The following is a 72,089-nucleotide window of genomic DNA, read 5'->3' as shown; positions in this document are numbered from 1 at the left end:
CTATATTAAAGATGTTGAACACCACGCTGCATTTTGGTCCTCCTCTCCTTCAGCGGAAGAAAACCGTTACAGAATCACCCACCAAAACAGGACCAAGCAGCGTGGTGACAGGCAGCGGCAGGAGGAGCAGCGCAATCAGGACTATTGGACTTGGGAGGAGATACTAGATGGAGATGGACCCTGGACGCAGCTGGGGAAATATCGCCGCCCCAAGGCAGAGCTGGAGGCAGCCAAAGCGGAGAGGCAGCGGTTTGAAGAGGCAGCACGGAAGCAGGGTTGGAAGCCTGAAAGTCGGCCCCAAAAATGTCTTGGGGGGATGCACAGCCGCCAGTCTGCAAGGAGCCGCCAAAGCCGGCAGTCTGCAAGGAGCCGCCAGTCAGCCAGGATCTGCCAGAGCCGCCAGTCAGCCAGGGTCAGCCAGGATCCGCCAGAGCCGCCAGTCAGCCAGGATCCGCCAGAGCCGCCAGTCAGCCAGGATCCGCCAGAGCCGCCAGTCAGCCAGGAGCCGCCAGTCAGCCAGGAGCCGCCAGTCAGCCAGGATCCGCCAGAGCCGTCAGTCAGCCATGAGCTGCCAGAGCCGTCAACCAGAAGCTGCCAGAGCCGTCAACCAGCATGAGCTATCTCTCAGTCCTGAGCTACCTCTCAGTCCTGAGCTACCTCTCAGTCCTGAGCTACCCCTCAGTCCTGAGCTACCCCTCAGTCCTGAGCTACCCCTCAGTCCTGAGCTACCCCTCAGTCCTTGGCTACCCCTCAGTCCTTGGCTACCCCTCAGTCCTGGGCTACCCCTCAGTCCTGGGCTACCCCTCAGTCCTGAGCTGCCCTTCAGTCCTGAGCTGCCCTTCAGTCCTGAGCTACCCCTCAGTCCGGAGCTGCCCCTCAGTCCAGAGGAGTTTGTTTAGTGGAGTGGGGCCCTTTAGTAGGGTTGCCAATCCTAGGTCGGCGGCGAGGGTCGCCGTTCCTAGGAAGAGACTAAAGCGGACAAAGACTATGGTGGAGTGGGGTCCACGTCCCGCGCCAGAGCCGCCACCGTGGACAGACGCCCACCCAGACCCTCCCCGATGGATTTAGGTGTGCTCAGTTTTCACATTTGTTGTTTTGTATTTTGTAGTGTTCTCGTTTCTCGTCTATATTAAAGATGTTGAACACCAACCACGCTGCATTTTGGTCCTCCTCTCCTTCAGCGGAAGAAGGTGAGTCAAAGGTGAACAAGGTGATTAGGTCACTAAAGAATTCTAAAGCCAAAGATGTGTTTGGGCTGGACTCTACCTTTCTTAAAAACTACAAAGAGTCACTCATTGGCCCCATTACTAAGGTCACCAACACATCTATTGGTCTCGGGGTGTTTCCAAGGGTATGGAAGTCGGCCGTAATAACGGCCATCTTTAAATCAGGCGACTCTGCTGACGTAACTACAGGCCCATTAGTATACTACCTGTGGTGTCAAAGGTTGTTGAAAGTGTGTAGCAGAACAACTGATTGCCCACCTCAACAACAGCCCCTTCACATTACACTCCATGCAGTTTGGCTTCAGAGCGAAACACTCCACAGAAATGGCCAACTGCTTTCTTCTGGAAAATGTGAAGTCCAAGATAGACAAAGGGGGCGTTGTTGGGGCTGTGTTTCTGGACCTAATGAAGGCTTTTGACAAGGCAGGGTACATTTAACACTATAGACAGTAGACTGTAACAAGGCAGGGTTACATTTAACACTATAGACAGTAGACTGTAACAAGGCAGGGTACATTTAACACTATAGACAGTAGACTGTAACAAGGCAGGGTACATTTAACACTATAGACAGTAGACTGTAACAAGGCAGGGTACATTTAACACTATAGACAGTAGACTGTAACAAGGCAGGGTACATTTAACACTATAGACAGTAGACTGTAACAAGGCAGGGTACATTTAACACTATAGACAGTAGACTGTAACAAGGCAGGGTACATTTAACACTATAGACAGTAGACTGTAACAAGGCAGGGTTACATTAAACACTATAGACAGTAGACTGTAACAAGGCAGGGTTACATTTAACAATATAGACAGTAGACTGTAACAAGGCAGGGTACATTTAACACTATAGACAGTAGACTGTAACAAGGCAGGGTTACATTTAACACTATAGACAGTAGACTGTAACAAAGCAGGGTTACATTTAACACTATGCACAGTAGACTGTAACAAAGCAGGGTTACATTTAACACTATAGACAGTAGACTGTAACAAGGCAGGGTTACATTTAACACTATAGATAGTAGACTGTAACAAGGCAGGGTACATTTAACACTATAGACAGTAGACTGTAACAAGGCAGGGTTACATTTAACACTATAGACAGTAGACTGTAACAAGGCAGGGTTACATTTAACACTATAGACAGTAGACTGTAACAAGGCAGGGTACATTTAACACTATAGACAGTAGACTGTAACAAGGCAGGGTACATTTAACACTATAGACAGTAGACTGTAACAAGGCAGGGTACATTTAACACTATAGACAGTAGACTGTAACAAGGCAGGGTTACATTTAACACTATAGACAGCAGACTGTAACAAGGCAGGGTTACATTTAACACTATAGACAGTAGACTGTAACAAGGCAGGGTTACATTTAACACTATAGACAGTAGACTGTAACAAGGCAGGGTTACATTTAACACTATAGACAGTAGACTGTAACAAGGCAGGGTTACATTTAACACTATAGACAGTAGACTGTAACAAGGCAGGGTTACATTTAACACTATAGATAGTAGACTGTAACAAGGCAGGGTACATTTAACACTATAGACAGTAGACTGTAACAAGGCAGGGTTACATTTAACACTATAGACAGTAGACTGTAACAAGGCAGGGTGACATTTAACACTATAGACAGTAGACTGTAACAAGGCAGGGTTACATTTAACACTATAGATAGTAGACTGTAACAAGGCAGGGTACATTTAACACTATAGACAGTAGACTGTAACAAGGCAGGGTTACATTTAACACTATAGACAGTAGACTGTAACAAGGCAGGGTTACATTAAACACTATAGACAGTAGACTGTAACAAGGCAGGGTACATTTAACACTATAGACAGTAGACTGTAACAAGGCAGGGTTACATTTAACACTATGCACAGTAGACTGTAACAAGGCAGGGTTACATTTAACACTATAGACAGTAGACTGTAACAAGGCAGGGTTACATTCAACACTATAGACAGTAGACTGTAACAAGGCAGGGTTACATTAAACACTATAGACAGTAGACTGTAACAAGGCAGGGTTACATTTAACACTATAGACAGTAGACTGTAACAAGGCAGGGTTACATTTAACACTATGCACAGTAGACTGTAACAAAGCAGGGTTACATTTAACACTATAGACAGTAGACTGTAACAAGGCAGGGTTACATTTAACACTATAGACAGTAGACTGTAACAAGGCAGGGTACATTTAACACTATAGACAGTAGACTGTAACAAGGCAGGGTTACATTTAACACTATGCACAGTAGACTGTAACAAAGCAGGGTTACATTTAACACTATAGACAGTAGACTGTAACAAGGCAGGGTTACATTTAACAATATAGATAGTAGACTGTAACAAGGCAGGGTACATTTAACACTATAGACAGTAGACTGTAACAAGGCAGGGTTACATTTAACACTATAGATAGTAGACTGTAACAAGGCAGGGTACATTTAACACTATAGACAGTAGACTGTAACAAGGCAGGGTTACATTTAACACTATAGATAGTAGACTGTAACAAGGCAGGGTTACATTTAACACTATAGACAGTAGACTGTAACAAGGCAGGGTACATTTAACACTATAGACAGTAGACTGTAACAAGGCAGGGTTACATTTAACACTATAGACAGTAGACTGTAACAAGGCAGGGTTACATTTAACACTATAGACAGTAGACTGTAACAAGGCAGGGTTACATTTAACACTATAGACAGTAGACTGTAACAAGGCAGGGTTACATTTAACACTATAGACAGTAGACTGTAACAAGGCAGGGTTACATTTAACACTATAGACAGTAGACTGTAACAAGACAGGGTTACATTTAACACTATAGATAGTAGACTGTAACAAGGCAGGGTACATTTAACACTATAGACAGTAGACTGTAACAAGGCAGGGTTACATTTAACACTATAGATAGTAGACTGTAACAAGGCAGGGTTACATTTAACACTATAGATAGTAGACTGTAACAAGGCAGGGTACATTTAACACTGTAGACAGTAGACTGTAACAAGGCAGGGTTACATTTAACACTATAGACAGTAGACTGTAACAAGGCAGGGTACATTTAACACTATAGACAGTAGACTGTAACAAGGCAGGGTTACATTTAACACTATAGACAGTAGACTGTAACAAGGCAGGGTTACATTTAACACTATAGATAGTAGACTGTAACAAGGCAGGGTACTTTTAACACTATAGACAGTAGACTGTAACAAGGCAGGGTTACATTTAACACTATAGATAGTAGACTGTAACAAGGCAGGGTTACATTTAACACTATAGATAGTAGACTGTAACAAGGCAGGGTACATTTAACACTATAGACAGTAGACTGTAACAAGGCAGGGTACATTTAACACTATAGACAGTAGACTGTAACAAGGCAGGGTTACGTTTAACACTATATATACCACATAATACCAGTAGCCTTGTGTTGTTTTCCTAGTCTCCACCTGGCCCCCCATGGGTTGGTTCCCTGGCACTCATTGCAGGAACTGATTGGCTGTATAATCCATATTCAATCATTAAATCATCTACGTTTTTTATTAAGTAGATTTTATTGAATGTTACTTGTTCTACTGCACTCTATTCTAACCAAACCTGCATTACCAGTTCATATCAGTAGGTGTCACTATGTACTAGCTAGCCGAAAAGGACTTGACGTCATGATGGATGCCTGTCTCTGTATGTGTGAAAATGATGGTGGTGCTAGAAACCATAAATTCTCTCTTTCTGCATTAACCATCCATCTGTTAGGGTTGGACAAATGTGTTAAAATTGTCTGTGTCAACTGCACCATGGTGGAATTTAACATTTCTTTACTTTTAAGACAGTGAAATTTGTGCCAAAAACATTTCTTTATAACCACCATCAGTGGAAATAAAATAAATGTCCAACATTACTTGACTAACAAACTGTCTGAATAACCTTTTCAGGAACTGCAGTATCCCTTGGCCTTGGGTGGCAGCAGCAGATTGTTTCATCTTCTTTATCCTGTGCCAAACCCATTTATTCAGTGAGTCTACTCAAAATGATTAACGTTAGCTGCAGGCTGCATGATTGCATCAACCTAAAATGTTAGTTAGCCTGGCTACTAAAGCTAACATTAGTAGTTTTGTTAGATAGTTATAGATGGGATCATTCTAGCTGACTCAACTTATTATATTAACTGCTTTTATCAATACATACCTTGTTCTCCATGAAAATCTGTGTTTTCTCTCTGATGAGGCAGTCAACCAGGCAGGTGCAGAGTGCGGAGTCAAACAACGAGACTTGAAGTTTGCCCCTGAACATGGCAGTTAACCCAATGTTCCTAGGCTGTCATTGTAAATGAGAATTTGTTCTTAACTGACTTGCCTAGTTAAATAAAGGTTAAAAAATATATAATAATAATAATAATAGTTTTTGAGGAAATAGCAAGCATTAGCTTGAGATACTTGTTTGAGGTAGGGTTTTTGGTGTGTTTTTTCTCCAATTTATGCTTTGGCCACAAATACAATTATAGGATGAGTCAACACATTTTTGGGGGTATGTGTCACGCCCTGACCTGAGAGAGCCTTTTTATGTCTCTATTTTGGTTTGGTCAGGGTGTGATTTGGGTGGGCATTCTATGTTTTGTTTTCTATGTTTCTTTAGTTCTATGTTTTGGCCGGGTATGGTTCTCAATCAGGGACAGCTGTCTATCGTTGTCTCTGATTGGGAATCATACTTAGGTAGCCCTTTTCCCCTCCTTCAGTGTGGGTAATTGACTTTGTTAGAGGCATTATAGCTTATGTTAAGCTTCACGGTCGTGGCTTTGTTTTGTTGGTGACATTTACCTAAATAAACAGAAATGTACGCTCACCACGCCGCACTTTGGTCTACTTCTTACGATGCCCGTGACAGTATGAGTTAACAGAATATGAACTTTTAAAAGTTAGATTTTCACTGGATAGTTAATGTGGCATGAGAGAGCAGACCTTGGTTCAAATACTATTTCAAATACTTGAAATTATTTACAGTGCCTTGCGAAAGTATTCGGCCCCCTTGAACTTTGCGACCTTTTGCCACATTTCAGGCTTCAAACATAAAGATATAAAACTGTATTTTTTTGTGAAGAATCAACAAGTGGGACACAATCATGAAGTGGAACGACATGTATTGGATATTTCAAACTTTTTTAACAAATCAAAAACTGAAAAATTGGGCGTGCAAAATTATTCAGCCCCTTTACTTTCAGTGCAGCAAACTCTCTCCAGAAGTTCAGTGAGGATCTCTGAATGATCCAATGTTGACCTAAATGACTAACGATGATAAATACAATCCATCTGTGTGTAATCAAGTCTCCGTATAAATGCACCTGCACTGTGATAGTCTCAGAGGTCCGTTAAAAGCGCAGAGAGCATCATGAAGAACAAGGAACACACCAGGCAGGTCCGAGATACTGTTGTGAAGAAGTTTAAAGCCGGATTTGGATACAAAAAGATTTCCCAAGCTTTAAACATCCCAAGGAGCACTGTGCAAGCGATAATATTGAAATGGAAGGAGTATCAGGCCACTGCAAATCTACCAAGACCTGGCCGTCCCTCTAAACTTTCAGCTCATACAAGAAGAAGACTGATCAGAGATGCAGCCAAGAGGCCCATGATCACTCTGGATGAACTGCAGAGATCTACAGCTGAGGTGGGAGACTCTGTCCATAGGACAACAATCAGTCGTATATTGCACAAATCTGGCCTTTATGGAAGAGTGGCAAGAAGAAAGCCATTTCTTAAAGATATCCAAAAAAAGTGTTGTTTAAAGTTTGCCACAAGCCACCTGGGAGACACACCAAACATGTGGAAGAAGGTGCTCTGGTCAGATGAAACCAAAATTGAACTTTTTGGCAACAATGCAAAACGCTATGTTTGGCGTAAAAGCAACACAGCTGAACACACCATCCCCACTGTCAAACATGGTGGTGGCAGCATCATGGTTTGGGCCTGCTTTTCTTCAGCAGGGACAGGGAAGATGGTTAAAATTGATGGGAAGATGGATGGAGCCAAATACAGGACCATTCTGGAAGAAAACCTGATGGAGTCTGCAAAAGACCTGAGACTGGGACGGAGATTTGTCTTCCAACAAGACAATGATCCAAAACATAAAGCAAAATCTACAATGGAATGGTTCAAAAATAAACATATCCAGGTGTTAGAATGGCCAAGTCAAAGTCCAGAGCTGAATCCAATCAAGAATCTGTGGAAAGAACTGAAAACTGCTGTTCACAAATGCTCTCCATCCATCCTCACTGAGCTCGAGCTGTTTTGCAAGGAGGAATGGGAAAAAGTGTCAGTCTCTCGATGTGCAAAACTGATAGAGACATACCCCAAGCAACTTACAGCTGTAATCGCAGCAAAAGGTGGCGCTACAAAGTATTAACTTAAGGGGGCTGAATAATTTTGCACGCCCAATTTTTCAGTTTTTGATTTGTTAAAAAAGTTTGAAATATCCAATAAATGTCGTTCCACTTCATGATTGTGTCCCACTTGTTGTTGATTCTTCACAAAAAAATACAGTTTTATATCTTTATGTTTGAAGCCTGAAATGTGGCAAAAGGTCGCAAAGTTCAAGGGGGCCGAATACTTTCGCAAGGCACTGTAAAATGTATCTGTTCTTGATTGAGCTTGTCTATTGCAATAGAACCCAAAGACAGTGCTGACCTGCCACTCCATGCAGGCTAATATTTTGTGTACAGATGCACTTAACATGAATTATATCGTATTGCTTTCAATAGACTGTGTGATGTGACAACTAATGACAAACTTTGTTCTGCTGGGAAGATTTTTCCGTAACTGATCATTTGGACATCATTATTTCACTGGTGTTTGCATCTTTCACATTTCGGAAGGAGAGGGGACATTTGGGGACAACTTGCAGAAAAAGGGGGGTGGAGCTACCGACGGGAGGAACATCTCTCTTCTGGGTTTACGAGGTGACATGCAGGATAAAGCTAGACGCTCAATGTATTTGAAAGACTTCAAATAGTATTTGAACCCAGGTTTGCATGGGAGAGAGCCGCAGTCAGTCCAAGAGACCCAGCCTGTGAAGTATTATGAAGAGGGCTGCTAACCATCAGGGTCTGCCTGGGGCTGTCATGACGTCTAAGGCAGTGCAACAACAGCTAGACACAAAAGCACTGAATCACAATCTCACAGCGAATGACACTAACAAGAGCGAGAGAGCAGCTGGATAAGTGCAGAGGATGGAAGACATGCACAATAAACAATCTACAGCAACTGGAGGGCTCCTCCTAAAGTGGTTTCTCTCTTACTCTCTTTGAACTTGACCTCAGAGATTAAATAGTACTGACGTTGAGTGAAGACTCTTGTTTTGAAACTAGGCCACCATGTGGTACCGTACAGTGGCAGTCGATGCCGTTTAAGATGAGGGAGGCCAATATTATTTTTTTAGGAGCATGACCTTATTTATAGTACAGCATATTGGATGACTGTCATTCAAAATTGCTTATTGAAACTATCGATTATCATAGACAATGTCTCTTACCCTCAGTGCAGTGGGCAGCAGGGAGGAGGTGCTCTTATTCTCCATGGACGTTACAGTGTCCCAAAACATTCTGGAATTAGTGCTACAAGAAGCACATTTATGTTTGAAAAAGTTAGCCTTAGCTTTCCTAACTGACTGAGTATATTGGTTCCTGACTTCCCTGAAAAGTTGTGTATCGCAGGGGCTATTCGATGCAAATGCAGAAAGCCACGTGATGTTTTTGTGCTGGTCAAGGGCAGTCAAGTCTGGGGTGAACCAATGGCTATATCTGTTCTTAGTTCTACATTTTTTGAATGGGGCATGCTTATTTAAGATGGTGAGGAAGGCACTTTTGAAGAGCAACCAGGCATCCTCTATTGAAGGGATGAGGTCAATATCCTTCCAGGACACCCGGGCCAGGTCGATTAGAAAGGCCTGCTCACTGAAGTGTTTTAGGGAGCGTTAGACAGTGATGAGGGGTGGTCGTTTAACCGCGGATCCATTACGCACGCAGGCAATGAGACAGTGATCGCTAAGATCCTGGTTGAAGACAGCAGAGGTGTATTTAGAGGGCAAGTTAGTCAGGATGATATCTAAGAGGGTGCCCATGGTTACGGATTTAGGATTGCACCTGGTAGGTTCCTTGATAATTTGAGTGAGATTGAGGGCATTTAGCTTAGATTGTAGGACGGCTGGGGTGTTAAGCATGTCCCAGTTTAAGTCACCTAACAGTACGATCTCTGAAGATAGATGGGGGACAATAAATTCACATATTGTGTCCAGGGCACAGCTGGGGACTGAAGGGGGTCTATAAACAATCGGCAAAGGTGAGAGACTTGATTTTTAAAAGTAGAAGCTCGAATTGTTTGGGCACAGACCTGGATAGTATGACAGAACTCTGCAGGCTAACTCCGCCCCCTTTGGCAGTTCTATATTTCTATGCCAGAGCAGAATTCTACTGTCTGAAAGGGTATAGACAGACGCTTGTGATGCAGCACTTTATAGTTAGGGATAGAAATTTCAGGATTTTTGGTGGCCTTCCTAAGCCAGGATTCAGACACGCCTAGGACATCTGGGTTGGTGGAGCTTGCTAAAGCAGTGAATTAAATACACTTAGGGAGGAGGCTTCTAATGTTAACGCATAAAACCAAGGCTTTTACGGTTACAGAAGTCAACAAATGAGAGGGATATGGGAGTGATGGGAAATTGGAGTTTTCCTGGGGGCTGCAGGGCCTGGGTTAACCTCTACATCACCAGAGGAACAGAAGAGGAGTAGGATAAGGGTACGGCTAAAGGCTAACTAAAACAGCAATAGACAAGGCATATTGGCATTAGGGAGAGGCATGTGTAGCCGAGTGATCATAGGGATCATAGGGTCCAGTGAGTAGCTAGGCAAGCTGGAGACACGGCGATTCAGACAGCTAGCTGGCTGGGGCAAGCAGGCTAGCAGACGGGCCTCAGGGGGAATTCGCAACGGAAAAGCCTATTGAAACCCCCTCGAACGGTTACGTCTGCAGACCAGTCGTGATGGATCGGCGGTGCTCCGTGTCGGCAGCAAAGGGTCCAGGCCAATTGGCAAAAGAGGTATTGAAGCCCAGGAATTGTCTGATGGATCTCTTTGTCTAGCCGGGAGATGGGATTAGCTCGAGGATAGCTCCAAGCTAACTGGTGCTTGCATTGGGACAGTGACGTTAGCCAGGAGTAGCCACTCGGATAGCAGCTAGCTAGCGGCGATGATCCATTGTAAAGGTTCAGAGCTTGCGGTGGGAATCGGGAGATGTGGTAGAGAAAAAGCAGTTCGATATGCTCTGGGTTGATATCGCACTGTGCAGACCGGCAGGAAAAAGGCTACCTAAGTATGATTCTCAATCAGAGACAACCAACGACACCTGCCTCTGATTGAGAACCATACCAGGCCAAACTCAAAAAACAACATAGAAAAACGAACATAGACAACCCACCCAACTCACGCCCTGACCATACTAAAACAAAGACCTAAATAAAAGAACTAAGGTCAGAACGTGACAATGACACTTTTATATTTACATACCCTACATTACTCATCTCATATGTATATACTGTACTCGATACCATCTACTGCATCTTGCCTATGCCGTTCTGTACCATCACTCATTCATATATCTTTATGTACATATTCTTTATCCCTTTACACTTGTGTGTATAATGTAGCAGTTGTGGAATTGTTAGGTTAGATTACTCGTTGGTTATTACTGCATTGTCGGAACTAGAAGCACAAGCATTTCGCTACACTCGCGTTAACATCTTCTAACCATGTGTATGTGACAAATACATTTGATTTGATTTGAAATCTAATGTGTGAAAGGGTATAGACAGATGCTTGAGATGCAGCACTTGTTTAATTGTCTGAAAGGATATCAATTGTTGCTATCAACCCGTTACTGTAGTGGCGTCCTATGTACGAAAACTGGTCGGTTCAGGTCTGTAGGTGTAGCCTTCATGCGACAGGACTTTTTTTACCCACACAGAGAGGATACATTTGGGTTCCATTGTTCTGCTCCTCTGAGAATAATAAATACTGGGGGAGGGTACTGTAGCAGATCTTTTTAAGCAGAATATTTGGATTATTAGCATATGAAAGTCTTGCAATTCGATTGCTGAACTATCGAAGCCATCCATCCAGTATTTTGTAATTGAAATGTTGACGTATTACCAGAAACATTATTTTCACATTAAATGTTTTATTTTCACAACTGATAAAAATTGGGTATGCTATAACCTATAGATAATATTCTGCCCATATGAACACATTTATTTTAGGCCATAAAAAGAACCTCTGCATGACGTAATGAAAAGGATCAAAAAGAAACAACATTGTTTCACATGCTTTAATTAAAGACTCCTAAACAGAATCAGGTTGTATATACAGCTGGCTTCACAGTTTCCCTGACAAATAGGCCTGCAAGGAAACTCAACATATCTCCACAAAGTTGAGTGCAGGAGGGGTCTGTGCTCGGTGTAGTACCTTCCACAAAAATGTTGATTTACAAAAAATAATGTAAGCCACGCACACACACACACACACACACACACACACCGTCCCTCCCTCCCTCCCTCCCTCCCTCCCTCCCTCCCTCCCTCCCTCCCTCCCTGTCTCTCTCTCTGTCTCTCTCTCTCTTCCTCTTTCAGCCTTTCTTTAGCACCCACTTTCTCTCTTGCCCTCTCACTCTCCTTCCTCTCTCTACATACTGACAGGCTCTTAGCATGACCGATGCCTTCTGACCGGGACTTCCGGCTTTCTCCTCCCTTACCTCTCTCCTCCCTTCCACCCCCCCCCCCTACTATCCTCTCTTCCACTTCTCATCCCTTCCATCTATCCTCTATTTCCACCCTTCCATCTCTCATATTCCCTTCTACTTCTCCTCCCTTCTACCTCTCCTCCCTTCCACCTCTCCTCCCTCCCGGCCCTAAGCCGTGGTACATTTGCCATATATCACAAACCCACAAGGTGCCTTATTGCTATTGTAAACTGTTTACCGACAGAATTAGAGCAGTAGAAATAAGTGTTTTGTCATACCCATGGTATACAGTCTGATATACCATGGCTGTCTGCCAATCAGCATTCAGGGCTCAAACCACCCAGTTTATACATTTAAGCAATAAGGCGCAAGAGGGTGTGGTATATGGCCTAAGAACAGCTAAGGGCTGTTCTTAGGCACGAGGCATCGCAGAGTCAGCCAATCAGCATTCTGTAACGAATCTCCTCCTCGTCTGATGAGGAGTAGGAAAGATCGGACCAATGCGCAGCGTGACAAGTGTCCATGTTTTAATTAAATCACCGAACACTGAATACAAAAGAACAAGAGAAATAAATGAAAACCGAAACAGTTCTGTTTGTCCTTAAGCTTGTCTTTACCTGTGGACGTTTGCCTCCTTAAATTTGAGCAAATTTCATTAAACTGTGTCTTTTGTTATTTATCTTTGGCCATGTACATCTGTTCCAAACCGTTAAACTGCGGTATTGCTAAATAAAACTCCTCTCTTAATCCTTAAGAGTCTAAGCCGGATGGAATTTTTTTAAGACGGTTGTACCAGGGATCATTTAGCTTTTTGATTTAAAATTTTAGGACCCCTTTAGGTATCCCCAAAAAATATACAAAAAAAAAATGTTGATTAAACATTGAATTTGGCCTTACTGCTATTAGCAAATAGAAACATACTGAATTCATACATGGAAAAAAAACATCTAAAGGATGTTTGATTTAAAATGTCATATATCTGAGAGATACAAGAAAGATAAGGAAATACACTACTTGACCAAATGCATGTGGACACCTGCTCATTAAACATCTCATTCCAAAACCATGGGCATTAATATGGAGTTGGTCCCCCCTTTGGTCTCCCCTTTGATGCTACGACAGCCTCCACTCTTCTGGGAAGGATTTCCACTTGATGGAACATTGCGGCGGGGACTTGCTTCCATTACACCACACCGCTCTCGACAAACCATTTCTGTATGCACCTTGCTTTGTGCACGGGGGCATTGTCATGCTGAAACAGGAAAGGACCTTCCCCAAACTGGTGCCACAAAGTTAGAATCACAGAATCATCTAGAATGTCATTGTATGCTGTAGCATTAAGATGTATCTTCACTGGAACTAAGGGACCTGAACCATGAAAAACAGCCCCTTACCATTATTTCAGCTTCACCAAACTTTACAGTTGGCACTTTTCATTGGGGCAGGTAGCGTTCTCCTGGCATCCACCAAACCCAGATTCGTCCTTCAGACTGCCAGATGGTGAAGCGTGATTCATCACTCCAGAGAACGTGTTTCCACTACTCCTGAGTCCAATGGCAGTGAGCTTTACACCTCTCCAGCCGACTCTTGGCATTGCGCATGGTGATCTTAGGCTTGTGTGTGACTGCTTGGCCATGGAAACCCATTTCATGAAGCTGACTTGTTGGAAAGGTGGCATCATATGACGATGCCATGTTGAAAGTCAGTGCGATCTTCAGTAAGGTCATTCCACTGCCAATGCTTGTCTATGAAGATTGCATGGTTGTGTGCTAAATTTGAATCACCTGTCAGCAACGGGTATGGCTGAAATAGCCGAATACACTAATTTAACTTTTGTACTTTTGTAAATTTAACTACTTTTACCCACATTTAACTAAACATATTGACACTAAACTACTTCCATATACACTGATTGTACAACACATTAGGAACACCTTCCTACTATTGACTTGCTCACCCTTTTGCCCTCTGAACAGCTTCAATTTGCCGGGGCATGGACTACAAGGTGTCAAAAGCTGGCCCATGTTGACTCCAATGCTCTCCCCTGTTGTTTCAAGTTGGCTGGATGTCCTTTGGGTGGTGGACCATTCTTGATACATACGGGAAACTGTTGCTCATGAAATACCCAGCAGCGTTGTAGTTCTTGACACACTCAAACCGGTGCGTCTAATTCGTTTTCTGAGGGGAGCGGACATCGACTCTAGGGGGTTTTAACAGTGGAAATTGGAATTCATTCATTTTTTTTACCATGTGTATGATCGCCTGTGTCCCTCCACTCCATCTCAAGTCAAGTTTATTTGTCATATGCACAGGATACACATGGGTATACACAGTACAATTATGTTTTTAAAACATGCTAGGTCTGAATGGTCCAATGAGGAGATGAGCAGTTAATCTCTAGGACTATATATTATAAATATTTCACTTTTTGAAGTTTTTTTAAGTGTCTGTCCTATATCTAGGAGATTTAAAAGAGCTCAGGAAATATATATATATTTTTAGACATATTTAACCTCTTTTTTTGGGGTAGACACAAAACTACCTCCATACTTCCATTTGTTTTTTAAACCAGTACTGGTAACTTTTATGGATTGTGGGGGGTGGTAGAGAAAAACGGAGAACATCATTGTGTTGCTGAGAATATTATCTTTCCACAGTGAGGTCACATTAGTTTGTAGCCCAAACGGTTCAGACTTTACAAACAGAAGTTGGCATGTGGATGGTACAGAAGAATAATCATGTGGGGCTTGTGGGAGTCATAAAGTAAAGACCACTGTCGTGAGAGTGGGAGTGATCATATTTTTTTGTAGGCCAAACCGTTACAGCCGTTTTTGTGAAGACCGATTTTCGGGATGTCTCATTGTCTGACAAACACCACTGTAGCTGGACACTTTGCACCAGATGCGGAAGGCCAGCATAGGTGGAGAGATGGATTGAAACACCGCCCATGCAACAAACAAAAAATATCTAGCTTAAACTGACTCTTGGAGGATCTAAGGAAGAAGTCCACTGCTTGACAGGCCTGAAGGTTAAATTCATGAGGGTTATATAGCCACACAGCTGCCTCACCAAGGTTCCATACACCCCTCATAAAACCACACTCATGTTCACATGATTTAATGTATAACACATTAAACTGACATGAATTTGGGTTGGAGGGAGAGTAGAGTGGTTATGGTGTGACCCTGTCAGGACTGGGCTCTAACTGTAACCTTGTTGACTGCTGAGTGACTAATGACTGAGTGACGCACACAAGATACAGTAGGTACAAGTACAGCACGAGCGCAGGCAGGTGGAAACGATACCAGTCCTCTCTTTTCTCCTCTTTGTCAAGTAGTGCCTGAAGACGGTTTTATTGGTTTTCTCTGGAGAAAGTCACAGTTGGGGGAAGGGGGGAGCGGTTGACAAAGCGCCCAGGTAGCATAGACTTCCATGATGGCACCAGCCCCGCGGACGGTGTGGGTTCTTCTCGCGCTGTCCGGTGTCCTGAATGTGCGCTCCTGCTGGACTTTTACTTGTCCTTCCATTTGCGAATGTTCAATGAAGAGCGATACATGTACCACAAACGGGAGAGAAACGGGAGAGAAACTCAGTTGCACGAGGGAAACGCAACTAAGGTCCCGAGTCGCTCCTTCGTTTATTCGAAACGTGTAAGTAGCCTACAATTCTATTCAGTTTTTGAGGAGGAATTGTGCAGATATTTTGAAATTATAGCGTCAATATGTATACAGTGCTTGTTAAAATGTTAAAACGTTTGTCGAGCTGATTATTTATTATTTGTTTTTTGAATTTAACCTTTCAATTCAACCAGTCGATTAAGAAACAAATTCATATTTACAATGAGGGCATCAGTACAGTACCTACTGGTGTGCTTTGCCTTCATCATAATACCTTACGTTTTAAACAAGTGTTTTCTTTGTGTATTATTTCTAGAAGACTAATTCATCTGCCATTGACAGAAGTTTCAAGCAATGCCTTCAGGGGACTGATCAACGTGTCCAGAATGTGAGTTTCAATCAATCAATTACATGTATTTATTAAGCCATTTTCACCCATGACATACAGTTGAAGTCCGAAGTTTACGTACACAGCCAAATACATTTAAACTCAGTTTTTCACAATTCCTGACATTTTCAAGTAAAAATTCCCTGTCTTATGTCAGTTAGGATCCCCACTTTATTTTAAGAATGTGAAATGTCAGAATAACCATAGAGAGAATTATTTATTTCAGCTTTTATTTCTTTCATCACATTCCCAGTGGGTCAGAAGTTTACATACACTCAATTAGTATTTGGTAGCATTGCCTTTAAATTCTTTAACTTGGGCCAAACGTTTCGGGTAGCCCGAAGCCCATTTTGGCCCATTCCTCCTGACAGAGCTGGTGTAACTGAGTCAGGTTTGTAGGCCTCCTTGCTCACACACGCTTTTTCATTTCTGCCCACAAATGTTCTATAGGATTGAGGCCAGGGCTTTGTGATGGCCACATCAATACCTTGACTTTGTTGTCCTTAAGCCATTTTGCCACAACTTTGGAAGTATGCTTGGGGGTCATTGTCCATTTGGAAGACCCATTTGCAACCAAGCTTTACCTTTCTGACTGATGTCTTGAGATGTTGCTTCAAAATATTTCCCTCCTCATGATGCCATCTATTTTGTGAAGTGCACCAGTCCTTCCTGCAGCAAAACACCCCCACAACATGATGCTGCCACCCCCGTGCTTCACGGTTGGGATAGTGTTCTTCGGCTTGCAAGCCTCCCCCTTTTCCTCCAAACATAATGATGGTCATTCTGGCCAAATAGTTCTATTTTTGTTCCATCAGACCAGAGGACATTTCTTCAAAAAGTACGATATTTGTTGCAAACTGTAATCTGGCTTTTTTAAGGCGGTTTTGGGGCTGTGGCTTCTTGCTGAGCGGCCTTTCAGGTTATGTCGATGTAGGACTAATTTTACTGTGGATCTAGATACTTTTGTACCTGTTTCCTCCAGCATCTTCACAAGGTCGTTTGCTGTTGTTCTGGGATTGATTTGCACTTTTCGCACCAAAGTACGTTCATGTCTAGGAGACAGAACGCGTCTCCTTCCTGAGCGGTATGACGGCTGCCTGGTCCCATGGTGATAATACTTGCGTACTATTGTTTGTACAGATGAACGTGGTACCTTCAGGCGTTTGGAAATTGCTCCCAAGGATGAATCAGACTTGTGGAGTTCTACAATTTATTTTTCTGAGGTCTTGGCTGATTTCTGATCTTTTGATTTTCCCATTACGTCAAGCAAAGAGGCACTGAGTTTGAAGGTAGGCCTTGAAATACATCCACAGGTACACCTCCAATTGACTCAAATGATGTCAATTAGCCTATCAGAAGCGTCTAAAGCCGTGACTGTGGAGTGGACATTTGTGGAGTAGTTGAAGGACGAGTTTTAATGACTCCAACCTAGGTGTATTTAAACTTCAGACTTCAACTGTATATCGTCAGAGTGCCATTATTAGCCCTAGTGACGTTACTTGTTTTCTGTTTAACTCTGGGGTTGCCTTTTCACTGTAATAGGTCTGTTTAAACTCGACTTGTGCACATTTATATACTTATTTTATTTGTGTTGCGGAACACATACTGCTGGTAGCTGTTGTGAAAAGTGTGATATTGTATGAAAAATGACTCTAAATGCATGTTAAGAAGAGGAAAGGAGATGTCCACTTTGAATGGGTAGCTTTGGAAGAGTTAGCAACACACGTCCTTTTAGAGAAAGTAGTTTGGCGTTCTTTCATTTGTGATGTATTATTACTTTTCACCCGCTATTTAGGAGATAAAAAGCATGTCAATTCATATCAACAAATTGTTGGTTACTATATGGGAAATAATGCTAAGCATGGTTGGTGAACCAACTCGGTGGCCTTGTGGTAAGAGTGTTAACTGGAAGGTTGCTAGTTCAATCCCCTGTAAGAGTGTTAACTGGAAGGTTGCTAGTTCAATCCCCTGTAAGAGTGTTAACTGGAAGGTTGCTAGTTCAATCCCCTGCTGCGTCATACCAAAGATTGTAAAAACGGGACCCAAAGCGTCTCCTTTATTTAACCAGGCAAGTCAGTTACGAATAAATTATTATTTTCAATGACAGCCGGGGAACAGTGGGTTAACTGGTCTAGGAACAGTGGGTTAACTGCCTTGTTCAGGGGCAGAACGACAGATTTGTACCTTGTCAGCTCGGGGGTTTGAACTTGCAACCTTCCGGTTACTAGTCCAACCACTAGGCTACCCTGTCGCCCCATTAAGGAGATAGATTGGGGTTAAAGCTCTGTGATAGACTAACATCCTGTCCAGGGGGTTTACTTGTACATCAAGCTGCCTCATGCTACAGAAACCCATTCTAGTTTTTCACAAGCCAACCCCTTTGGAAGATAATCATGAAAAGTGAATAAGAATCTTGTACTGCATAATATGATTATTTGTATCTCATTAATATCTGGTAAGATGTTGTGTGTTTTGCCTTATATGTCAGTAGTGTATTTGTATAGGTGTTAACTTAAACACACAAAGTTAATATGCATAGAGGGTCTTGGTCTGAATATGAGGCATTGTGTGGATAGAAATAGAATCGCACAGCCATTTACCATTGAAGTTTTCACTATGAATTTCATTAATCACTTTTGTTTTTGAATCTCATAGACACACAATAAAGTCTCATAATGTGACTGATTGGGTATCAAAACCTGGTTTCTTGTGTGATACAAGACTGTTAGCACACTGAACTAAAGCTGCGAATGTGAATTTACTATTAACATTTTAATCATTTAGTAGACACTCTTATCCAGAACAACTTACAGTTAGTGCATTCATCTTAAAGGTTGAGTAAGTTAAAGTTTTTCGACAAATGCACCCAAATTTCTATTCTATTTTATTCGTTTATATGTAGTGAATGCCATAATGTCGTTATTTTGTTAGATGCTTCTCCCAATTAGCTAAAATCATATTTTTTCAAAGACGTTTTAGCTGTCACGCTAGCTGTTCGGTCCAAACAGATTCACAAATGATGGGAATTTGTCGTGCTATGAACACATTGTCTCCCCCCGGTACTTGCCTGGGGAGGCCTGCTCCCTCTGTGACTAAAGCCAGTCTGAGAAATGTGCTAACAAAAGTTTTTGCTGTGAAACTAAATAAATGCTGCATTCTGACCAACAAAACTTATTTGCTAGATTCATGACAGTGTTGTTAGACAAAGCAAGGAAAGTGAACTTCAAATGTGATATAGTTTTATTGGAATTTGCAGCTGTTGTTGGTAATTAATGAATCTGCTAGACTGTGATTTGACTTACGTTATCTTTAAGGTAGCTAGATAAGAGAGACAACAACATTCCACAGTCATAACAAGAACATGTCTTCCTCACTGTCTTCCTCACTGCCCTTTCCCACCTGGACAAAAGGAACACCTACAGTATGTGAGAATGCTATTCATTGACTACGGCTCAGTGTTCAACACCATAGTGGAAGCTGGCCACTAGGGTTAACAGTGAGCGCTGTTTCCTTCAAGTAGATTTCGGTTTTGACGTTGTGGACGGGAATGGCGGATGGGCGTAAGTTTGAATCAAGTGATAGAAAGTCGTTTTTAAAATATTTGTTTTAAGCCTATCCCAAACCTTAACCCTTATCTTAACCATTTGGAGTTAATGCCTTAATTGAAGAATTTGGAGTTAATGCCTTATTTAAACCTGACCTTAAAAATGTGTAGTTAATGCCTAAACCTAACCTTAAACACTTAAATTTTTGACGTTTGGAATTACTTAGACATTGACATTTGAGAAAAATGTATGAATGTCTAATTCTGATGTGAGACTGTGAGAGCTGGTAGGACAACAACCTCTCCATCAACGTCAGCAAGACAAAGGAGTTGATCATGAACTACAGGAAACGGAGGGCACACCCCTATTCATATCAACGGGGCTGAGTCGAGAGCGGGTCGAGAGCTTTAAGTTCCTCAGTTTCCACATCACTAATGATCTATCATGGTCCAAACTCACCAACACATTTGTGAAGAGGGCACTACAACGCCACTTCCCCCTCACAACCACTCCCTTCCTTATTATCCTACTGCGTTAGAAGTCACAACCTCTCCGTTCCTTATCATCCCTAGCATATTAGACATCACAACCACTCCCTTCCTTGTCATCCCTAGCATATTAGAAGTCACAACCACTCCCTTCCTTATCATCCCTAGCATATTAGACATCACAACCCACTCCCTTCCTTGTCATCCCTAGCATATTAGACATCACAACCCACCCCCTTCCTTGTCATCCCTACCATATTAGAAGACACAACAACTCCCTTCCTTGTTATCCTACTGCGTTAGAAGTCACAACCCACTCCCTTCCTTATTATCCTACTGCGTTAGAAGTCACAACCACTCCCTTCCTTATTATCCTACTGCGTTAGAAGTCACAACCACTCCCTTCCTTGTCATCCCTACCATATTAGAAGTCACAACCCACTCCCTTCCTTATTATCCTGCGTTAGAAGTCACAACCACTCCCTTCCTTATTATCCTACTGCGTTAGAAGTCACAACCACTCCCTTCCTTATAATCCTACTACGTTAGAAGTCACAACCACTCCCTTCCTTATTATCCTACTGCGTTAGAAGTCACAACCACTCCCTTCCTTATTATCCTACTGCGTTAGAAGTCACAACCCACTCCCTTCCTTATCATCCCTAGCATATTAGACATCACAACCACTCCCTTCCTTGTCATCCCTACCATATTAGACATCACAACCACTCCCTTCCTTGTTATCCTACTGCGTTAGAAGTCACAACCACTCCCTTCCTTATCATCCTACTGCGTTAGAAGTCACAACCACTCCCTTCCTTATTATCCTACTGCGTTAGAAGTCACAACCACTCCCTTCCTTGTCATCCCTACCATATTAGAAGTCACAACCCACTCCCTTCCTTATTATCCTACTGCGTTAGAAGTCACAACCACTCCCTTCATTATTATCCTACTGCGTTAGAAGACACAACCACTCCCTTCCTTGTCATCCCTACCATATTAGAAGTCACAACCCACTCCCTTCCTTATTATCCTACTGCGTTAGAAGTCACAACCACTCCCTTCCTTATTATCCTACTGCGTTAGAAGTCACAACCCACTCCCTTCCTTGTCATCCCTAGCATATTAGACGTCAAAACCACTCCCTTCCTTATCATCCCTAGCATATTAGACATCACAACCACTCCCTTCCTTGTCATCCCTACCATATTAGAAGTCACAACCACTCCCTTCCTTATTATCCTACTGCGTTAGAAGTCACAACCACTCCCTTCCTTATCATCCCTAGCATATTAGACATCACACCCCACTCCCTTCCTTGTCATCCCTAGCATATTAGACATCACAACCCACTCCCTTCCTTGTCATCCCTACCATATTAGACATCACAACCACCCCCTTCCTTGTCATCCCTAGCATATTAGAAGTCACAACCCACTCCCTTCCTTATCATCCCTAGCATATTAGAAGTCACAACCCACCCCCTTCCTTGTCATCCCTACCATATTAGAAGACACAACCACTCCCTTCCTTATTATCCTACTGCGTTAGTAGTCACAACCCACTCCCTTCCTTATTATCCTACTGCGTTAGAAGTCACAACCACTCCCTTCCTTGTCATCCTACTACGTTAGAGGTCACAACCACTCCCTTCCTTATTATCCTACTGCGTTAGAAGTCACAACCACTCCCTTCCTTATTATCCTACTGCGTTAGAAGTCACAACCCACTCCCTTCCTTGTCATCCCTAGCATATTAGACGTCACAACCACTCCCTTCCTTATCATCCCTAGCATATTAGACATCACAACCACTCCCTTCCTTGTCATCCCTACCATATTAGAAGTCACAACCACTCCCTTCCTTGTTATCCTACTGCGTTAGAAGTCACAACCACTCCCTTCCTTATCATCCTACTGCGTTAGAAGTCACAACCACTCCCTTCCTTATTATCCTACTGCGTTAGAAGTCACAACCACTCCCTTGTCATCCTACTGCGTTAGAAGTCACAACCACTCCCTTCCTTGTTATCCTACTGCGTTAGAAGTCGCAACCACTCCCTTCCTTATTATCCTACTGCGTTAGAAGTCACAACCACTCCCTTGTCATCCTACTGCGTTAGAAGTCACAACCACTCCCTTCCTTGTTATCCTACTGCGTTAGAAGTCGCAACCACTCCCTTCCTTATTATCCTACTGCGTTAGAAGTCACAACCACCCCCTTCCTTATCATCCCTGGCATATTAGAAGTCACAACCACTCCCTTCCTTATCATCCCTAGCATATTAGACATCACAACCACTCCCTTCCTTATCATCCCTAGCAAATTAGAAGTCACAACCACTCCCTTCCTTATTTTCCTACCACGTTAGAAGTCACTAGAAAGTGTAGTCTCTATAAATTATAGAAATAATGACTCCAATGTCAACCCATTGATGTTAGGCTATTGCATGTTTTGTTGCATCCAATGGCAGTGTCCGCGATCAGGTAACGTAGCGAACCGCTTGTGGATTTGACAGCTCTAACACAGTTCCACCTCGGACACCTCCAAAATAACTGCTATGTCAATCTGATTGAATCTAGTCCTAGGTCACACTGGCCAGTTTGCTATTGCGGAGTTCAGATGGTCTTGTCATGAATGACTCACATTGGCTTGACTCACTCACTTTCCTCCAAGGATGATGATGCTCTGAAATGGCTTTTTAATCGTTCTCCAAAAGTAATGCTAATTAAGAAGGTATACAACAAGTTAAGAGGGAAGGTACATACACACACAACACACACAGGGCTGAGTGAAAATATAAGCATAGTGGGTCGCTAGGTTTAATTATTCTCTGGTTTAAAATGGAATCTAAATGGCTATCTAAATGGAAAGTGTTGGTTAATTACAGATCAGTCGGCGGTACGGTGGCTTGGAAAGGTCAAACGTATGGAGGTTTATAAAAAGGTATAATTAACACTAGAAGAAGGGGGTTGAGGGGGTGTGGGAGGTTGGTTTGGGATGGGGGATGGGTTGGAGGGTAGCAAGGGCATCATCAGGAAGACAGGAAACAGTCAAGGGCATGTCACTAGAGCCTTCCTCACTGCATTTCTTTGTTTTTTAAAGAAGTGTCATAACGCTTCTCTTCCTCTCTGAGCCTAGTCACCTTGACCTCATCACAATACGTATTATTTCACTCTTCCATTTGCAGTCTACGCTCTGCATAATCTCTATTCGATGATTAACGGATATTCCTTTAGAATGGGAATGTACATTATGCTGTGTATTTTTCTGCCACAGTGAGATCTCTCAGAGTGACTGCATCAGGAACATAAGAAACCATGCATTCCTCTCTCTCCACAGCTTGGCTGAGATGTAAGTGTCTCACGCACGCACGCACGCACGCACGCACGCACGCACACACGCACGCACACACGCACACACACACACACACACACAAACACACACACACACACACACACACACACACACACACACACACACACACACACACACACACACACACACACACACACACACACACACCAATTACAGAACTTTCATCTCAAAATTGTCAAGGTTTCAGTTGGTGAGATAACGTTTTGTTCCATTGGAGGCCATGGATTAGACTGTGTTGTCTCCTACCCTGATAAGTTTTGATGTTACTGTAATACACTGGTTAATGTGAAGATTTGTGATTCATTGAACCTTGAATGAGCCATTATCTAAACCATTAGTCTGCCTTGTATGTGCCATTATCTAAAGCCATTAGTCCGCATTGAATGAGCCATTATCTAAAATCAATAGTCTACCTTGAATGAGACATTATCTAAATCCATTAGTCTGCCTTGAATGAGCCATTATCTAAACCCATTAGTCTGCCTTGAATGAGACATTATCTAAATCCATTAGTCTGACTTGAATGATCCATTATCTAAATTCATTAGTCTGCCTTGAATGAGACATTATCTAAATCTAATAGTCTACCTTGAATGAGACATTATCTAAATCCATTAGTCTGCCTTGTATGAGCCATTATCTAAATCCAATAGTCTACCTTGAATGAGACATTATCTAAATCCATTAGTCTGCCTTGTATGAGCCATTATCTAAATCTAATAGTCTACCTTGAATGAGACATTATCTAAATCCATTAGTCTGCCTTGTATGAGCCATTATCTAAATCCAATAGTCTACCTTGAATGAGACATTATCTAAATCCATTAGTCTGCCTTGTATGAGCCATTATCTAAATCTAATAGTCTACCTTGAATTAGCCATTATCTAAATCCATTAGTCTGCCTTGAATGAGCCATTATCTAAATCCATTAGTCTGCCTTGAATGAGCCGTTATCTAAATCCATTAGTCTGCCTTGAACACAACAATGCATGCAGAATATAATTTACTTAATTTATCCTCTTCATTCCTAGATATAACATTACTGTAACAAAAACATTTAAAAGTATGAGTCACAAGTACACTCATGAGTAAAAATATATGTTACTTGATTGGGCTATTAGAAATCAATGTTAACTTTTTTTAAATAAATGTTAATATTGTTCTGTTTTCTGTTATTCCTTAGACAGATACAGAACATCAGAAATCTGATCAGTATAGAGAAGGGGGCCTTCACTGATCTGCCCAGGCTGAGATACCTGTAAGCCTTTATTACAAGTACAGTATATTGTTAGTTACCATACAACTGTAATTCCAGGTACAATACCTGTTTGTCAATGTTCAATTTATATATATATATATATATATATATATATATATATATATATATATATATATATATATATATATATATATATATATATATATATATATATATATATATATATATATTTACCTCTGTTTCTTTCTTCATCTCCTCTCTCCCAGGAGTATCTGTAACACAGGAATAATACATTTTCCTGACTTCTCCACCATGTCCTCTTTGGTGATACTGGATAACTTCTTCCTGTACGTATCCAGAACTTGACCCACTTGAAACTGGATTACAAGTTGATGTTGGTCTACCTTATATTTTAAAATCATATGTTATGATAATATAGCTTCACCCATTTTAAGATAATATACACTCAACCCCAGTGTTGCCCTGCAATTTCAATTCCAATTTTTCTCACTGAAAAGGAACTGACCCTGGTCTGTGACATGACATGTTCAGTGGCCAGGCACTGATATTTAGTTTCTCTTCTCTACTCTTTGCTTCTTTCTGCTCATCTCTTCACTCACCTCTCCTCTCCTCTTCTCCTCTCCCCTCTTCTCTCTTATCCTCTCCTCCTCGTTTCTGTGTTCAGTGAGCTGGGAGATAACATGCATCTCGACAGCATACCTGCCAATGCCTTTCAAGGTATCACAGAGGAGAGTGTCTACATGTGAGTATCAGTACAATACTATGACTTATTTTCAGCCATACTCCAAACAGCCATACTCCAAACAGCCATACTCCAAACAGCCATACTTTCTTGAGCAAATGACTCATTTTGTGGGCTTTAATTTTCTCAGCACGTGTTTAGATCATTGATTAGAGAATTCTCTCATCTAGGCGTTTCATGTAACCTAAGAATCGTTTCACTGCTGATTTCATTTAACCTCATCTAATTGGTTGCAGTAACCATTATAATTGTCATTGCGTCCAGGTTTAGGACAGCACTTGTAAATTATGTTTTTCAATCCTTTTCTGTTCTATGTCTGTAAGCAATTGTAATCGGCGAAGCTGACATTGACAACCAATTCAAATGAAATGCTTAGAAATGTTTTTCTTTCAGGAAAATTATAAAAAATGGATTCAAGGAAATCAGGTCACACGCTTTCAACGGAACAAATCTGGATAAACTGTATGTATTCCCCTCAAACAATCAACATTTCTCTCCGCTGCTGCTGAGTTTCAGTTGTTACAACAAAGTGCCGGAAACACACACACATCCTCTCTCTCAGCAGGAGCTGCTGTTGTGAGTTTTTCTAAGCCTGTTTTGCTGTTGTTTCAGAGTTGTGTCGAAGGCTTGGGTTAATCAAAGAAACTCAATGTACCAGTAAATAAATGTCTTGTGAGACAAAACATTGATTGGGTGCCCCGTTGTTTATTTTACCCCCTTGCCACGCTGAGGCGTCAGCGGCGTCTTGGTCTCGCCAGAATCGCTTTCAAGGAGTCTAAACAAACAAAGCTTAGTAAGTTAGTTAGTTAGTTGAGATGAGGATCAGTTGGTCATCCATAGAAAAGTATAGGTTTTAGAGAAGAAAAAACAAAAAAAGGGACAAATATCAGAATCCAAAAGCAAAACGCCCATATTTCACTCATTTATTGCAAGGATATAACTGTCATGGCTTGTGCTCATCTGTGATGAAGACAAACATGACTTCATCCCATGTTTTTGACTGTTTTCTTGTGTAGGATTCTGAAAGGAAACAGGTATCTGAGGAACATCCATGAAGATGCCTTTGAGGGGGCCTCAGGGCCAATTATGCTGTAAGTGAATACTTCCTTTGACAACCATAATGTAAAATTCACCTTCAGTATAATAGTCCATTCCTGTAATATAAACGTCCTTCTACCCACACTGACCTCCACAGAGCCCCAATATTTCCTGTTTCACACCCTTCCTGCCACACTGACCTCCACAGAGCCCCAGTATTTCCTGTTTCACATCTTTCCTGCCACACTGACCTCCACAGAGCCCCAGTATATCCTGTTTCACACCCTTCCTGCCACACTGACCTCCACAGAGCCCCAGTATTTCCTGTTTCACATCTTTCCTGCCACACTGACCTCCACAGAGCCCCAGTATTTCCTGTTTCACATCCTTCCTGCCACACTGACCTCCACAGAGCCCCAGTATTTCCTGTTTCACATCTTTCCTGCCACACTGACCTCCACAGAGCCCCAGTATTTCCTGTTTCACATCTTTCCTGCCACACTGACCTCCACAGAGCCCCAGTATATCCTGTTTCACACCCTTCCTGCCACACTGACCTCCACAGAGCCCCAGTATATCCTGTTTCACACCCTTCCTGCCACACTGACCTCCACAGAGCCCCAGTATATCCTGTTTCACACCCTTCCTGCCACACTGACCTCCACAGAGCCCCAGTATATCCTGTTTCACACCCTTCCTGCCACACTGACCTCCACAGAGCCCCAGTATTTCTTGTTTCACATCTTTCCTGCCACACTGACCTCCACAGAGCCCCAGTATTTCCTGTTTCACATCTTTCCTGCCACACTGACCTCCACAGAGCCCCAGTATATCCTGTTTCACACCCTTCCTGCCACACTGACCTCCACAGAGCCCCAGTATTTCCTGTTTCACATCTTTCCTGCCACACTGACCTCCACAGAGCCCCAGTATTTCCTGTTTCACATCTTTCCTGCCACACTGACCTCCACAGAGCCCCAGTATTTCCTGTTTCACATCTTTCCTGCCACACTGACCTCCACAGAGCCCCAGTATATCCTGTTTCACACCCTTCCTGCCACACTGACCTCCACAGAGCCCCAGTATTTCCTGTTTCACACCCTTCCTGCCACACTGACCTCCACAGAGCCCCAGTATTTCCTGTTTCACTACCTATAACGAACAATGTCAAACATACACATTAGTTATACATTTAACAAATATTACATAGACAACATCTGACTACTGATCCATTTTTATCATAGAGAACTTGTGGTTTATGGTGCATTGGAGGGATTTCTTAGGCATAATGATTATTCATCCATGTTCAACAATACAAGGTTTATGCTGTAGTCTACGATTTGTCGGCCAGGTCTATCTCAGTATTTATGAGATTGTAATGGTATGCATGTTGTCTAGTCTAGTAGTGTTGTTTTTTTGCATCCTGCTTTACTTTGTTAATATCTTTAAAAAAAATAATGTTAATAACTTCTTATGGCTGCAGGGGCAGTATTGAGTAGCTTGGATGAAAGGTGCCCAGAGTAAACGGCCTGCTCCTCAGTCCCAGTTGCTAATATATGCATAATATTATTAGTATTGGATAGAAAACACTCTGAAGTTTCTAAAACTGTTTGAATGATGTCTGTGAGTATAACCGAACTCATATGGCAGGCGAAAACCTGAGAAAAAATCCAAACAGGAAGTGAGAAATCTGAGGTTGATCGATTTTCAACCCAGCCCCTATTGAATTCACAGTGGGGTATGGATGAAGTTGCACTTCCTAGGGCTTCCACTAGATGTCAACCGTCTTTAGAAACTTGAATGAGGCAGCTACTGTGTTGTGAGGCTGAATGAGCCAGGTGTCTGGCAGAGAGCCATGGGCTGGTCACGCGCAATTCACATGATAGCGACCTGCGTTCCATGGCTTTCCTACAGACAAAGGAATTCTCCGGTTGGAACTTTATTGAAGATATATGATAACACCCTAAAGATTGATTCTACACTTAGTTTGACAAGTTTCTTCGACCTGTAATATAACTTTTGAATTTTTCGGCCGATGTTCGAATGGACCTGCACGAGCGTTTGGATTTGTGTACTAAACGCCCTAACAAAAGTAGCTACTTGGACATAAATATTGGACATTATCGAACAAATCTGGCACAGCGGTTGCATTAAGGAGAGGTATAAGGAGAGGTATATCTCGGTTCATCTACATTTATGATGAGTATTTCTGTTGAATTGATGTGGCTATGCAAAATCACTGGATGTTTTTGGAACTAGTGAACGTAACGCGCCAATGTAAACTCATATTTTTTTATATAAATATGAACTTTATCAAACAAAACATACATGTATTGTGTAACATGAAGTCCTATGAGTGTCATCTGATGAAGATCATCAAAGGTTAGTGATTAATTTTATCTCTATTTGTGCTTTTTGTGACTCCTCTCTTTGGCTGGAAAAATGGCTGTGTTTTTCTGTGAGTTGGTGGTCACCTAACATAATCGTTTGTGGTGCTTTCGCTGTAAAGCATATTTGAAATCGGACACTGTGGTGGGATTAACAACAAGATTACCTTTAAAATGGTATAAAATACATGTATGTTTGAGGAATTTGAATTATGAGATTTCTGTTGTTTTGAATTTGGCGCCCTGCACTTTCACTGGCTGTTGTCTTATCATCCCGTTAATGGGATTGCAGCCCTAATTAAAGTATGTTAGGGTGAAAGGTTAGGGTTAGCTCTGGGGTGGTAAGTAGCCCAGTGACTAAGGAGTTAGACTTGTTTGCCTGTTGGATTCCCGGGCCGGACCATGGGGGAAAAAAAGGGGGATATTGCTCTGGCAACTGGAGTGCTGCTGGGTTCACATCCTAACAACAATCCCCTACTGTTGGGACCTTGATCTAGCCCCCACAACATGCTCTCCATCCATTGCAGATTTTTTTATGTTTTCATTTTGCTACACATACATACATTTTACCTATACATTTTGCCTATACATTTTACCTATACATTTTACCTACACATTTACCTATACATTTTACATACACATTTTGCATGATACTTTTATATATAACATTACCAAACAAACTCTTTAATCCCACCTATCACCATAGACCTCCCTTGTTTGGTTTCCATGTGCCATATATTTTTCAATTGTGCTGTGATGTTTTACAAAAATGTTGAACCTTTCTAAACGCATAGTATCCACAGATTGTGAGCTAAAGATGAAAACCTTTCCTATGAGTATTATTATATTATTTATTGACTGACTATGGCTTCCCAAATCGCCCAACACTGCTAATTGTATGGTTAATTTTAAGTGCATGTTGTGATTTTTTAACCATTCCTGAACCTGTGACTAGAAACAAGCTACATAGGGGCAATACCAGAATACATTATCTGTTGATTCTGTCTCTTCACAGCAAAATCTACAGAGCTGAGATTGTTGTATGCCCCATATATATATAGCATTCTATTGGTGGCAAGAATATTATATCATATTTTAAATTGAAAAACTCTGTTGAGTCAAGTGTAGTTTTTTGTACCAGTTCATAATGCCATGGAATTGGTACATTGAAAATCTCCTCCCATTTATTTTGCGACCTGTATGGCGCAGCTGTCAACATGTTTATCCTCAGATGGTATATTTTTCTATTTGAGCCAGTTCCTTTCAGCCAATTTGTATCAAGTTCCCTACCTTCTCCCTTTTCCACTTGCCTCCTCCATTTTTGTGGTAGTGCTGCAATCAGTTGGTTGTAAATTTGGATTGAGCAGATAGTCCCATGTATTTTCAATAACTGCATATGTGACATAACTCCTCCATTTCTATTTGTAATATCATGAATAAATATAAATACATTTTGAAAAAAAAATCCATATCGAATGTTTTTATATTAATCAATATATCTGAATTTAACCATAACATTTGTTGTAATATTTGTTCTATCTTTTCTGCTAGGATAAAACTAAAATTGTAACCAGCTTTGTACGGCTTGTTTAAGAAACGGCGATAATTTCATTTCCAATTAGTTGGAAATGAGAAGTTGTAATCTGTATGAAGGCAAAAAAGTTATTTTTGAACAAAGGATGAGCTTTCATTTATTTTCATCCATTGCAGCTTGACCCTACGCTCCTCTCAACTGTGTGATGGGTGCTATCGGGGGGGGGGGGGGGGGTGAAGAGAACAGAAGACAATTTTCAGTTGTTTGCTATAACTATAGACAATTAAGTTTCTATTGTTTCTATTGTAAAAAACACTCTGGTGTTTACTGTATGTTTGTTGTCCAGTGACATCTCCTCCACAGCTCTCCACACCCTCCCCCGTCGAGGCTTGGGACATTTGAAGGTCCTGATTGCCCGTTCTACCCCTTACCTGAAGACTCTACCCCCTCTGGAAAGCCTCCTAGAGCTAGAGGTGGCAGAGGTCACTTACCCCAGCCACTGCTGTGCCTTCCACACCTGGCGACGCAAACACAGGTAGGTACACATCACATATTGGTACACACACAGTTTGACAATCAAAAGTCTACTATAACCTTCCTGTTTTTCTCCTTATCCATCCAAAGGGAAAAAGTTATCCTTGCACTCTCTCCGAACCTCAGAAGGCTGTGCGATGACGATAAAATCATGTAAGACAATTATTGCACCATATATCAGGGGAAGGTTCTGTACACATGTAGCGGTCTCTATTGACAGGCTGTTTTTTAACCATTGATTGCACATGTTCTTTTCTTTTTTTGGTCTCAAATTCTCTGCTCAATGTTGTCTTCCCCTTTTCTACAGGGACCCATCAGCAGACAATGTAACAGACCTGTACGACATCAACTTCCAATACCCAGACCTGCAGCTGAGCCTGTGTCCTGGACCCTTCCAGTGCACCCCAGAGCCTGATGCCTTCAACCCCTGTGAGGACCTGCTGGGGTACTCCTTCCTCCGTGCAGTCACCTGGCTCATTACTGTGTTCGCTGTGGCTGGGAACATGACTGTGCTGATTGTACTGATCACCAGGTAAAGGGTTTTGACTAGGTGGTGTACAGCTATGACAGGAAGTGACTTAGTAGCAAGTTAGGAAAACTTACGCAGCAGGTTAGTTGAATGAACGGAGCAGGTTAGTATAATTAGGTTAAGGTTAGGAAAAGGCTTAAGGTTAGCTAAAATAATCTCCTAACCTGCTACTGTCACGTGTGAAGGATTGGGAGACAGGCACAGAAATGCGTAATAGTTTTTTTTATTTCACCCAAATTACAGCGTGCCATGTAAAGGCACAGGGACGAAGACCAATCAAACACGTTAACAAAACATGGGGTTGAGACCCAAACAAAGGAGTGAGAGTTGAGAGTACCTCGAATAAATACACAAGCGAACAATGATACCACACGGGACGAGACCCGTATTCATCTGCGCAATACAAGCGGCACGAAATCCAAAACAACAAGGCACAGGTACTCACAGGCACAACGGACATTGGAACAATAATCGACAGCCTAATGGAAACCAAAGGGCAAATTTATACAACTACAATCAGGGAAATGGGGACCAGGTGTACGTAATGACACAGTTCTGGAGGGATCCGTGATAGCTACAAAAAGCAAAAATAAATAAAAAAGCTGAAGTTGTATTCCGTCTAGTCACAACCCAGGTAGAGCGAGAGAACATTGAGACATCGAGTATAATACACAAGACTGGCTGGCATAGACCCACATAGTTTTAGAGTGTGGGGATAATGGCAGCCATCTTAGTAAGGGATCAATTTAATCTTTTTAATTCTATGGGAAAGAACATGCTCAACTCTTATCCACATTACAGTGTGTGGTTTACTAAGACATGTTGCTTAAATAAGATAAATATAATTAAAGCAATATGGTTAAATAAAGGTGAAAAAAATCATTAAAACAATATCATTAAAACAATGTTTCAATTGCTAAATATATTCAAGTGATTGCTGATCTTTTTAACATTTTTGATCATTCTCCTCACCAGTCACCAGAAGCTTAATGTCTCCCAGTTCCTGATGTGTAACCTGGCCTTCGCAGATCTCTGCATGGGGCTCTACCTCCTCCTCATTGCAGCCATGGACTACCACTCCCGCAAGGTACGGTAGTGGTAGTCCAACCACCTACCACTGGGAGTGGTAGTTCAACCACCTACCACCACTTACCACAACTCCTAAATTGCTCCAGAGGGGATGCACTCTGGCTGACCCTGTGATGCTTGCTTTCCAATGTTTATACACTGTAGAAAAATACACTGCTCAAAAAAATTAAGGGAACACTTAAACAACACAATGTAACTCCAAGTCAATCACACTTCTGTGAAATCAAACTGTCCACTTAGGAAGCAACACTGATTGACAATAAATTGCACATTTCCATAACAGGTGGAAATTATAGGCAATTAGCAAGACACCCCCAATAAAGGAGTGGTTCTGCAGGTGGGGACCATAGACCACTTCTCAGTTCCTATGCTTCCTGGCTGATGTTTTGGTCACTTTTGAATGCTGGCGGTGCTTTCACTCTAGTGGTAGCATGAGACGAAGTCGACAACCCACACAAGTGGCTCAGGTAGTGCAGCTCATCCAGGATGGTACATCAATGAGAGATGTGGCAAGAAGGTTTGCTGTGTCTGTCAGCGTAGTGTCCAGAACATGGAGGTGCTACCAGGAGACAGGATAGTACATCAGGAGACGTGGAGGAGGCTGTAGGAGGGCAACAACCCAGCAGCAGGACCGCTACCTCCGCCTTTGTGCAAGGAGGAGCAGGAGGAGCACTGCCAGAGCCCTGCAAAATGACCTACAGCAGGCCACAAATGTGCACGTGTCTGCTCAAACGGTCAGAAACAGACTCCATGAGGGTGGTATGAGGGCCCGACGTCCACAGGTGGGGGTTATGCTTACAGCCCAACACTGTGCAGGACGTTTGGCATTTGCCAGAGAACACCAAGATTGGCAAATTCGCCACTGAGCACATGTGACAGACGTGACAGTCTGGAGACGCCGTGGAGAACGTTCTGCTGCCTGCAACATCCTCCAGCATGACCGGTTTGGCGGTGGGTCAGTCATGGTGTGGGGTGGCATTTCTTTGGCGGGCCGCACAGCCCTCTATGTGCTCGCCAGAGGTAGCCTGTCTGCCATTAGGTACCGAGATGAGATCCCCAGACCCCTTGTGAGACCATATGCTGGTGCGGTTGGCCCTGGGTTCCTCCTAATGCAAGACAATGCTAGACCTCATGTGGCTGGAGTGTGTCAGCAGTTCCTGCAAGAGGAAGGCATTGATGCTGTGGACTGGCCCGCCCGTTCCCCAGACCTGAATCCAATTGATCACATCTGGGACATCATGTCTCGCTCCATCCACCAACGCCACGTTGCACCACAGACTGTCCAGGAGTTGGCAGATGCTTTAGTCCAGGTCTGGGAGGAGATCCCTCAAGAGACCATCCGCCACCTCATCAGGAGTATGCCCAGGCGTTGTAGGGAGGTCATACAGGCACGTGGAGGCCACACACACTACTGAGCCTCATTTTGACTTGTTTTAAGGACATTACATCAAAGTTGGATCAGCCTGTAGTGTGGTTTTCCACTTTAATTTTGAGTGTGACTCCAAATCCAGACCTCCATGGGTTGATACATTTGATTTCCATTGATCATTTTTGTGTGATTTTGTTGTCAGCACATTCAACTATGTAAAGAAAAAAGTATTTAATAAGAATATTTCATTCATTCAGATCTAGGATGTGTTATTTTAGTGTTCCCTTTATTTTTTTGAGCAGTGTATATATACACAAAATGTAAAGTGTGTTTCATGAGACCAGCCACCCAGACAGCTGATGAAACTGTGGGTTAGCATAACCAAAGAATTTCTGCACAAACTCTCAGAAACCGTCTTAGGGAAGCTCATCTGTGTGTTCATCGTCCTCACCAGGGTCTTGACCTGACTGCAGTTCGGCGTCATAACCGACTTCAGTGGGAAAATGCTCACCTTTGATGGCCACTGGCACGCTAGAGAAGTGTGCTCTTCACTGATGATTCACGGTTGCAGCTGTACTGGGCAAATGGCAGAAAGCGTGTATGGTGTCGTGTGGGCAGGCGGTTTGCTGATATCAATGTTGTGAACAGAGTGCCCCATGGTGCCGTTGGGGTTATGGTATGGGCAGGCATAATCTACGGACAGCGAACACAATTTAATTGCATTTTACCAATGGCAATTTGAATGCACAGAGATACCGTGACGAGATCCAGAGGCCCATTGTCGTGCCATTCACCCGCCGCCATGTTTCAACATGATAATGCACGGCCCATGTAGCAAGGATCTGTACACAATTCCTGGAAGCTAAAAACATTTCCCAGTTCTTCCATGGCCTGCATTCTCACCACCAGACATGTCACTCATTGACAATATTTGGGATGCTCTGGATTGATGTTTATGACAGCATGTTCCAGTTCCCACCAATATCCAGCAACTTTGCACAGCCATTGAATCAAATCAAAATACAATTTTATTTGTCACATACACATGGTTAGCAGATGTTAATGCGAGTGTAGCGAAATGCTTGACCTTTTAGTTCCGACAATGCAGTAATAATCAATGAGTAATCTAACCTAACAATTCCACAACGACTACCTTATACATACAAGTGTAAAGGGATAAAGAATATGTACATAAAGATATATGAATGAATGATGGTACAGAACGGCATAGGCAAGATGCAGTAGATGGTATCGAGTACAGTATATACATATGAGATGAGTAATGTAGGGTATGTAAATATAAAAGTGGCATTGTCACGTTCTGACCTTAGTTCTTTTATTTAGGTCTTTGTTTTAGTATGGTCAGGGCGTGAGTTGGGTGGGTTGTCTATGTTCGTTTTTCTATGTTGTTTTTTGAGTTTGGCCTGGTATGGTTCTCAATCAGAGGCAGGTGTTGTTGGTTGTCTCTGATTGAGAATCATACTTAGGTAGCCTTTTTCCACCTGTGTTGTGTGGGTGTTTGTTTTCAGTCTTTGTGTGTCTACACCAGACAGAACTGTTCCGGTTGTTGTTTTGTTATTCAGTGTTCAGTTACTTTATTAAAAAGATGAACACGTACAACGCTGCGCATTGGTCCTCACCTTCTTCCACCGACAACGGCCGTTACAGGCATAGTTTAAAGTGGCTAGTGATACATGTATTACATAAAGATGGCAAGATGCAGTAGATGATAGAGTACAGTATATACATATACATATGAGATGAGTAATGTATTGTATGTAAACATTATATTAAGTGGCATTGTTTAAAGTGGCTAGTGATACATTTTTTACATCAATTCCCATTATTAAAGTGGCTGGAGTTGAGTCAGTATGTTGGCAGCAGCCACTCAATGTTAGTGGTGGCTGTTTAACAGTCTGATGGCCTTGAGATAGAAGCTGTTTTTCAGTCTCTCGGTCCCTGCTTTGATGCACCTGTACTGACCTCACCTTCTGGATGATAGCGGGGTGAACAGGCAGTGGCTCGGGTGGTTGTTGTCCTTGATGATCTTTATGGCCTTCCTGTGACATCGGGTGGTGTAGGTGTCCTGGAAGGCAGGTAGTTTGCCCCCGGTGATGCGTTGTGCACTACCCTCTGGAAAGCCTTACTGTTGTGGGCGGAGCAGTTGCCATACCAAGCGGTGATACAGCCCGACAGGATGCTCTCGATTGTGCATCTGTAGAAGTTTGTGAGTGCTATTGGTGACAAGCCAAATTTCTTCAGCCTCCTGAGGTTGAAGAGGCGCTGCTGCGCCTTCTTCACAACGCTGTCTGTGTGGGTGGACCAATTCAGTTTGTCCGTGATGTGTACGCCGGGAACTTAAAACTTACTACCCTCCCCGCTACTGTCCCATCGATGTGGATAGGGGGGTGCTCCCTCTGCTGTTTCCTGAAGTCCACAATCATCTCCTTTGTTTTGTTGACGTTGAGTGTGAGGTTACTTTCCTGACACCACACTCCGAGGGCCTCACCTTCCTCCCTGTAGGCCGTCTCGTCGTTGTTGGTAATCAAGCCTACCACTGTAGTGTCGTCCGCAACCTTGATGGCCACGCAGTCGTGGGTGAACAGGGAGTACAGGAGAGGGCTCAGAACGCACCCTTGTGGGGCCTCAGTGTTGAGGATCAGCGGGGTGGAGATGTTGTTGCCTACCCTCACCACCTGGGGGCGGCCCGTCAGGAAGTCCAGTACCCAGTTGCACAGGGCGGGGTCGAGACCCAGGGTCGTTTAGCTCAGTTACCTTAGCTTTCTTGGGAACAGGAACAATGGTGGCCCTCTTGAAGCATGTGAGAACAGCAGACTGGGATTTGGATTGATTGAATATGTCCGTAAACACACCAGCCAGCTGGTCTGCACATGCTCTGAGGACGCAGCTAGGGATGCCGTCTGGGCCTGCAGCCTTGCGAGGGTTAACACGGTTAAATGTTTTACTCACGGCGGCTGCAGTGAAGGAGAGTTCGCAGGTTTTGGTAGCGGGCCGTGTCAATGGAACTGTATTGTCCTCAAAGTGAGCAAAGAAATCATTTAGTCTGTCTGGGAGTAAGACATCCTGGTCCGCAACGGGGCTGGTTTTCTTTTTGTAATCCGTGATTGACTGTAGACCCTGCCACATACCTCTTGTGTCTGATCCGTTGAATTACAACTCTACTTTGTCTCTATACTGACGCTTAGCTTGTTTGATTGCCTTGCGGAGGGAATAGTTACACTGTTTGTATTCGGTCATGTTTCCGGTCACCTTGCCCTGGTTAAAAGCAGTGGTTCACGCTTTCAGTTTCGCGCGAATGCTGCCATCAATCCACGGTTTCTGGTTTGGGAATGTTTTAATAGTTGCTGTGGGTACGACATCGCCGATGCACTTTCTAATGAACTCGCTCACCGAATCGGCGTATTCGTCAATGTTGTTGTTGGACGCAATGCGGAACATATCCCAATCCATGTGATGGAAGCAGTCTTGAAGCGTGGAATCAGATTGATCGGACCAGCGTTGAACAGACCTGAGCGTGGGAGCTTCTTGTTTTACAGCCTGATCAACTCAATGTGAAGGAGATATGTCGCGCTGCATGAGGTAAATGGTGGTCACACCAGATACTGACTGGTTTTCTGATCCACGCCCCTACTTTTAAGGTATTTGTGACCAACAGATGCATATCTGTATTCCCAGTCACATGAACTCCATAGATTAGGGCCCAATTCATTTATTTCAATTGATTGATTTCCTTATATGACCTGTAACTCAGTAAAGTCTTTGAAATTGTTGCGTTTATATTTTAGTTCAGTGTATTTCTGTAATGACTCTTTCCGATTTGGACACTAACCTATTTTATGGTAGGAGTTCTAGTCTATAACCAATAATACAGTTGTATTTTATTGTTGGAGTTCTAGTCTATAACCAATAATACAGTTGTATTGTAGGAGTTCTAGTCTATAACCAATAATAGTTTTATTTTATTCTAGGAGTTCTAGTCTATAACCAATAATACAGTTGTACTGTATTGTAGGAGTACTATAATCACGCTACGGACTGGCAGACGGGCGGGGGCTGTGGCGTGGCGGGGTTCTTGACGGTGTTCGCCAGCGAGCTATCTGTCTACACGCTGACCATGATAACGTTAGAGCGGTGGCACACCATCACCAACGCCATGCACATCAACAAGAGGCTGCGGCTGAGGCATGTGGTGATCATGATGGCTGGAGGGTGGGGTTTCTCCCTATTGGCCGCTCTGCTTCCCATCCTGGGGGTCAGCAGCTACACTAAGGTCAGCAGAATGTTTTACGTTTAGGGCCCGTATTTACAAAGGGCCGGTTTCCCGGACACAGATGAAGCCTCGTCCTGGACTATAAAGCCCTTTCAATCTCCATTGCTCTTTAGTCCAGGACGAGGAACGGATCCTATCCTACTCGGCTGCTTTTTGAATACAGGCCCAGGTTTACAAACATTACATTTACACACAACAGCCATGGTGTTATTTAGTAGATGACAATTCAGCCTTTTTATTTTCGCTGTAAAATAACTCAATGACAATTGCTGTTGTTAAAAGGACTTTATATATAGTTATAGTTGATTTTCTTCCAGGTGTCGATCTGCCTGCCCATGGACATCGAGTCCCTAGCCTCTCAGGTGTATGTTGTAGCCCTCCTCCTCCTCAACGTCGCTGCCTTCTTCATCATCTGCTGCTGCTACGTACGTATCTACATGTCCATCCACAACCCCGACCTAGCAACCCGCCACGGCGACGCCAGGATCGCCAAGCGCATGGCCATCCTCATCTTCACCGACTTCCTCTGCATGGCACCCATCTCCTTCTTTGCCATCTCGGCGGGTCTCCACATGCCCCTCATCACCATCTCCCACTCCAAGATCCTCCTCGTCCTCTTCTACCCAATCAACTCCCTCTGTAACCCCTTCCTCTACACCATATTTACTCGAGCATTTCGGAAGGATTTGTGTCTATTGTTGAGTCGCTGTAGTTGTTGCCATGCCAGAGCGGAGTTCTACAGGGCACAGAACCTGGCAACACACACTATACCGCCTAAGGGTAGGTCTACATCCCCCAGAAAGGCTCACTCTTTCAGGTTCTATGCCTACCACATCAAGATGCAGGGATGCTTCCTCAGCAAGGGAGGTGGAGTGTGTGACTAGTCTCAGTCAGTCAGAACTAAGGGTACAGCCACATTGAGATTTTGGTTGCGTGGCCCTGCTCAGACGTTGCATCAACCAATGGCTGCGTGCCACATCATTGACAGTGTCGTCAACTGACAGATCGCTGTAACATATGTGGTTAGCTAATACGTAAAATGCCTATCCAGACATTGTAAGATCTGGCATGCGTCAGCAACGCCTGGGCAGAGAACACACCCTGAAAATTCCAGATTGAGCCAATGGTTTTTCAATGTGAGTCATCCGTTATCCAGATGAATGACAACAGATTGTCTGTCAAAAATACACAAAGCATTCAATTCAACTTTTGATGAGAAAAAACGGGCAATGATGTAAGTCATATACAACTTCATCCTTGTTTATGCATCTCGTTCAGGCCCTGTGATAGGCTAGCGTCCTGTCCAAGGGTTGTACTGTACATTAAGCTGCCTCACACTACAGAAATAAGAGAGGCTCCTGCCTCTATGAGCTTTTCTGGCTTGCAGAAGCCACGCCTCAATGTGGCCATAGCCTTAATCTCTGCTGTAACAAGGTGATTGAGCATCTGTGCCCCTCCCTTGTCGATTATGGCAGCCCCCCGCACCTCTCTGATTCAGAGGGGGTGGGTTAAATGCGGAAGACACATTTCAGTTGAATGCATTTAGTTGTACAACTGGTATCCCCCTTTCCCGTCATTGTAAATGACATCATTGTAAATAAGCATTTGTTCTTAACTGACTTGCCTTGTTAAATAAAGGTTCAATTATAAAAATAAAGACAAGCACATGGGAGTTCTCTGGGCAGGCCATATCAGGGAAGGAGCTGCTGCCGGCCTCCAAGCTGCCATGCTGGTTTGGCGTGAACGTGTTTTAGAGTATTGTTGTTGAGTGTAATAATGTAAAAAGTAAAGTGCATTGTTTGTAACTTGATGTGGCAGATTGGAGCCCAACAAGTTATAGCACAACCTTTTCATTGCTAATACTGTATTTTTCCTTGTGTACATTTTAAAGGGGAAGGCCCGTTTGTATATGTGTACATTTTAAAGGGGAAGGTCAGTTTGCATGTGTACATTTTATAGGCCAGTTTGTATTTACCTTAAGTCTGATGCATTGGTAGCTTATAGTAATGTCAACACGTGCATTTCCCTTATGTTTAATTGAAACTTGTAATAAACTATATTTTTGTAATTCTGTGTGTGAGATGCGTTTCCCTGGTGTTGTACCCAGTTGATGTCTCCATTGACTCTGCTCTATCCCAAGAATCTGTGTGTTGCACAGACAATTTAACCAGAATTGACTCAATCTCAATTTAATTGGAAATTGACTTTCTGCTATTTGCTAAACTTTCTGTTTGGCTTTCAATTAAGTAAGCTGAGCAGCTAATATTTTTGATCACATGAACCTGTATGCAAAGACAGGCTGTCCCAAATGGCAACCTATTCCGTATAGGGCCCTAGTCAATAGTGCACTATACAGGGAATACGGTGGCATTTGGGACAGATAATGTAAAGCATCCAATTCCCATAACCTTTTCCCTTTACTGACACAATAATGGGATTCAAGAATCAGCCCAACTATAATATCCAATGTCTGTTGAGTTTCAGTAGTATTCCTTGAGTTTCTCCTTACTGCAAGTTTCTTCCAATGAGTGTGTGTTCCACTAACAGTGAAATGTGAGATCCACCTCATAAGCTAATGTAGCTAGCTACGCTAACCAAACTCTACAAAAACAGAAAATTGTCCCAAACAGAGCAGCATGGACAGTCACAGCGGTGTTTCTGTGTCTTAATGTCAACATGAGCCCAGCCCTTGAGGTGTGTGTGCTGGAACATTTACTATAGAAAAGTCAGTGGCGACTAACTGGAGAACATGCTGACCAATAGGGCCTTAGCAGAATACCAACCTGTGAACACCACTCACATAACTAGAATGAAATGTGGTTAGTCATACCGTATATAAAAAATTAAATCAGCTGTCAAAGATACAGGAAGTTTCAGTAAAAAATGTTAAATGCAGACAGATTATTTGTTCGTTGGACATTGTGGGATCTTAGTCTTTAAAATAAATTATTTAAGAAATAGCAGTGGACATGCTTTTATGTGCAGATATGGATATAATAACTATCGAAGTAAACTTGGAGTCACATGATATGTTGTGTGATGATCCCACTACGATTCGGGAAAGCATGCAGTTTATTAGGCTACAGATGAAATAAGTTATGAACTTTACAGGGTGGTATAAGTGCACAGTGATCTTGATGCTCTTTTAGAATAAATATTGAGGGTCTTATTATGGTGACATGATGATCGATGCTTGACTGCTGTTTGACAAAAATGCACACTGTCATCACGGACTTTATCCGCAACAAATCATATTGGTGGAAACCACATTGGTGGGAAAACGTTCATATTTCAGAAAGAGGATTTTTTTAATCTTCCCATGAAAATCTGTTGCTAATTGGATGGAAAAATAGCTATGAAGTGACATTTCTCCTAGTCTATATGTACATTCACCTTCAAAAACTAAACAGCAGCAGGGTTCATTATTAATGCTTATAGTTCATCGTCAGTGAAAACAGAATAAGGTATTTGAATTTACATTGCAGACCAGGCAACCATACCATGAATGGATTTGGTACATATAAACAAAGAGAGCACCATTAAAAATGACTACGCTCTGCGTTTGGACCAACTTAGTGCTCAGTGCTCCTTTAATGGCATTACACAACAAATACAAAAATATAAATAAATAGTTACATAAACAAAATTAACAACTCAAAAAGCCCTTTGTGCACTGTGGTGGCTGGTGAAAAGTAGTGCACTATATAGGGAACAGGTTGCCGTGTGGGACGGACTCTTTACTCGTCCAGACATTTTTCTTCAGATTAGAAGCCTGCATAGATTGTATGTTCTAGCTCACTGAACAACTGTGGTTTTCCCCATTAACTTCAAATGATATTATTCTCTCAATATATTCATGTTTTATGCGCCTCGTTGGATACATTTAAGACTAAGTCAAGGCTGTATCCACATGGGTGAAATACAGACCAAGGTTCTGTTCCAATATTCACACTAGCATTCTACTTAGAATGTACTACCATTGCATCCCAAGAGGTATTGTACAAAAACCCCTCTTCGCCTCTGAACTATTCTCGTATGGACATTGGAACATAACAAAAACCCAGTCACCACTCTGCCTCGCCGACAGCCTTAGAGAAGACATAGTCCTTTCCTCCATAACACATCACCCCATCCTTCAGATAGAACTTCCACCGGTTCTTACTGCGGTGAATCTGAAGTGGTAACAAACACACATCATTACTATACAGTCATTAGAAAGCATGGACATTGATCAATCAATCATCTTGAAAGTATAAAAAAACTATGAATATATATATAAAACTGAAGATCTCGTACAATGCTGTGTACTACTCCCTTCAAATAGTACCCGCAAAACACCAGGATGCTGGCCTTCTAGGCAGAGTTGCAATGAAAAAGCCATATCTCAGACTGGCCAATAAAAATAAAAGATTAAGATGGGCAAAAGAACACAGACACTGGACAGAGGAATTCTGCCTAGAAGGCCAGCATCCCAGAGTCCCTCTTCACTGTTGACGTTGAGACTAGTGTTTTGGGGGTACTATTTAATGTAACTGCCAGTTGAGGACTTGTAGGGCATCTGTTTCTCAAACTAGACACTCTAATGTACTTGTCCTCTTGCTCAGTTGTGCACCGGGGCCTCCCACTCCTCTTTCTATTCTGGTCAGAGCCAGTTTGCGCAGTTCTGTGAAGGGAATAGTACACAGGGTTGTACGAGATCTTAAGTTTCTTGGCAATTTCTCCCATGGAATAGCCTTCATTTCCCAAACTTTTGAACGGTAGTGTGTGTGTGTCATACACACTATACACAGTCATTAGAAATCTGTTTTTTACCAGGAAGTCATTAGAAATCAAAGGTTCAGAAATCAATGATTGAATTCTGTCTATATATTGTTTAATCAATATATGTTACACCCATCATCAATATGAAAGATAAAGGAAGAGGATGTTTTATCTACACCACTAGGAAGCCGAGGCATACCGTATTTACAACACTAGGAAGTTGAGGCATACCGTATTTACAACACTAGGAAGCTAAAGCATACCTTATCATACTGACACACTAGGAAGCTGAAGCATACCTTATCATACTGACACACTAGGAAGCTGAAGCATACCTTATCATACTGACACACTATCACATTGTCAGTGTCAAAGAGATCAGGAATGTCCTGCTCACTCACGTCATCCCCAGAGTTTAAAGGATCCTATCAGGGAGGGAGAAAGAAAAAGGGGACAGAAAGATGAGGACAGAAAGAGGAGGGAGGACAGTGAAAGAGGCGGGGGGAGAGAGGGAGTGAGCGAGCGATAGTTAGAGATAAAGAGGGGGGAGGGAGAGAGTTATATGGGACACTGGATGCTCACGATTAGCACCAAGGTTGTGGGATCAAGTACTGAAAATGCAGACACTTTATGGCTTTGGATAAAAATGTCTACTAAGGTATTTAGCTGTTTTGATTTATAGAACAAGCAGAACAGAGTTTTAACCTTGCATTCCCCGTCTGAAACACCCTCAACCCAGATGTCAATGACAGCTCTGTATAGTGGTGAGGTGTCAGAGGCACAGTCAACATATTTTAATATGTTTGGACCCCAGGAAGAGTAGCTGCTATGGGGATCCCTAATAAATACAAATACAAACGTCAGAGGCAGTCAACATGTCAGAGACAGCTCAGCAGTCAAAGACATCCAACAGACTTCACATCCTCCTCCAGCACACTGACTTAAACTAGGTTCATCTCTGCTTTTGTTCATGCCAATAAGGCATAACAGGACCCAAATAACGTTAGGTGATTATTGTCAAATGATGCAACAACACCAACTACAGATTTTGGTACAGGTTCAGCAGCATCGGAAGATTATCCATTTAAAATGCATGTTTGTCCAGGCCCAGGCTTGATCTGTGTCCAGGTAACCAGACAGGCCTAGGCTTGATCTGTGTCCAGGTAACCAGACAGGCCTATGCTTGATCTGTGTCCAGGTAACCAGACAGCACTAGGCTTGATCTGTGTCCAGGTAACCAGACAGGCCCAGGCTTGATCTGTGTCCAGGTAACCAGACAGCACTAGGCTTGATCTGTGTCCAGGTAACCAGACAGCACTAGGCTTGATCTGTGTCCAGGTAACCAGACAGGCCCAGGCTTGATCTGTGTCCAGGTAACCAGACAGGCCCAGGCTTGATCTGTGTCCAGGTAACCAGACAGGCCCAGGCTTGATCTGTGTCCAGGTAACCAGACAGCACTAGGCTTGATCTGTGTCCAGGTAACCAGACAGCACTAGGCTTGATCTGTGTCCAGGTAACCAGACAGCACTAGGCTTGATCTGTGTCCAGGTAACCAGACAGCACTAGGCTTGATCTGTGTCCAGGTAACCAGACAGCACTAGGCTTGATCTGTGTCCAGGTAACCAGACAGCACTAGGCTTGATCTGTGTCCAGGTAACCAGACAGCACTAGGCTTGATCTGTGTCCAGGTAACCAGACAGGCCCAGGCTTGATCTGTGTCCAGGTAACCAGACAGGCCCAGGCTTGATCTGTGTCCAGGTAACCAGACAGGCCCAGGCTTGATCTGTGTCCAGGTAACCAGACCCAAATAGTCATTTTGAAAAACAAAAAGGACAGGATGCATCTCTTTTCCTCAATAACCATTTCTTACCTCTTCCACTGTGATTTCATCCATCCCCACACTGTCACCACTGGAGCTGGAGATGCCATCATCACTGCTGCCATCTACCTCCTGTAGGGCCTGGAGAGCCTCCACAGTCATCATTCCTAGGAACTCATTTTCTCCCATCGCACCTGTAACCACACTCTTAGCTTGTTCAACTCATCTATGGCTGCGTTTACACAGGCAGACCATTCTGCTCTTTTGACCAATCACATCAGCTCTTTTCACATCTTTCAGATCTTGTTCAGAATGGATCTGATTGGTCAAAAGACCAATCAGTGAAAAGTGAAACAAATATCAGAATTGGACTGCCTGTGTAAACGCAGCCTATTAGAATGATGCAGCAATTGTTAGCTAACAAAGCAATCACTTCCCTAGCATAACTATTGTTGACAATGCTGCACACCTCCTTCCAACTCCTCCACCTCCTCAGAGCTGCTGTCTGCAGGCCCGTCCAGCTGGATGATGTCTGCCAGAGCATCATTGTAGTTGTAGTCTTTCAACAGGGCCATCTCCAGCTGTGGAAGACAGAATAGGAAGTGTTATGAACTACCAATTGAGACCAGATGCCCTAAATACTTATGGAGATCTGAGAGAATTTGACTGGTGTTAGCAATATGACAAACACTCCACCTTGCCCTCTGACAGGTTAGGGGTGAGTTTAACCAAAATGATTAATCCTACAGTATGAAATCCTCTCAAATCAACAAGGTTCTAGGGATTGGATTTGCGATTGGGCCTTAGTCCCAGTTGCCATCTCCCGTCTTACCTTGGTAGCATCCACAGGTAGACCCTCCAGGTGGGTTGTCATATCAGCCACCGCTCCTCCATGATCCTCCTGTTTCACCATCTCGCTGGCCTCAAACTCTGACCCCTGACCCATAAACCCTGACCCTTCAGACAGGGTCGTCTCCATCTTGACCTGGGTAAAAACAAACATGATTATATAAGCTGTATGTTGAACCTTGGCTCAGGTCTCTTGTTTTCAAATGGAACCCTTTGCCCTATATTTATAGTAGGCTACTTTTGACCAGCGCCCTATGGGCCATGATCAAAAGCAGTGCAGTATATAGGGAATAGGGTGCCATTTGTGAGTAAGCCTATGTCTTCTGAAATATAGCAGTACCCTGCCTTGCCACTGTAAAAACATGAGATGTTTGACTGTTTGAAGAAGATATTGCGGAATTATTTACCTGAAGGCTTGGCATGTGGGCGGAGCCGGAGGACAGGCTCATGTCTAGTGGCTGTGGACTGTCAAAATCAATCCCATCCAGAGTGAAATCACCACTGTCGAAGGGGCTCTCAGGGGGGTGAGATGGAGGTTGGGCTGGGGGCTGGAAGGACACTGGAGTCTGACTAGAAAAGGTTGCCTGAGCTGAAGGAACCTGTGGCTGCTGAACAAGATTATTCTCCTGAACTGGGGGCTGGACCACAGGTTGGGGTAGCAAAGGCTTCTCATTAGGTGGCTGGGGAAAAATACATAATTTTTCTGTAAAACACATTTGGAAAAACCCAAAGTGCTACAATAAAAACATCAAGATGGTGATTCACCTGGACCGGAGGAATCAGGCTCCTCTGCTCTGTGGTCTGAGGATCCGCTCTGGGAGGAGCCACAGGCTGTGGGGGAAAAGGTTCAGTCTTCGGAAGGGCCATGGTCTTTAGGACAGTAGAAGGGACCACTGTGGCTGACTGCTGGGAAGCTGAGCTGGGATCTCTCCACTCCACTACAGGTACCCCTTGCCTGGGTTGGGCCTGAGAGAGATGGTGATGACCGGCTGGAGTCTGGGTCACCATCACTGGGACATTGACCTTATAAAGCTGGCCTTAGGGAGGCAGAGGAGAGGAAACGATAAGTAAAAGGATCCATTCTAGAAATGTGTATCCATAGCCAAATCAAATAAATCAAATTTTATTTATCGCATACACATGGTTAGCAGATGTTAATGCGAGTGTAGCGAAATGCTTGCGCTTCTAGTTCCGACAATGCAGTAATAACCAACGAGTAATCTAACCTAACAATTTTACAACAACTACCTTATACACACAAGTGTAAAGGTATCAAGAATATGGACATAAAGATATTTGAATGAGTGATGGTACAGAAAGGCACAGGCAAGATGCAGTAGATGGTATCGAGTACAGTATATACATATGAGATGAGTAATGTAGGGTAACATTATATTAAGTGGCATTGTTTAAAACCTCTAGTGACTCCCCATCCCGCATGAGGGAGCGTAATCGTCGGCTGACACTAATTAGCATAACGCAACGGACATAAATATTCCTAGAAAATATTCCTATTCATGAAAATCACAAGTGAATATATATTGAGACACAGCTTAGCCTTTTGTTAATCACCCTGTCATCTCAGATTTTCAAAATATGCTTTACAGCCAAAGCTAGACAAGCATTTGTGTAAGTTTATCGATAGCCTAGCATAGCATTTTTGTCCAGCTAGCAGCAGGTAACTTGGTCACGGAAATCAGAAAAGCAATCAAATTAAATCGTTTACCTTTGATGAGCTTCGGATGTTTTCACTCACGAGACTCCCAGTTAGATAGCCAATGTTCCTTTTTCCAAAAAATATTATTTTTGTAGGCGAAATAGCTCCGTTTGTTCTTCACGTTTGGCTGAGAAATTCCCGGAAATTGCAGTCACGAAAACGCCAAAAAATATTCCAAATTAGCTCCATAATATCGACAGAAACATGGCAAACGTTGTTTATAATCAATCCTCAAGGTGTTTTCAAATACCTATTCGATAATATATCAACCGGGACTGGTGGCTTCTTAGTAGGATAGAGAGAAGCAATGGCCGCATTTGTCCTTTACGCACCAAACACTCTGTGAGAGACTTCAGCTGACCACTGACGCAATGTTGACGTTCAGGCTCATTTTTCAAAATAAAAGCCTGAAACGATGTATTGTGACACTAGACACATTAGGGAAGCCATAGAAAAAGGAATCTAGTTGATATCACTGCTCAATAGGGACGCATAGGAACGCAGAGCCTTCTAAATAAGAGTCCCTTCCTGTTTGGATTTTTCTCAGGCTTTCGCCTGCAACATCAGTTCTGTTATACTCACAGACAATATTTTTACAGTTTTGGAAACTTTAGAGTCTTTTCTATCCTAAGCTGTCAATTATATGCATATTCTAGCATCTTGTCCTGACAAAATATCCTGTTTAGTACGGGAACGTTATTTTTCCAAAAATTCAAATACTGCCCCCTTAAATTAAAGTGGCTAGTGATATATTTTTACATCAATTTTTCCATTATTAAAGTGAGCTGGAGTTGAGTCAGTGTGTTGGCAGCAGCCACTCAATGTTAGTGATGGCTGTTTATCAGTCTGATGGCCTTGAGATAGAAGCTGTTTTTCAGTCTCTTGGTCCCCGCTTTGATGCACCTGTACTGACCTCATCTTCTGGATGATAGCGGGGTGAACAGGAAGTGGCTCGGGTGGTTGTTGTCCTTGATGATCTTTATGGCCTTCCTGTGACATCGGGTGGTGTAGGTGTCCTGGAGGGCAGGTAGTTTGCCCCCGGTGATGCGTTGTGCAGACCTCACTACCCTCTGGAGAGCCTTACGGTTGTGGGCGGAGCAGTTGCCGTACCAGGCGGTGATACAGCCCGACAGGATGCTCTCGATTGTGCATCTGTACAAGTTTGAAAGTGCTTTTGGTGACAAGCCGAATTTCTTCAGCCTCCTGAGGTTGAAGAGGCGCTGCTGCACCTTCTTCGACCACGCTGTCTGTGTGGGTGGACCAATTCAGTTTGTATGTGATGGCTATGCAGAGGAACTTAAAACTTTACTACCCTCTCCACTACTGTCCTGTCGATGTGGATAGGGGGCTACTCCCTCTGCTGTTTCCTGAAGTCTACGATCATCTCCTTTGTTTTGTTGACGATGAGTGTGAGGTTATTTTCCTGACACCACACTCCGAGGGCCCTCACCTCCTCCCTGTAGGCCTTCTCGTCGTTGTTGGTAATCAAGCCTACCACTGTAGTGTCGTCCGCAAACTTGATGATTGAGTTGGAGGCATGCATGGCCACGCAGTCGTGGGTGAACAGGGAGTACAGGAGAGGGCTCAGAATGCACCCTTGTGGGGCCCCAGTGTTGAGGATCAGCGTGGTGGAGATGTTACCTACCCTCATCACCTGGGGGCGGCCCTTCAGGAAGTCCAGTACCCAGTTGCACAGGGCGGGGTCGCGACCCAGGGTATCGAGCTTGATGACAAGTTGAGGGTACTATGGTGTTAAATGCTGAGCTGTAGTCGATGAACAGCATTCTCACATAGGTATTCCTCTTGTCCAGATGGGTTAGGGCAGTGTGGTTACGATTGCATCGTCTGTGGACCTATTGGGGCGGTAAGCAAATTGGAGTGGGTCTAGGGTGTCATGTAGGGTGGAGGTGATATGGTCCTTGACTAGTCTCTCAAAGCACTTCATGATGACGGAAGTGAGTGATAGTCATTTAGCTCAGTTACCATAGCTTTCTTGGGAACAGGGACAATGGTGGCCCTCTTGAAGCATGTGGGAACAGAAGACTGGGATAAGGATTGATTGAATATGTCTGTAAACACACCAGCCAGCAGGTCTGCGCATTCTCTGAGGACACAGCTTTATCCAAATGGGGACTAACCACATTTTAATATATTATTAATTCTGCCCAGAACCATACCAGTGTCTACATCAAAGGAGTATATAAGTGTTCAAACAGAGTGATTCATGTTCTTTTTAAATCAAGTTTGTCAAAACGGGTGTCTGTATGAAGGTTTATGCATGCTGTGGCCCTTCTTACCAGAGGCCGTCTGCAGTGTGACCCCTGCAGGGATCTGGACTGGGTAGGTCATCCCGGGAGGAAGAGAGAAGGTGGCCAGAGTCCCACCGTTGTTCTGCAACACAATGAGATGCTTTACACATATTGGATCTTAGAAGAATTTAAAATGTATTTTGATTTGTTTAACACTTTTTGGATTTAATGTGTGTTATTTCATAGTTTTGATATATTCACTATTATTCTACAATGTAGAAAATAGTAAAAATAAAGAAAAACCCTTGAAATGAGTAGGTGTCCAAACTTGTGACTGGTACAGTACATAAAGAAATGATCACACAGGATTTTGTAAAAATACAATTGGTAGAGAAAAATAAAACAAAAAATATGTGCCTCCCAGCCCCCTGTCCCATTCCCCCCCAGCCCAATGTCACCCACAGCCCGAAATACCCCCCCCCCCAAGCCCATCATCATGTCTCCATCCAAACCCCCACATGGAAAAAAGATTTCCACCACGCCTAGCAACAGGTTGGTTTTTAGTCCCCCATTTCATATAAAAACCGGTGTGTTAAATACAGTCTGAACAAACTTAATTTATAAATTGATGGTTGGGATTACAGGATACCAAAGTATTATTTTTCCATATTCTGTTCCAGTTAAAGGGTTGTTCAGATTCACTTAGATCTGTGGCCCATACCGTTTTAATGGCTGGCTCAGATTGAGCTTTCCAAAAGTTGTTTATAAACAGAACAAAAATAAATGCAAGCATAAAAGTATATTAACAAGTTACAGTTCAAATAAGGAAATCAGTAAATTGAAAAAAAATGTATTAGTCCCTAATTTATGGATTACACATTAATAGAAATACAGATATGCATCTGCTGGTCACAGATACCTTTTAAAATAATGGCTGTGCAAAGTTATTGGGCATTGGCGGGAACTGGAACACTGCCGTATACATTGATCCAGAGCATCCCACACATGCTCAACAGGTGACATGTCTGGTGATTATGCAGGCCAAGAACTGGAACATTTTCAGCTTCCAGGAATTGTGTACAAATCTTTGCAACATGGGGCCGTGCATTATCACGGACGAGTAAGGGTGGGTAATGAAGCTAGTGGGCCAGACCAAATTTTTTTTATTTGCCCTTTATTTAACTAGACAAGTCAGTTACGACAAATTCTTATTTTCAATGACGGCCTAGGAACAGTGGCAGAACGACAGATTTTTACCTTGTCAGCTCGGGGATTCGATCTTGCAACCTTTCGGTTACTAGTCCAACGCTCTAACCACCAGGCTACCTGCCGCACCATTAAGGGTGGGTAACGAACTTAGCAGACTGGACCATGAAGGGTGGGTAACGAAGTTAGCAGACTGGACCAGGAAGGGTGGGTAACGAAGTTAGCAGACTGGACCAGGAAGGGTGGGTAACGAAGTTAGCAGACTGGACCAGGAAGGGTGGGTAACGAAGTTAGCAGACTGGACCAGGAAGGGTGGGTAACGAAGTTAGCAGACTGGACCAGGAAGAGTGGGTAACGAAGATAGCAGACTGGACCATGAAGGGTGGGTAACGAAGTTAGCAGACTGGACCAGGAAGGGTGGGTAACGAAGTTAGCAGACTGGACCAGGAAGGGTGGGTAACGAAGTTAGCAGACTGGACCAGGAAGGGTGGGTAACGAAGTTAGCAGACTGGACCAGGAAGGGTGGGTAATGAAGTTAGCAGACTGGACCAGGAAGGGTGGGTAATGAAGTTAGCAGATTGGACCAGGAAGGGTGGGTAACGAAGAAAAGCGAATGAACATGAAAACAAAAGATGACATATGCAAGCCTAATGACTAAAAAGTCAAACATAGGATAGCAGTAGGGTTTATTAATTGGCATGGTGTTAACACTGTGTACATGTCTTGAACCATTGGCAATATCATAGGCTAGGCTGCATGATTGTGCATGGTTAGAATACCTGAATAATGAGCCAGTCATGGGGTTCCATTAGTCGGCTTGTCCCCTTGTGTGTTTAGTTTGATGTGCTTCTCCAATAAGTATTGAGCTTCCTTGGCAGTGGAAAACATGTGTGGTGTGTTCTAAGGGCAAGTTGAGTTTTGCCAGGTGGATGAAGCCGCATCTCAAGTTTAGCTTGAGAGCTCGAGTAGCTGGGATCTCACCTTATTGAAGGTCTCCCTCTGTTTCAGCAATTCGGCACAGAGGTCTGGGTAGATGCTGATCCTCTTCCCTGCATAGGTCACGCCCCCAGATGCTGTTGCAAGGTGAACAATTTGCTACTTGACTTCAAAGTTATGGATCCGTATACAGTGAGAGCCATTGAGGAGTTAACCCGCAATGTTAATCAGTGGCAAAAAAGGCAGCTTCTCCTTCCGAACAGTTCATAGAAAAGATTGCTCATGAAGGATGTTGGGTTGCCCGCATCCACACCAGTTTCAAGTCCTATGACCCAACAAGAGTTGGATTATCCCTTCCAATTTTGCTTGCACTTTCCAGGTCACGGAATCATACCTCTGTCACATTGACTGTTCTCCAGACTTTCCACTTCGGTTGAATAGGTATCCACTTTACCAGTGCCAATGATTAATTTAACGGTATTAAATGGTAAATTGAGGGCAGAGGTAATCTCCACACAAGCAATCTCCCGGATAGTGCCGGCCAGCTCTTTCTGTTGTCTGGTGCTGAGAGCCACCATGTTCCCACTGGTGAATTGTGGACGGACAAATTCCAGCTGCTGGAGCATAATAGACCTGCTAGTTATTTCTTGTGAAACTATTAATGTCCCACACCTTAATATGATGCCTAGTATTGACAAGTAGTTTCAGGAAATATGTCTTAATTCATAGTCATTCGCAAAAGAAAGCCACGAAAATAACAAAGTATTTTTGACCTCCGCTCTCACACAAATAATGGGACTGCTGGGTTGACATGTCAATGTCAGTAACAGTGGGCACTGTTTTCCTGAGAGTCATGGGTTCAGGCCTAAGTCCTAGGAAACTAGAAGCTGTCTAAAATAAAAGCTGTCTAAAATATCATTCTGCATATTTATTTATTTAACTAGGCAAGTCAGTCTTATTTACAATGACGCCCTACACCGGCCAAACCGGGACGACGCTGGGCCAATTGTGCGCCGCCCTATGGGACTCCCAATCACTTCCGGTTGTGATACAGCCTGGATTCAAACCAGGGTGTCTGTAGTGATGCCTCTAGCACTGAGATGCAAAGCCTTAGACCACTGCGCCACTCGGGAGCCTCATCAGGTGTGCAGATATACACCGAGTGTACAAAACATTAGGAACACCATGACAGACTGGTCAGGTGAACGCTGGATATCGATACGGTATGTAATTGTAAAAACAATCCTCTTAAAACAGCTTACTTACTGCACAATAACTGGTGTTGATCACTGCTGCCGGCCTGGCTCTGATCATTGGTGCCGACAACTTGGCATATAAATCAGGTTTTGGCGCCAACATAATACACATTTTTTTGCACAATTGTGTGCCGCCTCATGAATCTCCCGGTCGCTGCCAGCTGCGACACAGCCCGGGATCGAACCCGGATTTGTAGTGACACCTCTAGCACTGCCGTCTACAGGTGTCGTCTACAGGCTGCCAGTAGGCCCTCCCCGTCTACCAGTAGCCCCCCCCCCACCCCGTCTACAGGCTGCCAGTAGGCCCCCCACCCCGCCTACAGGCTGCCAGTAGGCCCCCACCCCGTCTACAGGCTGCCAGTAGGCCCCCACCCCGTCTACAGGCTGCCAGTAGGCCCCCACCCCGTCTACAGGCTGCCAGTAGGCCCTCCCCGTCTACAGGCTGCCAGTAGGCCCTCCCCGTCTACAGGCTGCCAGTAGGCCCTCCCCGTCTACAGGCTGCCAGTAGGCCCCCACCCCGTCTACAGGCTGCCAGTAGGCCCACACCCCGTCTACAGGCTGCCAGTAGGCCCCCACCCCGTCTACAGGCTGCCAGTAGGCCCCCACCCCGTCTACAGGCTGCCAGTAGGCCCCCACCCAGTCTACAGGCTGCCAGTAGGCCCCCACCCCGTCTACAGGCTTCAGTAGCTCTTCTTCCAAATAGCGGTTTGCAGATATTATGTACTGCACAACAAAACGTTAAGTACATAAAATGTACGACAGTTTTGTGTAACTTGCCTTAGCAGTGAAACTCTGGACGTGTTGACCTGCAGGGATCACCATAGAGGCTGGGGATGAAAGGAGGAATGGAATGATTAGCTTAATCAATTAAATACATAGCGATCTGCATGCAATAATCAATTGGCCCGATTAACTCACACTGTAGAAAATGCAACAATTACCCGATATGGTGGATCAACTCATTGATTTGTGAAATAGGCCTAGATAGCAATGGGTGAGTTGGTCTTCGGGTGCATCCCAATAATATCTAATGTTCCTGAAGTTTACACTCTTCTTCCAACAAATCTAAAAGCATTGGTGGAGGCATGGAGGGAGTTTCCACCATATTTCCTTTATCAGTCATTTCCAGTGAAGGGAAGTGAACAATTGCACACTTTGGTAGAAAGGAGAGATATCTGGGACCCTTGGACATAAAAACATTACCTGCAGGTTTTGTAAAAGTCTGTCCATAGTTTGGAGGGAGCTGCAGCACAAAGTTGGATGAGTTGATGGTGTTCTTCATGAGGGCCAAGCCATCCACTGCTTTGGACTGCATAATCTTTGACTCCCAGAGCTACAGATTAAATGTTGGTTTGCTAGTTAGTTGATTTGACAAAAGCCATACCAAATATGATTGCAGTTCCAGTTACACAGCAGTAGTATTACTGCAGTAGGGTCTATGCTCTTTTCTTGATTTCATCACTTCAATGTGATGCTGTATATTCTGCAGTATTTATATACGTCATGAATGCAGTTATTTTTTGTGAAGAGGGCAGGCAGTTAAGTCCACTCTGTGTAACAAAGTGAAGTCATTCCAGTCAGGGAGGACTAACGTCAGAACGAAGAACGGGGAGAAGTACCACAAAGGCTGGCGGTGTTGAGTCGATATCGCCATCTGCCGGCCTCTGCCGTAGGGGAGAAGATCGTGCTTATAAAAATCCTTGAAGTCCCACTCACCTGTCTCAGGTCATCAAGGACACGGTCCTCCAGTCCTTCATCCAGAAACACCTCCCGCATGCTCTCAATCACATCATCTATGATGGACAGGTAGAGCTTCGGCTGGAGGGGTTTTCAAGGAGGATACAGGGAAGCACGAAGGATTATTAGTTATCTAGTTAACAGTATGTAGTCAAGTTAGCTAGCGTTAACAACTAGTTATTTGGCTGATTGACAGTTTGGCAATCAAGAAGAGTAAAGTTAGTGACATGGCTATGTCGAGACACATTATCAAGTTACTAAGTAACCAAAACAACAACATAATGATCCGTTTATGGGCAACTTGCTCCTTACCACATGACTTGAATTTGATAGCATTTCGAGGGTCTAAGATGGTGCCTTGGTCTCGCTAGCTAGCGCGAGGTAATCAAAATAGCTAACGTTAGCTAGCAGACAAACAGAAAATATTGACAGGAATTTTCTATTTCAATATTAACAGATCTGTGGTTTTTGTAATTCTTTCCTAAGTGGACATTGATATAGCGGACCTTTGTTTCAATAACTAAAAACAACTAGCTACTTCAAACTGCAGGCTGTCGACTCCAACACAGGTGTGACCTTTGACCTCTACATTTGTTCAACTCCTCCCCCTTCTCACAAACGCATGCATAAAATGCAAATATATTCAATTTGTTTTATTTATAACTAGCACTGAAGTCATATACACATACATACAATAAAACATTTTTTATATAATTGTATATGTGAGTGCAGGCCATTCCTGCATTTCTAGGATTACATAACCATACTTCAAAGATATTGACCTATGGAAAAATAAGAGATGAGAGCTTGCATGCTTAGCTGTGGAAAAAGGCCATGGTTGGCTAGCTAAACAACAAAGCTAAACAACAAAAGCTAGCTAAACAACAAATTAGGGGATCAACATTTTATATAATTACTCAATTTTTCCTTCAAATTTAAAATACACTCCAAATAGTTTTTGGAACTAAGCCTAAACACTATGGGGTAGTTTCTCAGACAGATTGATCCTTGTCCTGGACTAACAACCAATCTTGCATTACCCATCTCATATGTATATACTGTATCCTATTCTACTGTATCTTATTCTATGCCGCTCTGACATTGCTCGTCCATATATTTGTATATTCTTAATTCCATTCCTTTACTAGATTTGTGTGTATATGTTGTGTAATTGTTAGATATTACTTGTTAGATATTACTGCACTGTCGGAGCTAGAAGCACAAGCATTTCGCTACACACCCAATAACATCTGCTAAACACTTGTATGTGACCAATAACATTTGATTTGATTTGTAAAGCAATCTCAACGAGAACCTCCATTGAAAGTGCTTTTTCATCCAGGACAAGGTTTAGCCTAATCTGTGACCGGGAAACTGGCCCTGTGAATGTCTACAAGGTATTTCCTCTTTTATAAAGAGCTTCTGCAACCTCCTGTCAATGAATAATCTTCTGAGAGAACTGTAAAGTGCATTGTGATGGTAGGGCTGTGTGTTGGGTTGTTCGTTCCTCCAATAATAATAATAATATATTTGTTTTTTGTAGCCTACTTCGATTCCTCCATGGCTGGCTGCCAGTCTGTTTCTGCTCTCTTGCCAACTCCTTACAGAATTGTCATGTCTGGCACCCAGGCTAGGTTATAACATGTTAATATCCATACATACAGGGATACAACAGGGCCAAACAATATTATGGAATGTCAACCTTTTGATTTTATTTTAACCTTCATTTCACTAGGCAAGTCAGTTAAGAACAAATTCTTATTTACAATGACACCCTACCCGGAGGATGCTGGGCCAATTGTGCGCCGCCCTATGGGACTCCAAATCACAGCCAGTTGTGATACCGCCTGGATTTGAACCAGGGTGTCTGTAGTGATGCCTCTAGCACTGAGACGCAGTGCCTTAGCTCGCTGCGCCACTATAAAAACAATATAAAAACAAGTGTTCATCAGCCACATGTAGGTCACTTTGAAAGATGTCCTTGTATCAAGGCATCCTGTGTTTTGTCTCGATTCGAAGGCTTCCTCACGATGAACGAGACTTGGAAGTATGGTAATTGATCATCATCACTACTGTGGTGTGCAGACTGATTGCCTATGTGCTTCTGTCTCAATCCACTTCTTCTTAATTTCCAACTACAAAAAGGACAGACCAATATGGTTTAGTTTCATTATGGAATACCCTCTATGGCCCCACTGGACACAGATGTCAATTCAACATCTATTCAACGTTGGTTCAACATCATTTGATTGACATGACGTGGAAACAACGTTGATTCAACCAGTGTCTGCCCAGTGGAGCAGGACAATGATAGAGCTTAGTTTGCTAGACGACAGTATGGGACCAACTTGTCAGCTGGTGTCACAGTAATAACTATGCTATATCAGACAATATTTTGTGTTGGATGAAATATATACCGAGTTCCCCTAATAAGTCGCAAATCACGATTTTGCTTTGGAACTAACAAAAATAGAGCAAAATAGAAACAAACAAAATTAAGATCAACCACAGCATTATAGATATTAAACAGTATTATATATACAACACATTATAGATATTAAACTTGTTATCTAATATAACAATATCTCAGGCCTTGCCTGACAATGATAGTGGGTCCTACCGGTGACATGTTTCTGAGGCTGAACGTCACTGTCTGTGCCCAGTGACGTCACTCTGGTCTGTGAGACCACAGCCCCTACCATCTCACACTCCATCGTGACAAACGGATACCAGTCAGTGGGGATCTCCTGATCTGAACCAAGCTCTAATTTACAGGAGAAGGTATGGGATTTTCTACTGCTGTGAGAGGAAAAAGGGAGATTGTGTTTTCTAGCCAAGCTGTAGTATAACAAACCCTAATACTATAAAGTCTTTATGTATTTTAGCTAAACTGATTAGGGAACATAAGTTACAGTTTAACATAGCCTATATTGAAACATATTTCGGTAAATGTAAAATAAAGCCAAATCAGAATAAGCCAGCATTCCATACAAAAAGGGATTATCAATAGACCATCATCAATCGATCATCAAAGACAGCCAGACTATTCCTCTTAATCCTTACCCATGTTCTTAGCATGCAGTCTGTCGATCCTCCACACCATGGCCAAGTACACATTCTCATACTTGACTGTCCCCACGGTAACTTGCATGACCGGCTGTGACTCAACAACACTGACTGTCCCCAGACACGCGTTCCGGTTGATCCTGGCCGGCAGGGACTTCCGTCTTAGCAACGTCACAGTGCGTGACACCTTCACCCAGTCCGCCGGTACCGGCACACGGATCAGAACGTTCTCGTAGAGCGGCTCAGTCTCCGACACTCCAGTAAATGACGGGAAGGCGGCTGATATGTTGAGAAAGGCTTGGAGTTCCACATAGGCCCCTTGGACAGTCACCACGGCTTTGACGGAGAACGGTAGGTTAGTACATCCCAGGGCTAACGTCTTGTAGCGCATCAGTTCTACTCTACAGGCGTCCGGAGGGGAGAACTTGAGCAGCCGGGACCTGTGGAACTCCAAGTCATTGATGCACTTGTGGAAGTGGCAGTCACTGATCTCCATCCAGCCCTCAAGGAGGTTGTCCTGAAAGACCACAATGGAAATTAAAGGACCACAATTGAAATAGACCTAGGTCAACCTTTTGGTGTCACCCTGGATGATTCTACTAATTGTGTTGTCTTTTGATATGCAGGTTAAATTGTATGTATGTGTTGATATGTGTGTTAAGAAACGAACACCCAACCTCCTCAGAGCCGAAGCTGGCGTCGAAGCGGAGGAGCCCTAGGTCGTTGAGAGCCAGGAAACACTCCCCTGGTCCGTTGAGGAAAGCCAGGCAGTGGATCCTCGTCATGGCTGCCCGATCCATTATCACACCGTCCTTAAAATGTATTTTAAGATTTTAGTCAATGAGAGGTCGCAAAAAAAGGATCCCCAAGGATCATGCAATATGTAAAAAGACAGGAGGTAAGGAGTCATTTTTGTGAATGATTTTAGCAAAAGACATTCATAGAAATGTATAACCTTCTTATTTAGGCTTTACATTTTTAGATAATACGTAACAGCAAGTAATTCATGAGTTTTTAATAACAACCTGTAATAATGCTGAAATACCAATGAACTACTAGGTACATTTCCTGAAGAGACTGTGTGCCATCTTACAGTAGTGAAGTAAATGTACCTTGTCCAGCTGCACCCAGAGGTGGTCTGGGATCTGCAGTGTCATCTCCTGTTCCTCGTAGTGCCGTTTTTGCGACAGGGGCGGAGTCAGCCTAAGAATCTCCTCCTCCATGGTCTCTAACAGATCCTCCATGTCGCCGTATTCCGTGGTTCCAAATTTCAGCAGCTGCTCCACCTCAGCCTCGTGGGACACCTCCAGCTTCAAATCAAATCAAACTTTATGCATTGTTGATTGTTGATTAAACACCAAGCCCCAAATTATTATTTTTTTATTATTATTTTTTTTTTAAAGCCCTCTTACCTTGTGGTGGTAGCGCTTCTTCTCTGTGTAAGACACGTCCTCCACCTTCACTGTCTGGATCTTGCGAGGCTCTCCGTTGCTCTCCAGCTTGAGATCTGAAAACCTGCAGTGAGGCTGCAGCTGGAACTCTTTGAAGGGCTTCTCCAGTCCTTTCTCATAGTACATCTGGAGCACCCCTCCAGACAGCAGACGCAGGTAAATGGGGCCCCACTGTCGGGACGACATTCGGTATTTTCTTCTCCGGGATCCTCAGCATTAAAGACCAGCCGTCTCTCTTCTCGCTAAGAAACAGACTGTGAGAGACAAAGGCTGTTGATGGTCCCTCCCTGACGTCCTCCCTGTCTCTTACTCCTCTCCTCCCCCTCTATCCATCCCTAATCCTTCCTCTGTATCGTTGTCTTCCTCAGCCTGCAGGCCCTCCAGCTTGTGACAGATGTAGAAGTAGGAGTTCTGGAGGTGGTCTGGTCGAGGAGGATCTTTGCTGTCTTTCGGCTGGATGAAGAAGCAAGGCAGACTAGAACCTCCACCCTCAGTCGGAAGAGGAGCTCCCAGAGTCCATGCTAATGCCCCGGGTCCCCCTGGAAGGAGGGGAAGGGACCGGGGCCATCGGAGACAGAGACGTCACTCTGGGGATGTGGAGTGGTGCCTGTGTGGGTGGCCTGGTCTAGGCCTGGGGGAGAAGAAGAATGCATGGTGGCAGAGGCAGAACTAGAGAAGCTACGGAAGAAGTCGTGCTGATCCCAGGACCTGCAATGGAAAGGTAATGCACTGCTAGGAGGAGCCTCCCTTACCGGCGTGCAGAGAGGAGTGTTGCAGGGCACACAGGAACTTCCATTGATGTTCAAATGCATTGGAGGGGAGCTGAATTCAAGGGAACTGCTGAAGCTCCAGGATGGATCTCCCAATGAGGGCAGTACCACTACCTGGGTGTGTCTTCAGGGCTGTAGAGACATAGGAAGGGGGTGACCCTATCTTTGCCCCTGGTGACTTCATGGGTGTTGAGGCCAACTTTGTCCCACTCCCTGGGATTTTCAGGGGTGTTGAGGCCAACTTTGTCCCACTCCCTGGGATCTTCAGGGGTGTAGAGGCCAACCTTGTCCCACTCCCTGGGATCTTTAGGGGTGTTGAGGCAAAAAAAGGGGACGTAGATGTAGTACACTCATCCTCGAAGGTCACCCAGTTTGGATTGTTCATGGAGCACATGGCTGGTTCTGTTGTTGACGTTATCCTCAGACTCCACCACAGAGGCCTTCCCTGCTGAAAAGCTGAACAGAACATTGTCATAGATTAGAATATACAGAGTAACAGCATACAATGTTTTTCTCTAGAATCTACAGGTATCAGTGGAGGCTGGTGGGAGGAGCTATAGGAGGACAGGCTCTTTGTAGTGGCTGGAATGGAATTAATGGAACAGAATCAAACATATGGTTTCCATATGCATGATGTGTTTTATACCGTTCTATAAAATTCCATTCCAGCCATTACAATGAGCCCGTCCTCCAATAGTGACTCCCACCAGCCTCCTCTGGCAGGTATTGTATATTGGTGCATTTGCTATGAAATATACTGTATCAGGCATCTCTTATTTACACCAATACATAACCTCACAATCCCCCCTAGTGAGCATTCTGTCTAAGAGACCTCTCCTACAGTTAGTGTTGCCAGATTAGGCAGTTTTCAAAATCGACATTTGAGCTCCTTTTAGTAGATTTTAGTGGGATTTTGGCTCAGATTAATCTGAAAAGTGTCATAAAAATCTGCCAACACAGCGCAGTCAGATGATGTTCCCTCAGCCAATCGGCGACATGAAATTTCCCACATGACTGGTTTAATTATTTAACAGCTGGCGAGTTGACTGTTGGTTTAATTATTTAAAAGCTGGCGAGTTGACTGTTGGTTTAATTATTTAAAAGCTGGCGAGTTGACTGTTGGTTTAATTATTTAATAGCTGGCGAGTTGACTGTTGGTTTAATTATTTAATAGCTGATGAGTTGACTGTTGGCTTAATTATTTAGTAGCTGGCGAGTTGACTGTTGGTTTAATTATTTAATAGCTGACGAGTTGACTGTTGGTTTAATTATTTAATAGCTGACGAGTTGACTGTTGGTTTAATTATGTAATAGCTGGCAAATTGACTGTTGGTTTAATTATGTAATAGCTGGTGAGTTGGGTTGTTTCTTTTATTAGTGGCAATTCAGCAAATGTTTTATTTAGTGCCATGTGGTAATAGTGCCATGTGGTAATATTTAGCCCAACACAAGAGAACAATACTGAATACATAAAGAAGTTAGAGAGGAGGAGAAAGCAACATCTTGCTCTTTGTCGTGCCTGTGTCTTGTCACCAGTCAACCACACACACAATCCCTGTGTTCTCCCACTGGAATTGAGGAGGATAAATATAGAAACACTGAACATGCTAGTAGACACCGATGAGTAACATCTGTCTAAACGCTACAGCTGCAGCCTTGTTGAATGAAAAAGCAGAGAGGTGCAGCTCTGCTCTGTCAGCAACTAACAGAGCAATTGGGGTCGATTTCAATTTGTGTTGGACTTCAGCTCCCTCCTATTCAAAGGTGGTGAAAAGTGGAATACATTGGAGTTGGAATAAAATATAGGGCTTTGGAAATTGTACATAGATAGTGATGGATGAAAATACCATGCTCTAGTAGGAAATGTGGAAGATGGAATGGAACTGAACCAGAGGGGTTGGGTGGAGGAAAACAAGGCTGGGGTCGTGTTCATTACGCCAAATAGAAGAAAACACACAGGGTTTCCTTGGACTCGTCCAATTGGTTTTCTGTTGCAAAACGTTTTGCTAATTAATATAAGGACACTGCTCTGCTCTCTAGTCAGTTTAAGCAGCATTCAGGAAATGTGTCACTGGCACTCGAGCAGAGAACCAATCACAACTCTTTATTCGCCAAAAGTATGAAACCATCTGTGATAACTAGGCTGTGGAACACTGGAACAGCTGGTGAGATATGGGGCACAGACACTACTACTTAACTCACATGACTTAATGAGTTACACCTCATATATTGTAAACCTCATCCCCAGGCTAACTGCGAAAGAGCCAGCTGGTGGCCAAATCTAATAAAATGATTACTGCATAGTCTATTATGTGGTAGCAGTAGATTCATTTGGTGGAGCTGTGGAAATATTGCCTTGTCCCAGATCTGTTTTGGAAGACATCACTAACAGATCTGGGACAAGGAACTCGGAAATATAGGCTAGTACATTAACCTGAGCTCTGATGTCATCCATGCCCCCACCATAGCCTCGACACCAGCTGTCATAAGTTTCCATGTTAGAGAATACTGTAATGTCTTGCAATGCCAGACTACCTCACCCCAGCACAATGGAGAGCAGACACGCTGTAATCATCATACAATCTAGCAATTGATTCCCAGTCAACAGAAGCAAAACACCGGTTTCAATCTGTATCCATCACAGCCACCAACCTCACCACAGAGATACAGGCCTAACTTATGAAAAATAAACTAAGCACAGTAGTTATTCTGCAATCTATGTCTCCTTACCAACTCCCTACCCCCACTATTACATTTACCACAGCCAATGGGTTACAGCCTACAGTATGTATGAAGACAACTAGTGGGACTGGAAAAGTTCCTTTCATGCTATAAATAACTATGGAGGGAGCTCTGGGGATGTAGGAGCCCAAGGGAGCGTCTAAGAGTAGAAATGCTGATCTAGAATCAGTTTTGCCTTTTAGATCTTAATGAATAAGATTACATGGACCTGATCCCCGATCACCACTTCTACTCTGAGACTTTTGTATTTTTATTTAACTAGGGAAGTCAGTTTAGAACAAATTCTTATTTACAATGATGGCCTACACCATCCAAACCCGGACGACACTGGGACAATTGTGCACCTCCCTATCCCAATCATGACCAGTTGTGATACAGCCTGAAATCGAACCAGGATCTGTAGTGGCACCTCTAGCCCTGAGATGCAGTGCCCTAGACACTCAGGAGCCCAAATTATACATACTGGGCCCAGCATGGTAATGGGGCTGTCAAGGCCTGGAGAGCTGGGTCGTTCTAATGAGGACTAAGGAAGTTACATATGGCAGGTATGTCTATTAGGGTTCACCCTCAGCTTCTCCCTCCGTCTTATGGACTGAACTGTGGTTTGATCTAGCAGTGTTCCAAGAAAGATTGAACCTTGTAGACCACAGGCTAACTGAGCTATGGTTTCAAAAGTGCATCAGCCTTAACGCCATATTCTGCCATTGTCCCTGCTGTCAATTAATCCCATTGATTCAGGCTTGTTGAAATGACAGAATGTGGCTTTTAGGGAAGAAGAACCTTGTATTGAGGCTAACTGAACCTTGCCCCAGGCCAATAATGTAAAACTCCTGCAGGCAATTTCACTCCCAGACAGTACTGCCACCTCCAGCAGCCTGTTACAAAGAGATGGAGCAGACAAATAGCCTGGTCCCAGATGTATTGTCAAGGTAGCAGGAGTTGGCATGAGAGTGCAAACGGATTCAGGACCAGGCTGGTAGCAGGGGGAATGAAAGTTGCTAAATCAACAGAGGCAGAAGAAAGACATTCCTATCATTCCTAAGGGACAGAGCAACATGCACACAGTAAATACCAGCCTACTCTGCTGCTCCCACACAACTCACTGTCACTGGGTTCACAGACAATATATACCACATTGATTACACTGTACTGTAGATGTCACTCATGTCTGGTTGCTCATGTTAGCAGAGTTATGATTGAAACCTGAAATTTTAGATGGTTTTTTCCCCAGACACAGATTAAACCTAATCCTAATTAGTTTTTTATTCAATGACTAAAATTAAGAAGGTGGTGTCTGTGAAACCACCTTTACTGTACGGGCCTATTTTGTAAGGGCAAGCCTGCTCAGTGGTCTGATAACTAAATAAGAAGCATCGGATCATAATGTTTGCATCATATGAAAGCTCGCTCTCCAGTAATGTTTGTCTCACATGTTATAAATCATCCTTTTATAATGACTTGAAATGAGAGAGACAGTGCTGCTGCCCCTGTGAATGAAGATAAAGACAGGGAAACACCAAAGCTCCTACACGATGGCTATGGAACTTTTTAACTTCAGGTAATGCATTTCCCAACAAACTCTTTTCAAATAGCTACAAGACAATGACTTGAGAAAGTGACAAACAAGACACATTTAGAAAAAGATCCACCTCAATGTGACTTCCCTTGTTAAATAAAGAACCGTCTGGTTGAGTAGTCTGTAAAACTGTCAGACAGAGGTGATGGGAGGTGAGTTGAGTCACGGACATATTCATTTTCTTACTTGCATCCATTGCTCTGTATATGCATTATTTGAGTGTGGTTACATTTCTCCAGCCCCATCACTCAGGTGTTTACCAAAACAAGTGGCAGGTCGAATCCCAGATTGTCCCTTTAAAAGTTGTCATCATGACCTTATTTAACTTGTTCAGTGAATTTACATGAATATCTATTAGACTACTTTTCTGAGTGTTTGAGCATATCATTTTGCATATCGTTTTGCTCCAGAACTTTGACAGAATTCTTAATAGAAGAATATCCCATTTAATTTGGAATCAAAGACTCCCTGCTGTGACTGAAGAGATTCATGCCCCCTGTAAGTACTACTGTGCACTGCAAGTCCCCCTGCTATTGTGCTGAATTAACTGTGTGATGACCCATTTCAACAGGGAATAAAATAGACTACAGTCCCTACCTTTGCAAAAACGGTTCTATGTGTGGGTGTTCTGTGTGTGTGTTGGTTTTGTGTGTGTGTGCCTGTGTGTGTGTGTGTGTGTGCATGCATATGTTTTGTGTGAAATTCTGTGTTGACCCTGTGCTGACACTGTCCTCTAGATGTCCCCAGGAAATTTAAATCAGCATGGCTTGATTAGAACAAATCAATTACTTTATTAAAGGGCCAATCTGCATTTCAAACAATAACAAAGCATACACCCACCACTGACTTCATAAACAGCTGAGGGATGGGGCTGGAGAAATGTAACCACTCTCAAACTCATTAATAGAACTATGGATGAAAGGACTGACCATCCATGATATCAACATTATAGTTTGGACCACATGTTGAGTTTTTGTTTACATTTACAAACAAAGGAGTAAGACAAGCTTATAGTTTGGGTTCTGATGTGGTAAGACAGTTGAACTAAGTTAATGTGTCATCTATATGTTTTCAATAATAAATGGGTATTATACTTTAAAAATAAAAAAAATGTATGTAGCAACTGCAGATTGCCCCTTTATTTAGTTGTGATATTTTCCTTCATGCCAGATGAACTATAATGACATGAGAAAATGTTGCCTGCAGGCCTACCGCAGCCCATTTTTCAGTGAAACTCTGGCATAGAGACAATTGTTGTTTTGCCATGTATTGTTACAACACAGACTGTACAAAGGTCTCTGTAAAAATGAAACCGTGTTGTGATGGTCCATGACTCATTACTATACCGCCGGAGGAAACTAGCTTCAACATCAGGGCAGGAACGATGTCACAAAAGGAGAATTATCCTACCTGTGCTTTTTTACCTGTTTTCGTTGTTTAGTCATTCAAACTATGACTTTCGACTGAGGTAAAGACAGATTCAGGTTGGATATTTGACGGATATTCAGCTGTAGTTTTCCTTACGTCCACCAACAGCAGTTCGGGACCGTCAACATAGTGACAAATAACATTTTTAAAATTTCAATATCTCTTTAAACATTACTCCTAAAACTTTCGAAACTGGTTCTAGCTGGCATACACACACATGTTTTAGTTGGTTTACATCTCACATTATTTAAAATAATTTATTTTAATTTTTGAAATTCAATAGCGCCTTGGTCATGTGACCCACACACCATAAACACGGTTCATAATGTACACTCAGTGGGCCTACACACCCTTTTGTTTGTCCATGTGCTTCTCATGAGATTTTACGATAAATGTTAAAATATTCAAATGTCAATAGCTCTCTTAGCCTTATGACCTACAACCCTCAAACTACTTTCAGAATATCCACTGAGTATCCTTATATGTAGCACAATCTTTAGTTTGTCCATTTTCATCTCACATGATTTTACATACATTTTCAATGTTTCTAATTTCAATAACTCCTTGGTCATGTGACCTACAACCCTCCAACTACTTTCAGAAACTAACCTTAAACACTGCACACCCTTTAGTTCGTCCATTTTCATCTCAGGTGATTTTACATGAAGTTCTTTATTTTTCCATTGTTTCTAATTTCAATATTTCTCTGGTCATGTGACCTAAAACCCTCAAACTGTTGTCAGAATATCCACTGACAAGCCTTATATAGATATTGCACAACTTTTTGTTCGTCCATTTTCATCTCAAACTATTTTACATACACTACTATTCAAAAGGTTGGGTCACTTAGAAATGTCCTTGTTTTTGAAAACAAAATAATTTGTTTGTCCATTAAAACATCAAATTGATCACAAATACAGCGTAGACATTGTTAATATTGTAAATGACTATTGTGGCTGGAAACGGCAGATTTTCTATGGAATCTACATAGGCGTACAGAGGCCCATTATCAGCAACCATCACTCCTGTGTTCCAATGGCACGTTCTCTTAGCTAATCCAAGTTTATCATTTTAAAAGACTAATTGATCAATAGAAAACCATTTTGCAATTATGTTAGCACAGCTGAAAACTGTTGTTCTGATTGAAGAAGCAATAAAACTGGCCCTCTTTAGACTAGTTGAGTATCTGGAGCATCAGCATTTGTGGGTTCGAATACTCGTCAGTCTTCTCGTCAAACTTCATTAAATAGTACCCGCAAAACACCAGTCTCAACGTCAACAGTGAAGAGGCGACTCCGGGATGCTGGCCTTCTGGGCAGATTTGCAAAGAAAAAGACACATCTCAGACCAATAAAAACAAAAGATTAAGATGGGCAAAAGAACACAGACTCTGGACAGAGGAAGATTGGAAATAAAGTGTTATGGTCAGACAAATCTAAGTTTAAGGTGTTCGGATCACAAAGAAGAACATTCGTGAGACACAGAAAAAAATGAAAAGATGCTGGAGGAGTGCTTGACGCCATCTGTCAAGCATGGTGGAGGCATTGTGATGGTCTGGGGTGCTTTGTTGATGGTAATGTGGGAGATTTGTACAGGGTAAAAGGGATCTTGAAGAAGGAAGGCTATCACTCCATTTTGCAACGCTATGCCCTGTAAACAGCACTTAATTGGAGCCAATTTCCTGCTACAACAGGACAACGACCCAAAGCACAGCTCCAAGCTATGCAATAACTATTTAAGGAAGAAGCAGTCAGCTGGTATTCTGTCTATAATGGAGTGGCCAGCACAGTCCCCGGATCTCAACCCTTTGAGCTGTTGTGGGAGCTGCTTGACCGTATGAAGTGCCCATCAAGCCAATCCAATTTTGTGGGAGGTGCTATAGGAAGCATGGGGTGTAATCTCTTCAAATTACCTCAACAAATTGAACTAAAATGCCAAAGGTATGCAAGGCTGTAATTGATGAAAATGGATGATTCTTTGACGAAAGCAAAGTTTTAAGGACACAATTACTATTTCAATATAAAATCATTATTTATATCCTTGTCAACGTCTTGACTATATTTTCTGCGGCTTTTGTGGAGTGATGGGTAACGATGCTTCGTGGGTGACTGTTGTTAATGTGTGCAGAGGGTCCCTGGTTCGTGCCCGGCTATGGGCGAGGGGACGGTCTAAAGTTATACTGTTACATCCACATAATTGTCCTCCCTCATGATGCCATCTATTTTGTGAAGTGCACCAGTCCCTCCTGCAGCACAACAGGATGCTGCCACCCCCATGTTTCAAGGTTGGGATGGTGTTCTTAGCCTGCAAACTTCCCCCTTTTTCCTCCAAACATAACGATGGTCATTATGGCCAAACATTTATATTTTTGTTTCATCAGACCAGAGAACCTTTCTCCAAAAAGTACCATCTTTGTCCCCATGTGCAGTTGCAAACTGTAGTCTGCAGAGCAGCCTTTCAGGTTATGTCGATATTGGACTCGTTTTACTGTGGATATAGATACTTTTTACCTGTTTCCTCCAGCATCTTCACAAGGTTCTTTGCTGTTGTTCTGGGATTGATTTGCACTTTTTGCATCAAAGTACATTCATCTCTAGGAGACAGAATGCGTCTCCTTCCTGAGCGGTATGACGGCTGCGTGGTCCCATCAAATCAAATTTATTTATATAGCCCTTCGTACATCAGCTGATATCTCAAAGCACTGTACAGAAACCCAGCCTAAAACCCCAAACAGCAAGCAATGCAGGTGTAGAAGCACGGTGGCTAGGAAAAACTCCCTAGAAAGGCCAAAACCTAGGAAGAAACCTAGAGAGGAACCAGGCTATGTGGGGTGGCCAGTCCTCTTCTGGCTGTGCCGGGTGGAGATTATAACAGAACATGGCCAAGATGTTCAAATGTTCATAAATGACCAGCATGGTTGAATAATAATAAGGCAGAACAGTTGAAATTGGAGCAGCAGCACGGTCAGGTGGACTGGGGACAGCAAGGAGTCATCGTGTCAGGTAGTCCTGGGGTATGGTCCTAGGGCTCAGGTCAGTTGAAACTGGAGCAGCAGCATGGCCAGCTGGACTGGGGACAGCAAGGAGTCATCATGTCAGGTAGTCCTGGGGCATGGTCCTAGGGCTCAGGTCCTCCGAGAGAGAGAAAGAAAGAGAGAAGGAGAGAATTAGAGAACGCACACTTAGACAGGATGACCACATCAGTGAATCAACCCACTCAGGTGACGCACCCCCTCCAGGGACGGCATGAGAGAGCCCCAGTAAGCCAGTGACTCAGCCCCTGTAATAGGGTTAGAGGCAGAGAATCCCAGTGGATAGAGAGGAACCGGCCAGGCAGAGACAGCAAGGGCGGTTTGTTGTTCCAGAGCCTTTCCGTTCACCTTCCCACTCCTGGGCCAGACTACACTCAATCATATGACCCACTGAAGAGATGAGTCTTCAGTAAAGACTTAAAGGTTGAGACCGAGTTTGCGTCTCTCACATGGGTAGGCAGACCATTCCATAAAAATTGAGCTTTATAGATGAAAGCCCTGCCTCCAGCTGTTTGCTTAGAAATTCTAGGGACAATTAGGAGGCCTGCGTCTTGTGACCGTAGCGTACGTGTAGGTATGTACGGCAGGACCAAATCAGAGAGATAGGTAGGAGCAAGCCCATGTAATGCTTTGTAGGTTAGCAGTAAAACCTTGAAATCAGCCCTTGCTTTGACAGGAAGCCAGTATAGAGAGGCTAGCACTGGAGTAATATGATCACATTTTTGGGTTCTAGTCAGGATTCTAGCAGCCGTATTTAGCACTAACTGAAGTTTATTTAGTGCTTTATCCGGGTAGCCGGAGAGTAGAGCATTGCAGTAGTCTAACCTAGAAGTGAGAAAAGCATGGATTAATTTTTCTGCATCATTTTTGGACAGAAAGTTTCTGATTTTTGCAATGTTACGTAGATGGAAAAAAGCTGTCCTTGAAATAGTCTTGATATGTTCTTCAAAAGAAAGATCAGGGTCCAGAGTAACGCCGAGGTCCTTCACAGTTTTATTTGAGACGACTGTACAACCATTAAGATTAATTGTCAGATTCAACAGAAGATCTCTTTGTTTCTTGGGACCTAGAACAAGCATCTCTGTTTTGTCCGAGTTTAAAAGTAGAAAGTTTGCAGCCATCCACTTCCTTATGTCTGAAACACATGCTTCTAGCAAGGGCAATTTTGGGGCTTCACCATGTTTCATTGAAATGTACAGCTGTGTGTCATCCGCATATCAGTGAAAGTTAACATTATGTTTTCGAATGACATCCCCAAGAGGTAAAATATATAGTGAAAACAATAGTGGTCCTAAAACGGAACCTTGAGGAACACCGAAATTTACAGTTGATTTGTCAGAGGACAAACCATTCACAGAGACAAACTGATATCTTTCCGACAGATAAGATCTAAACCAGGCCAGAACTTGTCCGTGTAGACCAATTTGGGTTTCCAATCTCTCCAAAAGAATGTGGTGATCGATGGTATCAAAAGCAGCACTAAAGTCTAGGAGCACGAGGACAGATGCAGAGCCTCGGTCCGATGCCATTAAAATGTAATTTACCACCTTCACAAGTGCAGTCTCAGTGCTATGATGGGGTCTAAAACCAGACTGAAGCATTTCATATACATTGTTTGTCTTCAGGAAGGCAGTGAGTTGCTGCGCAACAGCCTTTTCTAAAAATGTTGAGAGGAATGGAAGATTCGATATAGGCCGATAGTTTTTTATATTTTCTGGGTCAAGGTTTGGCTTTTTCAAGAGAGGTTTTATTACTGCCACTTTTAGTACACATCCGGTGGATAGAGAGCTGTTTATTATGTTCAACATAGGAGTGCCAAGCACAGGAAACAGCTCTTTCAGTAGTTTAGTTGGAATAGGGTCCAGTATGCAGCTTGAAGGTTTAGAGGCCATGATTATTTTCATCATTGTGTCAAGAGATATAGTACTAAAACACTTGAGCGTCTCTCTTGATCCTAGGTCCTGGCAGAGTTGTGCAGACTCAGGACAACTGAGCATTGAAGGAATACGCAGATTTAAAGAGTAGTCCGTAATTTGCTTTCTAAGAATCATAATCTTTTCCTCAAAGAAGTTCCTGAATTTATCACTGCTAAAGTGAAAGTCATCCTCTCTTGGGGAATGCTGCTTTTTAGTTAGCTTTGCGACAGTATCAAAAAGGAATTTCGGATTCTTCTTATTTTCCTCAATTAAGTTAGAAAAATAGGATGATCGAGCAGCAGTAAGGGCTCTTCGGTACTGCACAGTACTGTCTTTCCAAGCTAGTCGGAAGACTTTCAGTTTGGTGTGGCGCCATTTCCGTTCCAATTTTCTGGAAGCTTGCTTCAGAGCTGCATCTAGAACCTCATCTAGGGTATTGCGCAAGGTTAAATTGAGTTCCTCAGTTAGGTGGTTAACTGATTTTTGTCCTCTGGCGTCCTTGGGTAGACAGAGGGAATCTGGAAGGACATCAAGGAATCTTTGTGTTGTCTGTGAATTTATAGCACGACTTTTGATGTTCCTTGGTTGGGGTCTGAGCAGATTATTTGTTGCAATTGCAAACGTAATAAAATGGTGGTCCGATAGTCCAGGATTATGAGGAAAAACATTAAGATCCACAACATTTATTCCATGGGACAAAACTAGGTCCAGCGTATGACTGTGACAGTGAGTGGGTCCAGAGACATGTTGGACAAAACCCACTGAGTCGATGATGGCTCCGAAAGCCTTTTGGAGTGGGTCTGTGGACATTTCCATGTGAATATTAAAGTCACCAAAGATTAGAATATTATCTGCTATGACTACAAGGTCCGATACGAATTCAGGGAACTCAGTGAGGAACGCTGTATATGGCCCAGGAGGCCTGTAAACAGTAGCTATAAAAAGTGATTGAGTAGGCTGCATAGATTTCATGACTAGAAGCTCAAAATACGAAAGTCATTTTTTTTTTGTAAATTTACATTTGCTATCGTAAATGTTAGCAACACCTACGCCTTTGCGGGATGCACAGGGGATATGGTCACTAGTGTAGCTAGGAGGTGAGGCCTCATTTAACACCGTAAATTCATCAGGCTTAAGCCATGTTTCAGTCAGGCCAATCACATCAAGATTATGATCAGTGATTAGTTAATTGACTATAATTGCCTTTGAAGTAAGGGATCTAACATTAAGTAGCCCTATTTTGAGATGTGAGGTATCTCTTTCAATAATGACAGGAATGGAGGTGGTCTTTATCCTAGTGAGATTGCTAAGGCGAACACCACCATGTTTAGTTTTGCCCAACCTAGGTCGAGGCACAGACAC

General features: G+C 43.1%; 2 protein-coding genes and 1 pseudogene across 3 annotated transcripts; 1 reads left to right on the top strand and 2 right to left on the bottom strand.

Annotated features, from left to right (window-relative positions):
• Positions 1-15,337: 15,337 nt before the first annotated feature.
• Positions 15,338-40,197, top strand: LOC110503041 (lutropin-choriogonadotropic hormone receptor-like). Its single transcript, XM_036960878.2, has 14 exons — positions 15,338-15,694; positions 15,978-16,049; positions 23,365-23,439; positions 24,648-24,722; positions 24,950-25,030; positions 25,369-25,446; positions 25,840-25,908; positions 26,463-26,537; positions 30,752-30,940; positions 31,030-31,092; positions 31,247-31,471; positions 32,444-32,555; positions 37,960-38,217; positions 38,535-40,197. The coding sequence occupies exons 1-14, from the start codon at positions 15,477-15,479 to the stop codon at positions 39,099-39,101; spliced, it is 2,157 nt and encodes a 718-aa protein (XP_036816773.2). The 5' UTR covers positions 15,338-15,476; the 3' UTR covers positions 39,102-40,197.
• A 1,581-nt stretch (positions 40,198-41,778) lies between these two features.
• gtf2a1l (general transcription factor IIA subunit 1 like) lies at positions 41,779-55,361 on the bottom strand. 2 transcript variants are annotated; one of them, XM_090218002.1, is made up of 12 exons: positions 55,060-55,361; positions 54,727-54,828; positions 54,214-54,343; positions 53,788-53,837; positions 49,661-49,754; positions 46,412-46,683; positions 46,054-46,326; positions 45,630-45,782; positions 45,267-45,378; positions 44,849-44,991; positions 43,314-43,403; positions 41,779-42,389 (listed from the first exon to the last, which is right to left on the bottom strand). In XM_090218002.1, the coding sequence occupies exons 1-12, from the start codon at positions 55,081-55,083 to the stop codon at positions 42,282-42,284; spliced, it is 1,551 nt and encodes a 516-aa protein (XP_090074128.1). In that variant the 5' UTR covers positions 55,084-55,361; the 3' UTR covers positions 41,779-42,281. The 2 variants fall into 2 exon arrangements, with proteins under 2 accessions (XP_090074128.1, XP_090074129.1); XM_090218003.1 differs by having other exon boundaries at positions 43,380-43,403.
• Positions 55,362-56,527: 1,166 nt separating this feature from the next.
• On the bottom strand, positions 56,528-64,548 carry LOC149972624 (stonin-1-like; annotated as a pseudogene).
• Between the last annotated feature and the right edge of the window lie 7,541 nt (positions 64,549-72,089).

This window comes from Oncorhynchus mykiss, chromosome 23 (assembly GCF_057628025.1).
Source record: "Oncorhynchus mykiss isolate SJ-2025 chromosome 23, ASM5762802v1, whole genome shotgun sequence".
NCBI classification, from domain to species: domain Eukaryota; kingdom Metazoa; phylum Chordata; class Actinopteri; order Salmoniformes; family Salmonidae; genus Oncorhynchus; species Oncorhynchus mykiss.
Note: the sequence above shows the minus strand (reverse complement) of the source record. Positions and strands in the feature narration are given on the sequence as shown.

What these genes read in the sequence shown, in the direction of transcription:
- LOC110503041 (XM_036960878.2), top strand. Translation starts at nt 15,477, where the DNA reads ATGATGGCACCAGCCCCGCGGACGGTGTGGGTTCTTCTCGCGCTGTCC. An exon ending in CTGATTGTACTGATCACCAG is followed by an intron (nt 31,472 to 32,443) that starts GTAAAGGGTTTT and finishes TCTCCTCACCAG; the next exon opens with TCACCAGAAGCTTAATGTCT. An exon ending in TGGACTACCACTCCCGCAAG is followed by an intron (nt 32,556 to 37,959) that starts GTACGGTAGTGG and finishes ACTGTATTGTAG; the next exon opens with GAGTACTATAATCACGCTAC.
- gtf2a1l (XM_090218002.1), bottom strand. Translation starts at nt 55,083, where the DNA reads ATGCTATCAAATTCAAGTCATGTG. An exon ending in TCCAGAGTTTCACTGCTAAG is followed by an intron (nt 49,755 to 53,787) that starts GCAAGTTACACA and finishes ATTGTGTTGCAG; the next exon opens with AACAACGGTGGGACTCTGGC. An exon ending in ATGAAATCACAGTGGAAGAG is followed by an intron (nt 43,404 to 44,848) that starts GTAAGAAATGGT and finishes CCTCCCTGATAG; the next exon opens with GATCCTTTAAACTCTGGGGA.